At 36.8% G+C, this 72,089-nt stretch overlaps 3 protein-coding genes and 2 pseudogenes across 3 annotated transcripts; 3 read left to right on the top strand and 2 right to left on the bottom strand.

Moving 5' to 3' along the window:
- Window positions 1-18,627: 18,627 nt before the first annotated feature.
- LOC126593024 (phenylalanine ammonia-lyase 1) lies at window positions 18,628-22,313 on the top strand. The gene is made up of 2 exons (XM_050258870.1): window positions 18,628-19,174; window positions 20,425-22,313. Exons 1-2 carry the CDS (start codon window positions 18,762-18,764, stop codon window positions 22,172-22,174), a joined length of 2,163 nt encoding a protein of 720 aa, XP_050114827.1. The 5' UTR covers window positions 18,628-18,761; the 3' UTR covers window positions 22,175-22,313.
- An 11,845-nt stretch (window positions 22,314-34,158) lies between these two features.
- Window positions 34,159-34,902, top strand: LOC126592203 (uncharacterized). Its single transcript, XM_050257929.1, has one exon. It carries the CDS (start codon window positions 34,159-34,161, stop codon window positions 34,900-34,902), a length of 744 nt encoding a protein of 247 aa, XP_050113886.1.
- A 4,742-nt stretch (window positions 34,903-39,644) lies between these two features.
- On the bottom strand, window positions 39,645-48,985 carry LOC126593786 (uncharacterized; annotated as a pseudogene).
- Window positions 48,986-51,402: 2,417 nt separating this feature from the next.
- LOC126593785 (uncharacterized) lies at window positions 51,403-52,065 on the bottom strand (annotated as a pseudogene).
- Window positions 52,066-61,608: 9,543 nt separating this feature from the next.
- LOC126593784 (isocitrate dehydrogenase [NAD] catalytic subunit 5, mitochondrial-like) lies at window positions 61,609-65,173 on the top strand. Its single transcript, XM_050259898.1, has 7 exons — window positions 61,609-61,893; window positions 62,809-63,129; window positions 63,214-63,375; window positions 63,464-63,538; window positions 63,829-63,938; window positions 64,023-64,095; window positions 64,695-65,173. The coding sequence occupies exons 1-7, from the start codon at window positions 61,699-61,701 to the stop codon at window positions 64,884-64,886; spliced, it is 1,128 nt and encodes a 375-aa protein (XP_050115855.1). The 5' UTR covers window positions 61,609-61,698; the 3' UTR covers window positions 64,887-65,173.
- Window positions 65,174-72,089: the final 6,916 nt, after the last annotated feature.

The raw sequence follows: 72,089 nt of genomic DNA, 5'->3' as shown, positions 1-72,089 counted from the left end.
AATACATATTCCATATTATGTAAATCTTGTTATAATAATAAGGTTATAATAAATCCAGCATAATCACTTGAGAGTACTGAAATATTAGGAAATAATGTTCTTAGTATAGAGAAACAACAAAATAGTTCATTAATTACTTTAAATTGCGAAGTACAACTAGCAAAACATTAGAAAATACAAAAACCAACAATGATAGATACATGAAGCACAAAGAGTGGCATAAGAGAAGAATGAGTACCATCACAATATTGGCAAAAATTAGCAAAACCAGTAAAGTTACAAATTTTGATGATAGACCAACATATTTAATACATTGCATTAATAATGAGTCTATTAAAATAGAAAAATACCAATTTAATTTACTACTAACATTTATCTTACCAGTAGGCTCTTATTTATTTATTTTAGGTGTAAATGTTTTGAAAAGCTTACAATGCTTTTTGTTTATGAATCCAAATATAACATTTTTCAAGATAGGTATAAAAATAATTGACTAAAGTAATACTATAGAAGCATAAAAAACAATAAGTATAGAGGAATCTAGTAATCAAGATAATTATTATTTAGAGAATTCAAAAGAAAATGATGAGCATCATATCATAATATATAAGAATTATTATGTACTATTAGGTTCAAGAATTACTATTGGTTTGTTATATTAGCACCCCACATTAAAATGTAATATTAAATAACTTATTTACTCCACTATGTAATGACAATTTTGACCTTATTAGGTTTAAAAAAAATTAAAAAAAATTCTAAATACACCCCAAAATAAACCCCTCTCGCCTTCCATTGTTGAATGAAATCCTAACCAATGAAACTACAGACATGTTGATTGAGAAAAATTATTTTTGATTAATGGAACACGAAATCGATATACCTTCCACATGTATTGAGAGAAGGTAATTTAGAAAGATGGAGACCTAGTTCTTTCGACAAAAAAAAAAAAGAAAAAGATGGAGACCTAGTTCTTCAATATATGAATGACAACATATGTCTGGGAAAACCCACCTTATCATCCTCAAGAGAAATGTTTAGCGATTAAGAAAGGCAACATTTTCTGCGACCACCCTTGAGAAAAGGGGTAGCAACTGTAGGAATCTATTTCAATTGAATGTTAGACAGCCACACGCATGAAATTGAGTTGCATCTGTTCATATAGTATTAAATATCAATGGCTCTCAGATGATTTGAAATCATTTGGCAAACGAAACGTTCAAATGTTTAGATTCAGTCCATGAAAATTAAAAATGAGTGCTATAAGATTTGAGAAATGTGGGGTGTATGTAGAAAATATAAGATGTATATTGAGAATGTAGGGTGTGAGGGTATTATGAAGAAGTATGCGGGTGTATTAAGATAATTTTTAAGTGAAAAAACAAATGTGGGGTGTATTAAGTATGTAGAGTTTTTCAACAATTTGTGGGGTGTTAATATAATAAGCCTTACTATTTGTATGGTTGTCCATTCAACGGCCTCAATTGCATGAGCTGATAATGTGTTGGTGGGTTCAAACATTGCCTTTCAATTTCCTTGAACCTCGACCTGTAAGCCAAATGGTGAAGGAAATTGAGCTTTCTCACCTAAGGTCATCGAAACTTTCTCGGCCCAAATAGTATTTCTAGCTGAGAAAATTTTCAAAAACTACTACCCTCGATTTCATCTTATAGTCTACTAAAATATAGTCATGAATTATGGTCCCAATTTGCAAATCCCACGCCGAATTATTATGCCTCCCCCTCCCCTTGCGAGCATAATCCATTCGCTAATGTTGACTTTTTAGTCTGAGGTCATGTTTCGACATTGATTATCATTTGAAAATTCCTTTAACAAATCATCGAAAATGTTTTCTTCTAAGCCAACCACATTTTTAGTCTGGATCCAAAAAATGGGTGGCTTAGCCTTATCTTCTAGGTCGACTAACCTGTCTAATTTAGCCGAGCGAATAGTTGGTCTAACTTCTTCGGCTAAATTGAAAATTTTCTTATGCCAAATCTTGAATATGGCCGGAGCGGAAAATTGTCCTAGGATTTTTTATCCAACCATTCTTAAATGGAATAGACTTGTACCCAAGAACAAAAGGAAAGTGTTCATCATCTAACCAAGCATTAAAGCGGGCTCTATCCTCTTTTGCCCATTTTTCTTGTAGGGTACTTAGAGCTTTCATTTTCAACATGTGGCAAAGGATTTTTGTATTCTTCATGGGCATCACGAATTTTTTTGCTTCCTATATGCTCTTTTATTATCTTCACACTTTTGAATGTGTTTCACTAGTTGATTCAGACCTCCTCTAATCGGCTGAATTGTGTAGGATTGTAATCTTGATATATCATATGAACTTCGCAATTTTTAAGTACTTTGTCCCACTGGGCGTGCCAAAATGTAGATCTTAAAAATTAAAAACCTACGAGGCGTGTAAGCCAAACAACTATTGAGCTAACTACGTCCTTATTGTGAATGCGGGCGAGCCAATTCACGATCGAGATTGGTTGGGTGAGTAGAATAGATGTGGTGGTGATGTTGAATGCACTACTGACTTCTGCACTTAGCGACAGCCGAGGAAGGAAGGCTTCTCGGCCTAGGGCTCTAAAGCCTAAAGACAAGGTCACTTAATTCACTGCGAAGTTTAGGACTTTCGCACCAGGTTCGGCAACTTTTACTATATTCATGAGAATTTAAGTCTACCAGATCAATATCAAGCTATACGGGCAAAGATACTCAAAGGAGATAAGTGTCTTTGTCGTAAATGTTATTCAGCTGTCTGAATGATGAACTCTGAAATCTACTTGCGAGTAACCAATCATATAACACCTCACTTCGCTGGGGAAGCTAATGAAGTGACATCTTTCGCCGAAAGAAGCAAAGACTCTTCGCCGACTGAGACTTAGATAACCGACCGAACTATAAATGGTGAGCCACTGAACTAAATGTACTTCCAGAGCAATTAGTTATATGGCTCTAGTGATGTTTCAACAAATTGAATATGTTGTTCGTTGTCAACCTAGTGATCTTCCAACAAACTGAATATGTGTTGACATAACAGTTATGATAATTAGTATTTTTCTTTGAGTTATGAAAAGATGCAATTCTATTGCCATGATTTTAAAATCATAATAATATTTGAAGGATTTATCTTAATATTATTTATATCCAACGGCCTAGAACTTTTTCCATTCAATGATTTCGATTGCACGAACCCATAGTGCGATATTGGATCCAAATACTTCTATATGCAAGAAAATTGAACTTGTAAGATTTATACACAGTGTGATAAATTGTACCACATGTAATGTGAATGAAATCGAGTGAACCAATTCTCTCTCCCTCTCTCTCTCTCTCTCTCTCTCTCTCTCTCTCTCTCTCTCTAAGCCAGTAATCCTCTAAGGCGTTGAAGTCAAACTCGGTCATCTTTCACAGTCGGCGCGCATCCACAATAACGGTCTTTTTGACTTGCCACGAGTCGTGGCAGTCCCTCTGACTTGATTTGACGAATATAAAATTATACACAGCGAAATTGGACAGATTATCCGAACCTTGCCCACTATATAGACCATGGCAATATCATGGCACTTACCGGTTTGAAATATTTTGTCCACAATTATTTCTTCAAATAAGTATAAAAAGAAAAGAAAAAGGAGAGTCCTTTATCTTTTTAGTTAGAGGACTTTGGACTATTTGGTATTGCCGTGTTTTAAAAAAAAAAAGTTTATGTTATATTGTAAAAATAAAGTTGTCAAGTGTTTGATAATTTTTTTTATTACAGATTTTTATAGTCTGAATGATCAGTAAATATTCTTATAAAATATTGTAAATATGTTAAATGAGAAAAAGTGATATGATATTTATATTATATAATAATTATCAAAGAAAATATAGGAGTAAAAACTGTAATTTTGTAAAATATGTGAAGGTATACTTGTCATTTGAAAATTTCATTAAATGAGCACTGCTTACAATGCTTTAAAAAAAAATGACACTTTTTTTTAAAAGCATGATGGACCTGCTTCTACTTTTCGAGAGATTTTTCAGTGTAACCGGAACACGAAGTGGTACACCATGTGTCTTTATATAAATAGTGAGATATATGTGTTAAAAAGTTAAGGGTAAATTGCCAAAATGGTCCCTGAAATTTACATAACTCATCACTTTGGTCCCTGAGATTTCAAATCGATAAAAGTGGTCCCTAAGATTGTCCACCATCTATCATTTTGGTCATTCCGTTAAAAACTCTGTTAAGTGTCCCGGAGCTCTTGGCCGGAAGTTTGGGCAATTTTCAAAGCTTCGTAACTCAATCGTTTTTTAACCAAATTCGACCCATAATATATCAAAATGAAGATAGAAAAGTGTAGAATAAGATTATACTTATTTAGAAACCCAATGATTGCCAGAGATTACCGGAAAATAGCTTCAAAGTTGACTGGTCCCAGTGGAAACTTGAAAACTCTCCGGAAACTGGGTAAACTTTAAACGTTCATAACTTCTTCAATACTCAACGAAATCAAATGATTCAAAAACGAAAATCATACTTTTCGATGAGACGAAGAGAATGTACCTTTTGAGACGGCTAACTCGCCGTGGTTTGGCCGGAAAATGGCTTGAAATTGGTTGTCTTGGTCTCGAGTTAGCCACTTTCAAGCCGTTTTCCGGCCAAACCATGGCGAGTTAGCCATTGAAAAAGGTACCATTATCTTCGTCTCATCGAGAAGTATGATTTTCGTTTTGAATCACTTGATTTCGTTGAGTATTGAAGAAGTTATGAACGTTTAAAGTTTACCCAGTTTTCGGTGAGTTTTCAAGTTTTCACTCATATCAGTCAACTTTGAGGCTATTTTCCGGCAATCTCTGGCAACCATTGGGCTTCGAAATAGATATAATCTTATTCTACACTTTCCTATCTTCATTTTGATATATTATGGGTCGAATTTGGATAAGAAATGATTGAGTTATGAAGTTTTGAAAATTGCCCAAACTTCCAGTCAAAAACTCCGGGACACTTAACGGAGTTTTTAACGGAAGGACCAAAATGATGGATGATGGACAATCTCAGGGACCACTTCTATCGATTTGGAATCTCAAGGACCAAAGTGATGAGTTATGCAAATCTCAGGGACCATTTTGGCGATTTACCCAAAAGTTAATAACTTAAAAAATACAATTTCCCACCACTTGTATAAAAACATGTGGTGTACCATCCGTGTTCTGGTCATAATAAAAATTTCTCTTACTTTTCTACTATCATTGACAGCAGTTTAAAAAAATATTTTTTTTATTAAACACATTTAATGTTTTAGATTTTTAATAAGCTTTTTTTTTTAAATACCACAATTCCAAACCAAACCTTAAAAATTTTAATTACCTAGACCAAATTAATAAAAAAAGCTTTTCTTCTTAAAAATTTTGAGAAGTTATAAACAATCATTTGAATAATTAATACATGCCATAAGCCTTGTTTCTTTCTTTTTTTCAGCGACATGTTAGAAAGTGCATGCATGCAAAACGGTCAAATCTTTTGGTTGTCCTTAATTGCTTGTGAATACTAGAATAGTAGAATGGACAGTAAAGCCAAGGGGTTTGGTTTAGTGAAAAATGAGGAAAGGCTTCAAACTTTCAATTCAAGATGTAATTTTTTGGGTCCCTGGTTTTGTTTTGGCGTATTGTCTATTCTGAATCCAAAAGTACAATATTATCTCATGTGGTATTGGAACTTCAAGACAAATAAAACTAATATGTCATAAATGTGTGGTGGAAGACGTTGTATAATAAAGAAAATAGGTTATTGATCATATTTAAATTAAATTAAATTAAGGAACCCTCAAGCCTAGTTCAAATAAAAATGTAGAGCAATATAATTTGTTAATCGCAAGAAGTACACGGTCAAATGGAAATTTTAGTAGTTAACAACCATATAATAAGCAGCCATGCATACCAGAAGGAATTAAGAAGACCAAGTCATGGTCATTACCAAATATGACTCTTTTGAGCCTTTTTCTTTTTTGGTTGCTTTTGACCTCCATACTTAATATATACATGAATCTAGTACCCATTGCTGCGAAGTTGGTTTAGCACCCACTAAAGACTCAGAAGTCTTGAATGATATGTAAAGAAACTTTACTTGTATTTGTAGTCGATTGAAAAAGTTAAAACAACTTGATTGAGCAAAACAATAAAACTGTCAAAAAAAACTTGAAATTTTTGCATGGAAGTTCAAAAATTAGGTGGCAGAAGATGTGGTTCGAGTTATCTCTCCTTCGCCTTTACAAAAACTTAATTATTGGGATGTACTATCCACACACCTTATTTTACTTCTCACACATCCCTTGATAATTTCTATTCGTTGATCTTCTTCAATTCATCTGATCAGATGACTGAAAATTCAAAAAATGTATGAGAAGTAAAATGAAATGTGTAGATATCACATCCTTAATTATTTGCTGAAATTTTGACCCCAGAATATAGATTTTCAGTCAGTTGATTGCACATGATTAATATTATGTTTTTTAAATGATAAAGAAAGCAATTGATGTGGTTTCTATTGTTCTTCAAATTGCCACTCATTAGATGCAAATTGTGACTGAAAAGACAGAAGCTAATTAATAGCAGATTCTCCACAATTTAGTAGACAAAAACGTACTTATGTGAGCTTGTTATGACTCGACCAATCGTCCTAAAATGACCGAATGGTTCCTCTGGTGCGCTGGTACAACCGTGTGGGCAGAACCCATAAGAGCATTGTTTTAATGGAGATAGTATTTTGAATACTTGTGAAGTTTACGTGTTATAATAGATCAATATATAATGGGTAAATTACATAGTAGCCCCTCAGGTTTAAACTCTATTGCAATCTCATACAACATCTTTAAAACATTTCACTTTCATACCTCAAGTACTATTTTATTTCAATTTCATACAACTGTTAGATTTTCCATCCATGGATCTGTTAAATGCTGACGTGGCTGCCACATATATGACACGTGGCTGCCAAATGTCTGCCACGTGGCAAATAAAATAATTTTTTAATTTTTTTTAAAAAAAAAACATATCTTCCACTTTTTTTTTTTTTTGTCTTTCTTCTTCTTCTTCTCTCTCTTTCTTCTTCTTCTGGGTTCGGACCTTTTTTTTTTTTTTTTTTCTTCTTCTTCTTCTTCTTCTCCCTCCTCCTCCTCTTTCTTCTTCTCTTCTTTTTCTTCCTCCTTCTTCTGGGTTCGGTCCCTTTCTTTTTTTTTTTTTTTTTTCTCTTTCTTCTTCTTCTGGGTTCGGACCTTTTTTTTTTTTTTTTTTTTCTTCTTCTTCTTCTTCTTCTCCCTCCTCCTCCTCTTTCTTCTTCTCTTCTTCTTCTTCCTCCTTTTTCTGGGTTCGGTCCCTTTTTTTTTTTTTTTTCTTCTTCTTCTTCTTCTTCTTCTTCCTCCTCCTCCTCCTCCTCCTCTTTCTTCTTCTTCCTCCTTCTTCTAAGTTCGGACCCCTTTCTTTTTTCTTTTTTTTTTCTTCTTCTTCTTCTTCTCTTTCTCTTTCTTCTTCTTCTGGGTTCGGACCTTTTTTTTTTTTTTTTCCTTCCAATTTCAGGTTTTTAAAAAAATAAATTTATTTTATTTGCCACGTGGCAGACATTTGGCAGCCACGTGTCATATATGTGGCAGCCACGTCAGCATTTAACAGATCCATGGATGGAAAATCTAACGGTTGTATAAAATTGAAATAAAATAGTACTTGAGGTATGAAAGTGAAATGTTTTAAAGATGTTGTATGAGATTGCAATAAAGCTCAAACCTGAGGGGCTACTATGTAATTTACCCATATATAATTGATACGTCTCATTTTTAGTGTGCATATAAAGTAAATAAGATAACACATGCAACCTAATATAAGTAATGAATATATCTCACCCTTTACAATTCTTCACGATATAAATTACATAATCAAAACAGTGTAGTTTCTAATCTTCATTTAAAGATCAGTCCTAATTTTTTTTGACCATTTCATTGAGTTATCTGAACCAAATGTATCAAATAAATAGACGGTTCATCATGAATATGGTACTTGATGCTCACACTACATTTGGATGCATAAATGATCTCTGATTCGAATGATTTTTTGTATGGATGATATTCAAATAAAGATTAATAAATAGACGGTTTCAATCATAAAATTTGGGGTAAACTACCAATTTAGTCTCTGAATTATCACATAAGTGAAAATTATAAAAATTTGCCAATTACATCTCGAATATTAGATTCGAAGCTACTATATCAATTTTCTATCAATTTAGGTCATGTTACTTGCATATGATACACATTGGATGGTAAATTGGTAACTTTTCGTAAAGGAATAGTGTATGGACTTAACTTTGGAGGGTACATTAGATTCGCAACCTATATGAAATGTTAAGGGCTTATAAGCGAGAAAATGACGGTATTATAATATAAAGTGTGTCAAGTGACTTAAGTTGACGAAAAATTAGATAAAATAGCTTTGAAAGTAATAGTAGGGATAAAAATAGCAATTTTTAATGAATTTAGAAACTTATTATACCAAAAAAAAAAATTCATATATCTAATTTTTACTGAGGTGATAGTTCAGGGACTAAATTAGCATTTCACCCTAACATTTATATAGTAAAGATACGTTAAAAATGAGATATGTGCATTCCTCCACAGAGGATGCAAGTATTATCCAAATAAATGTATGTAGTGATTTTTATATAATAATATCACTTGGTGTTTCATATACACCAAAATATTAGTAGCGGTATTGCTTGTCACAATATATATATATATATATATATATATATATATATTGTTGTAGGCCTAATTTCCTAAATTGTATTTAGGACTAGAGAGGGAAAGGGCAAACGACTTGAGAGAGAAGAGAGAGATGTAATTCTAAGGTGTCTGTTGTATCACCTCATTGTGCCTTTATTTATAGTAGTAGGATAGGTTAATTCCTTACCCTAATAGGTTACAACTCTAATAGGATATTAACTACTAAAGGGAATATTAAAAAATATCCCTAGATACACTAGGATGTACACAATCATATTCCTAATCTAATAGGACTGCAACACTCCCCCTTGAGTGTGTAAATACTCAAACAAAACATCGCATCAGATATTCAGCATATAAGGTAGAACAATTGATGAAATCGTCGGCACAACGGGTGAATGCGAGTCTCAAATTTAAAATAAAATATGCATGGGTGGTAAAACTCACAAAACCTCGTTATGGTAAAACCCAAGGTAGGTAAAAACCCATAGACTAAGGAGAAAAGTGAGAAGTATGCATACTGTCTAAAACAAACGTCAAACAGGACAAAAGTAGTGAACTCAATGGAGTATGATCATCCTAGGATGGGTGCCTCATCAAAACCTCGTTAGGTAGCCAATACCCAGTGGGAAAAATGCTCCTAATCGTAGGAAATAGAGTACATTAAGATCAAGTGAGTATGTTTCAGGATACTCCCCCTGGGTTAGACATAATTTTCAAATAAGAGAATTACAAGCAATTCAACTCAGATAATTTATGCATACCGATTCCTTGGACGAGCTTATGAAAAGTAGACTTGGGTAATGACTTGTTAAATAGATCAGCCAGGTTGTCCTGGGATTAGATTTGCTTGACTTCAATGTTCTGATGTTGATGTTGTTGGGGAGAATAAAAAAACTTCGGCACTATGCGCTTGGTATTGTCTCCCTTGATGTATCCCTTCTTTAACTGCTCGATACATGTTGCATTGTTTTCAAAGATCGTCATAGGAAGGTCAACGACGGAGGTAAGACCACTAATGCTTTGAATATGTTCCATGACTATTTTCAACCAAAAGCACTCACACGGTGCTTCATGCAGGGCAAGAATCTCAGCATGGTTCGAAGAAGTTGCAACTAGCATTTGCTTAGTAGACCTCCAATATATAGCGGTGTCACCAACAGTAAAGTCATAGCCTATTTGAGAACGTGCCCTATGTAGGTTAAACAGATATCCATCATCTGTATAACAAATAAGGCGAGAATCAACCAAAGAACAAAGGGGGCAGCTGCTCCTTTCGAGGATTCGTGGGTGTAGAAGCCCAAATCCGTCATACCTTTGAGGTAGCAGAAAATGTCTTTAACGTCGTTCCAGTGCCTGCGTGTAAACATATTGTTGTACCTAGCCAAAAGATTAAAAACGAAAGAGATGTCGGGTCTAGCGCATTGAGCCAAATACAATAAAGCCCCAATTGCACTTAGGTATGGAACTTCAGGCTCTAAAATTTCTTCCTTATCCTCCTTGGGACAGAAGGGATCTCGTTTAGCATCTAGAGTCCGAACGACCATATGAGTACTCAAAGGCTTCGTTTTATCCTCATTAAAACGTCACAACACCTTTTGGGTGTAGTTCGATTGATGTACTAGGATTCCATCTGAACAATGCTCGATCTCCAAACTGAGACAATATCGAGTTTTCCTAAGATCTTTCATCTCAAATTCTGATTTCAAGTGAACGGAAATTTCGTCAAGCTCTACGGGAGTTCCGATGAGGTTCATGTCGTCGACATAAACTACAATGATAGAAAATTTGGAATGTGACTTCATAATGTACACGCATGGGCATAATTCGTTGTTATCCGTAGACTGATCTTCTTAATCTAATAGACAGAGTGTTTCGTGGTCTAGAACTATTTGAAGCAATCAATGTAAATCTTTCTGGAACTTTCATGTAGATTTCCTGTATCTAAATCTTCATAGAGACACGCAGTTACCACGTCCATAAGCTGGATTTCAGTTTTTCAGAAACTACCAAACTGATAAAGTAGCGGAACATTATGACATCCATTACGGGAAATATGTCTCCTCGTAATCAATCTCAATGCGCTGAGAGACACCTTGTGCTACAAGGCATGCTTTGTATCGCATTATTTCATTTTTCTCATTACGTTTCCTCAGCAAAACCAACTTGTAGCCCACGGGACTCACATGTGGTGGAGTAGGAGCTATAGGTCCATACACCTTATGTTGGAACAGATGAGTGAGCGATGGTCGGATTGTCTTGTCTAAGACATCACCGTAATCTATAATAACCTCATGCGTTGGAACAGATGAGTGAACGATGGTTGGATTCAGACTAGGGTCACTAGTTTGTGTTGTTTTCCTCTTCTGGGATTGTGAATCCTTTGAACCAAAGGGTTTGCCACACTTCAGGGTCGGAGCAAATGATTGGCTAGCAGCCAATGTACCCGGCCACGTGGAAGGTGCGTCTTCCCCACCTTCGGGGACGGTTTAGCCTTCCTAAACGGTAATACGGCGTACTCAGTGTACGTCTATCCTTGCAGGTGCGTTTACAGTAGGTATATGTGATCTTGTCACATAGCTAGATCAGTAAAAGCATCCGGCATGGTTTGAGCAATGCTCTGAAGATCTATAATTCATCACACCTCAGTTTCAAACTGGGTAGTGCAAGGATCTAAATGAGACATAGTGGGAGCATACCACGACAATTTGCAGTGTTCTCCAGGAACGTTAGCATGCTTATATCCCCATAACGACCGAAAGACTATCTCATCAAAGTGACAATCCGCAAAACGTGCAGTAAAAAGATCTCCTGTCAAAGGTTCTAAGTAACGAATAATTTATAACGAATCATAACCAACATAGATTCCTATTTTTCTATGATGACCCATTTTGGTACGCAGTGGGGACACTATTGGCACATAAACTGCGCATCCAAACACACATAAATGCGAGACATTATACTCGTATCTAGTAACCAACTGTAACGGTGAATGAGGTTGGGTAGCAGTGGGCTTGAGGCAGACCAACATAGCTGCGTGCAATATTGCATAGCCCTAGGCAGATACCGACAACTTGGTGCACATAACTAAAGTTCGAGCTATCAATTGAAGGCGCTTTATGAAAGCTTCTGCCAGACCATTTTGGGTGTGAACATGGGGTACAGAATGTTCAACTTCAATCCCAACTGACATACAATAATCATCCAAAGTCTGTGACGTAAACTCTTCAGCGTTATCCAATCGAATCGACTTGATTGGATAATCAGGGTGTTGAGCCCTAAGCTTAATAATTTGTGCTAGGAGTTTCATAAATGCAGCATTACGTGTGGACAGTAAGCAAACATGTGACCAACATGTCGATGCATCAACCAACACCATAAATTATCTAAATGGTCCACATGTTGGTTGGATAGGTCCACAAATATCCCCTTGAATCCTCTGAAGAAACCTAGAAGGGTCGTGAATAATCTTTGTAATTGAGGGTTGAGTATTCAACTTCCCCAAAAAACAAGCTTTGCATGGCGGGAATTCAACTTACAGAGGTAAATGATGCCCATGTGATGATTTGAGGATATGGCGGATCATGTCAGGTCCGGGACGTCCCATACGGTCATGCCAAAGCAGTAAAATGCTCTGGAACTTAAGCACAGGGCCAGCCACATGGTGGCCTTCTATGCCACGAATGGTTATGATGTACAACCCACTCGAGAGACGTTTCCAACTTCTCGTGAATATGATTCTAGCCATACTCATGAGAAGTGATACAAAGAACTTCAGAACCATTCTTTTCAGTGGTTTCAATATGATATGGATTATCTCAAATATCTCTAAAACTCAACAACGTTCTTTCAGAATGTGGATAATAGAGAGCCTTTTTAATGGTTAAGATAGTACCATTAGACAACATTATACGAGCCTTTCTATGTTCTTCAATCAGGTTGGATGAGCCTAAGAGGGTTGTGAGAGGTGTTTTCTTAGGTACGAAGTTAGTAAAATAATGTCGATCATGCAATATGGTGTGCGTGGTAGCACTATCAGCCAGACAACTAACTTCCTCACTAGACATACCTAAAAATAAATTGATTGAATTGGTCACATGCATAAATATAATTTCATTCATTCAATTAATCAATTCTAGAAATAATATCCATAAAATAATTATCAATAATTCAAAACAAATTATTCCAAATACTTTGAAAAATTGTCCAAAAATTAAACCAGAAACCTAAAAATTAGGAGGGGTTTGGCCACTCCTAGTGGGTTAGGCCACTAGAGGTAAAAACACCCTAGAAACATGTCTAGAAGAATAAAACTTATTCGTCCTTAGGAGCTGATGCCTTATGAAAATCTGATATCTCCATAGATGTAGTAGCATCTTTGGGATATTCCATATAGGCAAAGTTAGACTCACGACGGGAATGATACTTGGAAATGTCCTTAGGGGTAGTTCTCCATATGTGTGACCAATGATCATCTGATCCATAACGGTGGCATATGTCCATTTCAGTGGAAGCTGATTGAACAATAGCTTTTCCCTTATTCTTGAAGTTTGAGGCCTTAAGGGCAAGAGGTTGGCGCTTATGGGTCAAATTTCCTCCCTTGGGTGGGCTTTTCCCTTATAGAACTTAAGCAGTGATCGAATTCTACAAACTTCAGAGTTGTATTCATTGACGGACTTAAAGTCTTGGAAGCATAAATGCTGCCAGTCATGTCTTACTTCAAGCAAGTAAATGTCTTTCTGGTGATCGAAATGGTCGGCCAGAGCAAGCCAGAGGGTGCGTGGGTCCTCCTCAGCAAGGTACTTGGTCTGCGGTGCATTGTGGATGTGTATTTGAATAAAGATCATTGCAATAGCTTTCTGAGCTTCATCGACGAGTTTGTCGTCGGTAAGTGCCTCGAAAGTGGCTCTAATACCTTTTGCAGTAAGATAAAGCTTCACATGTTGAACCCACTTCAAGTAGTTTCTTCTAGAGATTTCTAGAACGGTGAAATCGAGCTTGTTCAAGTTCGACATGTCCCTAAAATGGAGGGTACAACAAAACGTGGTTAGTCATATGGTAATCCATAGACATACATCGTAGAACATTCGGGTTCTATAGACTTGTATTGGTTTAATTTAAGCATGAAAGCTACAGGTTTCATGTGGTAAGTTTTGAATGAAAACTTTGGGTTTTGAAGGCACTAAATATGAAACAACAGGTTCAATTTAGTTTTATGAACGATTAGTTCATAAAGGAGAGGTTCTTGCAAAAACACATAATGCATTATGCTGATTGAAGTGTAGTGGATTTGAGTTACTTTGGGAACTTAAGTGTGAAAGCTTCGAGACTACGAAAGGATGTCAATGGTTCAAAGTATAAAAATAAATTATTGAATCGTTAATGTCCAAAAAAGTGATCTTCAGGTCAATAATTTTGGATTAATTATCAGATTAATGGATTGCAAGTCACTTTTAATTAATTCAATAGACCGGGACCAAACAGGGTCGATCGTGGAAGTAAATAATGAAAAAACGGGTCATATTAGCTTTGGTTGGTGATAAACCAAGTGATAATTAAATTAGAATTATTTAGTGTAAACCAAAGTACCCAAAAATATATATTTGGCCATGATTTATAATGCATGGATGCCAAAAATTGGCATTGGGTCGAAAAATAACGTGGTCCAGCCAAAAGTGGGCTGGCTGCAATGTGGGGATGGGCCCTGTAGCATGGCTATAGGCCATTGGGCCACGGAGAGGATTGTAGGCCTCGGGCCATGTGATTTGGGAAGCCCAGTAACAGGTGCTATTGGTTTGGGCCTAAAATCCAGGCATAGGGTAAGCCCAGCCCAAGGCTAGCTTGGGGGCTGGTGCAGGAAAGCCCAATCGAGGCTGGGTTTCAAGTTTTTGGGTTGGGGTAGGTCAAGCCCAGCAACAAAAGCTACGGGCAAGTGGGCCAAGAGGTGGCGAAGCCCAACAAGCAACACAGGCTTACTGCAGACGGGCCCGTGGCACATGATAAAGCCCAGTAGCATAAGGCTGCTAGCAGGTTGGGTCGAGGACACGTAGACAAGTCTTAGAAGAGCTGCATACCTTTTTGGTTTAGGCTGGGGGCTTCAAGCCTGTGTAACCTTACCAATCGAATGCCTGATGTGTCCATGTAGACACAGCAAAGCCCAAATGGTTGCTGTCATGGTTCAGATGTCGTAACGACGTCATCCTAGTCACGTGGTCGACGCGGTTGGGCTGCAAGCCAGCAGCGGTGCAGCAGCGAGCCACGACCACATTAAATTCCCTGAAATTTGTTTGTTTTTTTTTCTCGACATCTCTAGGGTTTGGAAAACCCTAAATTACTTCTAATTTATTTATATGCTTTGACTCACAAATTCCACATAACAAAATAATTGTGTAATGAATGAAACGTATATATGAATTGACAAATATGTGAATCATATACAATATATATATATATATATATATATATATATATATATATATATATATCCGAAGGAAAATATAAATATAAGAGGTTCATGCATCATGGGGAATGTTTTCATGCTTTGTGGATGTTTCAAATATCTTACTTTATTTTAAGCGTACATGATTGGTAGAAAACAAATAAAAGCCTTTGAATTTTGTAGAAGAAAGCCTCCTCCTACAATCCTTCAATTCCTTAGCTTCTGGCAAGAACGTGCTGATAACGTGTTGTAGACCTATTAGGCTGAACTATTATAAGGGAATAGAGAGGGGGAGACCAGTGGCAATAAGAGAGAGAAGAGAGAGATTTAATTGCTGGGTGTGTGTTGTATCACCCCATTGTGCCTTTATTTATAGTGGTAGGATATGTTAAATCATAATCCTTTTAGGATTACAACTCTAATAGGATATTAACTACTAAGGGAATATTCCAAGATATCCCTAGATACATTAGGATTTACACAATCACATTCCTATTCTAAATATGACTACAACAGTGTTTACATACATACATACATATATACGGTAAAATCTCTCTATAATAATACTCTATGTAGTCATAACAAATTTTAGTCCCAATTTTGGGCATTTATACTTATGAATAAACACCAAACTATAATAACTTTTACTAAAAATAACTAAGTCAAAAAGTAATTTTTGCAACTACACCTATATTAAGCAATAAACTCTTTAAAATAATAAAAATTGGTTTAGTCTCAATATTATTACTATAATTTTTTTTTAACAAACAATATTATCTACACTAAGGGGAGAAGGTAGGCTAAGCCTTATAATGGTCTAGTAATAATGTGATTCAAGTTCACTTTTGGCGAGAATCGAACCTAAGACCTCTCATTTATAAGTGAAGAGAAATACTACTATACCATAGTACTAAGTAGCTACTATAATATTTTTAAAGCACTTAAAGTTCTCATCTAGATGTAATGTCTATTATGGTTATAGTTACAAACTTTTAAGAGCCTAAACTAAGGGTGTTTTTTTTTTCTTTTTTCGTTTGTTAATAAACTAAGGGTGGTTGCTATTTAGTACTACAATATAATAATATTCATCTTCACTTGTAAGTGAGAAGTCTTAGGTTCGATTCTCGCCAAAGGTTAGTTTGAATCACATTATTACTAGTCTATTGTGAGGCTAAGACCATCTTCCATCTCCATTAATATAGATAATATTATTTTTTTTATAAAAATAAAAATAAAAGAAGAAACTAAGGGTGGTTGAGAGAACAAGATAATGGTAAAAATAGAAAGCAAGTTTGCATGCTGTTCAGTTTGGTAAAAGAATTTTTCCTTGAGTGTTTCTAATGATAATGAATTTAGTGTGTCTATATATTTAAGTTTGGGCCAAATATTACCCAACTGTTAGGCTACTAAACATAAAAGAACTATGCTTTGCTTTAATAAATGACTCTTTTTATAGCTTCTTACCACACTTCTACACATGTGACGATTAATTTTTTTTTTATTATTTTATGTTTTTGAGATATTATTGTTTTTCATTAAAATATATTTTGAAGATAATGAGCGTTTACATTTTTTTTTCATATTTTTCACACTTGTAAATTCATTATTATGAAATTTTTAATGTGCTTTGGTATTTTGTAGAAAAAAAATCAAATTATATTAAAAATTTATAATTAGCAATCAAAGTTGACCACCTTTGATTGTTGACTGGCCTTGATCGTTGACCATCGTTGACCAACGAAAAGGATTTAATCTCGCATAAGTGAGATTAAATCTTATGGCTATTAATGTAAGGTTTGCTAGTAATTAAAAATTATCAAACTAAAATTTTTCTTAACATGTTGAAACCTGTTATCTAGGGGTAAACCTTAACGAGTGACCTGATAACGATCGATTAGTAAAAGTGTTGACCCAAAAACCATTATTTTCGTGTTGTTTTGTGCCATTTAATAGGTTGTGGAAGAAATTTTCATGTTAAGTGCCGGGAGTCGCACGCGGTGCCATTTTTTAAGAATTTTTTTTATATGTTTCTAGAACCCAAGGTGATATGCCACATGTTATAATATAAGTAGTCGATAAAGTTGATATGTCCACTTTTGGGTATATTATTTAATATGTCTCTATTTATATTATGATCTTAAGCAATATACTACTTTGTGATTTGAGTACACCGAAAAATGTTGAAATGATGGAGTTCTGGAGAATTTCCAATTGGAGTAGGACAAGTATAGGGTTTCTCTACGCGGCATTGAGAGAACTCGGCATAAGGCTTCGTTGATGTGCAAACTTCAATTTACGAGGGTGTTTTTGTTATACTTTTTTTCCAATGATATTTCCTTTGATTCTTAATATGACTATGTCTAACTAATTCTTTTAACCAGGGTGATGCCATGAATACGTAGTTCTTATCAATTTGCTTATGAAATTATGCAAGCACGCCTTGAATTATTAATCACTGCATTTAAACTATCTGATTGTCATAATGCTTAGCTACCATTAGGATATTTGGACAAGTAATTTGATGCAATTTTGTTGAAACATCACCCTAAAATTGAGGAGGATTTCTTGTGATTGATAATTGTAATTTCACTTAAGGCAAACATTACGCTCTTAAGAGTTGCATGGTTTTTCACAGTATTTTCATAAAATGTAATGAGTCTTCCATGTTTATATTTGATCTGAACATCACAGACGGATTATCTATTAAAAATACATTCTTGCTTGAACTTCAGGAGAATTTGTATTAGAAAAACCTAACCTTTAAAGCATTTGTGTAGTAATTCATAAATAATTGATAAAATTGCATAAGATTGTTAATGACAACGGCTAAACACTAGTTCCATTTATAGTTGATTTTTCTTAAAACTATTTTATTTTCTTTGTTGCCGTGCCATGGTTTCTCACTTTTACATTGTTTTCTCCTATTCTTTATCTTTTAATTTGACAGTCTCAAATATGTTTACATAGTTAATTAAGAGTTAACTTTAAATACAAATTATTCATTCCTGTGAAAAACAATATTGCTTTAACTTTTATAGTTCAACTATCTTATATTTTGCAAGTATTTTTTTTCTATTTAAACCTTTTTTGTGCAGTTGGAAAAATCCTAGCATATTTCCCTTTTCACACACTCACAACAATCCCCACCAACCACTTTCCTATGGTGTGTCGTTTCCTCCTACCCAAAAACCCAAAGCAACCAACAAGCTTACGGTCGTCTAATCGTCCACCTCAATAGCAACGTTGCAAGAACCTCTCCACCGTTGGATCATCCCACCATCGCACGGCCACATTGAATTTTCAACCAACCCGCGTGTGGCTTTCTCCACCCTTATGCTCACCAACCAAGCCACTTCCCAATATTGACTCGTTTCAAACCCCACCTCCTCTCCTTCCACTTACCCCCTCCTCTATTTAAACTCCTCCCTCCCTCCCTCCACTCCTCAAAAACCAACACTCCACCACCACATTTGGATCTCCTCATCGCATTCTTCAAACACTTTCCTCACTTCTAGTTCCCTCGGATTTTAGGGTTTTCGAGTTTTCAGTTTTTCGTAATTAACATGGAGGCGGAAACCATCACGCAAAATGGGAAAAAAGGCCACCACCAGAACGGTGCTGTGGAGTCCCCGCTTTGCATTAAAAAGGACCCGTTGAACTGGGGTCTAGCGGCGGATTCACTAAAAGGGAGCCACTTGGATGAAGTGAAGCGTATGGTGGCGGAGTACAGAAAGCCGGTGGTGAAACTTGGCGGAGAGAGCCTCACCATTTCCCAAGTTGCAGCCATAGCCACTCATGACACCGGGGTCAAGGTTGAGCTCTCTGAGTCGGCCAGGGCTGGGGTCAAGGCCAGCAGTGATTGGGTCATGGACAGCATGGGCAAAGGGACTGACAGCTATGGTGTCACCACCGGGTTTGGTGCAACCTCCCACCGGAGAACAAAGCAAGGCGCTGCCCTTCAGAAGGAGCTAATTAGGTAAGCTAAACTTTACCGTACATCCATTTACAGTTCCTAATACATGTCGATATTTTATTAATATATATATATATATATATATATATTTTTTTTTTTTTTTTGTCCGATTTTAGATTAGATGTTACATTAGTTACAACAAGAACTCGAATTTTCACCGTCACATAAGTGCTCAATTCTCAAAATCAAGATATATATTAACTAATATGAAAAAGACATTAAAGATATAATACCAAAGAATACGGAACCTCGTCGGATTCTCTTTATGAAAATTTCGGGGATTCGTCAATTTTGTCCATTCATCGTATGTCAAAAATTATTTTAAATTTTTTTATTTAAAATTAAACATAAACAGTCATTGATAAAACTTGACAAGATATATCATAAACGGACATAATTCATGAATTCCTAAAATTGGTACTAAAAGTATCCGGAAAGGATCCTGTGGAATACGAAAAACGGCAGATTACTATTTTCGTTGCCTTGCAACCTATAGTTTTGACTCGGCCGAGTTGACTCGATATATGGTGAACGAGTTAGGAGAATCGTGGTTGGTGGGGGTATGGGAATGGGGGTTTAGCAAGTGGTGCAGCGGGGACGGAGTTGAATCGGTCGAGTTGACCCCGAGGCAGAACGGGTTGACATCTCGAATTATTTTGTTCTTTTTATTTATATCTGTTTTAGTTGGAAAAGGCACAGATTTCGTGAGTTGTTGCAGTTCGAAGTTGAAAGAATTTGCTAAGCAGAATCAATTGGGACTTTACAATCTCTATCTATACATGTACATAGTTCGCATTCAACTCTAGTAAAAATGGTATTTGATAACTTTACAGTTAAAGCATGCTGTAAAAAAAGTAAAGAAATCTACTTTCAATAGATCTTACACCGGCACGTGCCGTTACAATTGACTGAAAAATATTTTTTTTAAAGTTAATTGAGCTAATCGTTTTGGACTAATCATTTTGGACCAATTACTGTAGTTAATTAGTGTGCATATATCAAACTCTTAACTTTACACAGGTACGTGCTGTTATAATTCACTTAAAAATGTCTTTTTAAAAATTAATTAAGCTAATCATTTTGGACAAATTAACCAATTACTGCAGTTAATTTGAAGCTACCAACTTGCTACTTTTAGCTGCTTGTATCTATAAATTCTTGTTGGAGTTGGACATTTGTTTTTTAAACCCTTAATAATTTTGGATTTTTGTCAAATTATGGCTTCTAATTATGCTTTCATTTTCTTGGTTCAGATTCTTGAACGCTGGTGTGTTTGGAAGTGCTACAGAATCAGGCCACACACTACCACATCAAGCAACTAGAGCAGCCATGTTGGTCAGAATCAACACACTCCTCCAAGGCTACTCTGGCATAAGATTCGAAATCTTGGAAGCCATCACCAAGTTCTTGAACAGCAACGTCACTCCATGCTTGCCCCTACGGGGCACGATCACCGCCTCTGGTGATCTTGTCCCGCTGTCCTACATTGCCGGTTTACTCACCGGCAGGCCAAACTCCAAAGCTGTCGGACCAAACGGTCAGACCCTCAATGCCTCTGAAGCTTTTGAGCTCGTAGGGATCGATTCTGGGTTTTTCGAGTTGCAGCCTAAAGAAGGGTTAGCTCTTGTGAACGGTACTGCTGTTGGTTCTGGCTTGGCTTCCACGGTTCTTTTCGAGACCAACATTTTGGCGTTGCTTGCGGAGATTTTGTCAGCGATTTTTGCTGAAGTGATGCAGGGGAAGCCGGAGTTTACTGATCACTTGACGCACAAGTTGAAGCACCACCCTGGACAGATTGAGGCCGCTGCAATTATGGAACATATTTTGGATGGCAGCTCTTATGTGAAAGCTGCTAAGAAGTTGCATGAGCAGGATCCCTTGCAGAAGCCAAAGCAGGATCGCTATGCTCTCCGAACATCACCTCAGTGGCTAGGACCTCAAATTGAAGTGATTCGTTACTCCACCAAATCCATTGAGAGGGAGATAAACTCAGTTAACGACAACCCTTTGATCGATGTTTCGAGGAACAAGGCCTTGCACGGAGGCAACTTCCAGGGGACCCCAATTGGAGTTTCCATGGACAACACTCGCTTGGCGATTGCCTCCATTGGGAAGCTCATGTTTGCGCAATTTTCCGAGCTTGTCAATGACTTCTACAACAATGGTTTGCCTTCAAATCTGTCCGGAGGCAGGAATCCTAGCTTGGATTACGGCTTCAAGGGGGCTGAAATCGCCATGGCATCTTATTGTTCCGAGCTGCAGTTTCTCGCAAATCCGGTTACTAACCATGTCCAGAGTGCTGAGCAGCACAACCAAGATGTTAACTCTTTGGGGTTGATCTCTTCAAGAAAGACAGCTGAAGCGGTTGATATCTTGAAGCTCATGTCTTCCACATTTTTGGTTGCGCTTTGTCAGTCCGTCGATTTGAGGCATTTGGAGGAGAACTTGAGGAACACCGTAAAGAACACGGTGAGCCAAGTCGCAAAGAGGACTTTAACAACTGGGGTAAATGGGGAGCTTCACCCCTCAAGATTCTGCGAGAAGGATCTCCTCAAAGTTGTCGATAGGGAGTATGTTTTTGCCTATATTGATGACCCCTGCAGCGCCACTTATCCATTGATGCAAAAACTGAGGCAAGTGCTTGTTGAGCATGCTTTGACAAATGGCGAGAGTGAGAAGAATGCAAGCACTTCAATCTTCCAAAAAATCGGAGCTTTTGAGGAAGAGCTGAAAGCGCTTTTGCCTAAAGAGGTGGAGAGTGCAAGGAGTGCAATTGAGAGCGGAAACGCTGCAGTTCCAAACAGGATTGCGGAATGCAGGTCTTATCCCTTGTACAAATTTGTGAGGGAGGAGTTGGGAGGAGAGTACCTGACCGGGGAGAAGGTCAGGTCACCGGGCGAGGAGTGTGACAAGGTGTTCCAAGCTATCTGCCAGGGAAAGATTATCGACCCGATTCTAGGTTGCCTCGAGGGTTGGAACGGCGCACCTCTTCCTATCTGTTAGAATTTTTGTTTCGGCTTGAGTGCTGCATTCCAGTCCATTCAACTTCATCTGTGTCCATAAGTTTGATTGCATTGCTGGTTAATTAGTTTGCGTGACTATACCTATTTTACCTAATAAAATTTACAATTTGAAATCTCTATTTTCTTTGTCATTACTTGTTGCAATCTTGTTGATATCAAATTTGCTTTTGGGAATTTGAGTTCACTGAGAAATTTGGCAGAAAAGTTGTTAAAAATCATACCAGACCTTATATGTCAATAGTCATTTGATGAGAGAGATAGAGAAAAAAGGATATGCGACACATATCAATCATGAGAGTTTGACACATATCAATCATGAGAGTTTTTATTGTATGATCGTACCCGACGACTGTGTTTTGGCCCAACAGCCTTCACCATGTGACGTCTAAACCAAGGGCTTTTATTTGATTATAGGGAAGTTTCTCTCGAGCCAAAAGACTTGTCCTATCCAAGAAAAGTTTCCACATTTTCGATCAATATTTTTTGGTGAGCTGAAGTTATGAAATCTTTATTTGTTCCTTTCAGTAATGTTGAAATAACTCGACCTTTCAGAATTAATTATTTGACAAAACAGAATAATCACATCCTCCCAACCAAATTTTGATCTGTTACTCAACTTGCTTTCGCATTAACACTAAAATATGGCCTCTCCAACTTCACCACTTATACTGAGGTCTAAAATCTGCCCAATACCTTGTTTTGTTTATGTCCATACGTTGTGCTTCGTGTGTTATGTTTCAATCATACCTTCCCTCTTTTCTTACTCTCTTTTTGCTTTTTGAGCTTGTCCAATCGGTTCAATTTGCAATATCCTACATGACGTCATATAATACGAGTTTAGAAGACATCGTTAGAATTGGAGAGTATTCAGCCCAAAATCAATTAATAACGGCGAAAAGTTTCAAGGTTAACTAAACTTTTATGCGTAGCTTCCGTTTTCCTATTGGGATAATACTTTGAACAGATATATTTTGAATGTGTTGAAATTCATAGACATTCAGAGCATGTGGCACAAGGGTACATAAATTTAAACTGATGTACTTGAGATGTGACACCCCCTGACCTCGATGTAAGATAGTTGTGATATGCGGTAGTTGTACTCAAAAGAAAGGCGTGGACATGGCCGTCTCTACCATTTTGGCCTGTGCGAATTTAATAAAAGATCATCCTCATTTAAAAAATAATAACTTTTGAACAATATATTCATACAAACTTCAACAATCAATATTCAAACTTAACTAAAATCAGCATCTCACTCTTACTAATTGAATAATCTCCAATTGCCATGAAATTATGATTTAGGGTTCATCCATGAACAAAGGAAGCACGAATGAAAGTGAGATACAAAAAAATATATACAAGTTAGTTTTTTATTGCTAGAGAAAATAAGATAATACATAAATTTTTAGCATTGCTAGAGAAAAATGAAATAAATATATTAGGTGTAGACTCCACTTACTCAATTGTAATATGGATAAAATCATATGATAATGATTTTTGTTTTAGTCAAAAACATTTTTATTAGAAAATTTACACTCATATGTAATATATAGAAAGATAAAAATTTTGAGGGCCTCAGAAATTCGGAATCCTGTGCCATTGCATTTTTTGCACACCACCAACGCAGCCTTTGAACGTGAATATCCCATGGTCATATCCCCACGTGAATATAGCACTGTAACATATGTCGTAATCTTCTTCTACCGAAATCGTGCAATGACTTGCATCTCATGATATGGAGCAACCATTCCGAGTTTTGCATTCGGCAGTTGTTAAGCAGCCAACTTTCCAAGTTTGAATTTTGCTTCGACAACTTATCAAGCAGGCGACGAACGTTTGATAGTTCTTTAGCTCAAGTGGTGAGAGTGGACGAGAAAACGAATTAGAATTAGGTTACGTTAAATGTTCGCTTTCCCTGCATTGCAACATCGAGAACAAAAGCACACATTGACTTCCAACTAACAATCTTCCAACTGTGCAAGTGTAGGAGACCAGATCGTTCACGACTTTCGGATAAACCTCTCTATACCCCAGATGCCCCAAGGTGTTCAATTCAATGCATGGTTGGAAGATGGGTTCCACTGCTGATAGTGATTCCATATGGTTTGTTCTGTGCCGATTAAAGGAAGGAACACTCTGTTGGGCGGCTAAACTATAACTCTCCATTTGGACGAGAGAAATAAATTTGATATTTGAATAAAGTTGGAATTTTTAATTTGAGATGTACCAAATTTTTTGTCTGGATTTGTAAACAAAAAAATACATAATTCCTGCATGAAAAAGAACACGTGCGGATTGTGCACATGGAACATAAAGGTTCATCAAAATCTCGATGATTGCTAAAATCAAGGAATAACACCCCTCCATTAGTATCTTTTCATCTCTTGCTTTCCCATATGCGAGGCAGGGTCTTAGCATTCCCACACCAAGACCACTCCGGCAACCTTAGTGTTCATTATCAGTCGAAAGGCAGGGCGGGACAGCCCCCAACCAAGGGAGTGGTTCTGTCAAGAATCCTTAAAGTCCTCACCTTCCCGAGCTGGGATTCTGAGCCTCACCAGTCTCTCCCTTCTCTCTATATTCCTTCTAAATTGCATGTTCATAATACATTAACAGAGATTTTAAACTACAAAGATAGACAACCATGTACCAAAATTTCTTTCATATGGAGTGCTCATGTGGCTTGTACAATTAGTAATAAGTTCACGGAAATATCAGCCACCTCTGAATACAACCAGAATAAATCTCAAACTCTGGATCACTCACTCATGTCCTCAATTCCTTCAAAATCACTAACACAGTCAAGTGCGCTATCGGATTCCTCTTCCTCTTCATTCTCTTGATCGGTTTCCATGGCTTCCTCAGATTCCTTATCATCACTTGTATCATACTCATAAATAAGTGGAGTTATTGTCACATTCTCATCAACATCGTCAATTACCTGTTAAGAAAGTTTGCATAAACTAGGTATTCGAGAAAATTTCAATTGCCACAAATCTCATTAACAAAACGCTCTTACCCTGTATAATGCAAGTCTAACACACTAGATAGCTGAAAAGCTGAATGAAATATGGAAACTCTGGAATCAATGAACTGCACACCCAAGATCAATGAAAAGAAGTACCAGGATTTATTCCGACTGATATAAAACACTCAATAATATGTGTTTTTGTATATATTTTTTGCATTTTTTTTTTGTATACATTGCGTTTGCTTGCAAGAACCCATGAACCTGAAGTTCATAAAGTTTCAAACCTGAAGTTTTCAAATAAAATGCCTTAAAACCCCAGAGTTTTCTTAAAACTTTACACCCATGAAAATCCGAAGTTTTTTCATGAAAATTTAAACCAATACATGTCTAATAAAACCCGAATGTTTTACTATGTGAATGGATGGGATAAATTTTGTCTCCATTGCACTAACCACAATCTTGTCCATTTACTTTGTGACAGGGATATATCGAATTTGAACAAACTCGACTTTACCGCTTTAGAGATCTCTGGAAGAAATTACCTCAAGTGGGTCCACGATGTGAAGCTCCAGCTCATCACTAAAAGCCTTAGAGCAACCATTGAAGCTGAGACAGATGATCCGGTTGGTGAAGCTGATAAAGCCACTGCCATGATCTTCATTCGAAGACCTATTCATGACGTATTGTAAACCAAGATCCACCAAGCTTTATGGGTCGCTTTGGTGGATCGTTTCGATTACCACAGAGACATCTTCTTGCTTGAAGCAAAACATGATTGGCAGTATTTGCCATTTCAGGACTCTAAGTCCGTGAATGAATACAATTCTAAAGTTAGTCAAATCTGATTACTTCTCAAGTCTGTGACAAAGACTTGACCGAAGAAGATCTCCTGGAGAAGACCTATTTGACTTTCACTACAACTAATATTGTCCTACAACAACAAAATAGGGCTCACAAGTTCACTAAGTGTTCGGATTTCATCTCTGTGTTTACTTTTGCTAAAAAACAAAATCAGCTGTTAATGAAGAATCATCAAGCTTGACCTACTAGCTTGATCACTATGCCTGAAGCACACAATACCGAGAGTTGATGCCCAAACCACCATTCTAGGCATGGTAGGAGCGGCCAGAAGTCATCCTACCAAGGTCAACAGAGCCAAGGTGTACCTAAGAAAGGAAACTAAACCCCGAAGCTTTCTAACCTAGCTCCCAAGGCCTCGAACTTCAAGAATAAGGGTAAAACATCTAACACCATGGATGCAGACATGTGTTACCGTTGTCGTTTAAAGGACCATTGGTCCCATGTTTGCCGAGCTCCTCCCAAGGTCTTAGTTGAGTATCATTCATGTCATAAGAAGTTTGAATTAAACTTTGCTCAAGTGGATGAACCGTACGATAAGAAGATGAAGGTTTTTTACTTTCAGGAGGCATGTGTTCCGATAAAAGATTAGATGCTTAGACATGGGCCCAATTACTAGTCGCATTTTCTCCCCTATGGTGAATTCCTTATGTTGGCCGAACCCTATTTTTGTTTGTTTGTTTAAGTTTTGAACAATTTCCTTTATGTTTAGATAATTTGTTAGTGTTTGTTTTAATTTTGGATATTAAGTTTTATTATGTTTTTGAACCTTTTGTGCATGTGACCAATTCAATTAATTTCTTTCTAGGCATGACTAGTAGGGAAGTTAGTTGTATGGTAGATAGTGCAACCACGCACACGTTTTGCGTGAACCTAAGATTGCACCTCTGACAACCTTATCAGGTCCATCCAACCTAATCGAAGGATACGGACAGGCCCGTATACTGTTGTCCAATATGATTGAATTAACCATTAAAGAAGCATTTTATTCTCCACAATTCAAAAGAACGTTGTTGAGCTTTAAACACATTAGTGACAATAAATATCATGCTAGAACCTCTATAGAAATGGAGTTGAATTTCTGAGCATCACTTCTTATGAATATGGCCATATGCGTATTCTAGAGTAGATGGAGCATTTCCCGAATGGCTTGTATACTACAACCATTCGCTCCATAGAAAGCCACAATGTGGCCGACCCTACCTCAGGGATTGCACATGAAGTTTTGCTTTGGCATGGCCATTTAGGACACCCTGGACGAGTTATAATGCATCGTATCCTCAAATCTTCACACGGACATCCCTAACCAGAAGATTAGGTGAGTTCCAGAAAGACATCGCATGCCAAACCTACTTTATGGGTAAGCTCGTTATTCAACCTTCCTACAATAAGATCCATTCGGGTCCTTCCACTTATCTACGAAGGATTTAGAGGGATATTTGTGGACCAATTCAACCAACATGCTTACAATTTAGATACTTTATGGTATTGGTTGACTCTTATACATGTTAGTCACACGTGTGTTTTTTGTCCACATGAACTGTTACCTTCTCCAAATTGTTGGCTCAGGTTATTAAGCTCAAGATTCACAACTTTGATTATCCGATTAAATTTATTGGATTGAATAATGTTGGAGAATTCCCATTGAAAACTTTCGATGACTATTGTATGTCGGTTGGGATTGAAGTTAAACATTCAATACCCCATGTTCATACCCAGAATGACCTGGCAAAAGCTTTCATTAAGCTCCTTCAAATACTTGCTCGATCATTGCTTATACGTACCAAGCTCCCAATCGCTTCTTGGGACCATGCAATATTGCACGCAGCCATGTTGGTCCGCATGTGGCCCATTGCAACCCAACCATATAACGTCCTTCAGTTGGTTACTGACAGGAGCATATTTATGCAACTTAGTTAGCTTGTTTCTTGGCATTTACTTAGTTTAATTCTAGTTATTTTAGTACTTTAAGATATTTTCGTGTGTTTGTAGGTTCAAATAACAAAGTTAGCAACAAAGTGCTATTTGGAGCATTTTGGAGCATTTTTGGGCCAAGATTGGATACTGCAATCATGGAGACATGAGGATGGACGTTTTTGAAGATTTGAAGGCTAAAAATCAGCATGTGTGTGTGCAAGTGTGTTGACCTACAACTCCAAACATCCATCCACTACACCCATTACATCCACTCATTACCAAACACTCATCCACTACACCCATTACATCCACTCATTACCAAACATCCATTCACTACACCCATTATATCCACTCATTACCACAACACTCACCCACTACACCCATTACATCCATTCATTACCAAACACTCATCCACTACACCCATTACATCAACTCATTACCAAACACTCATCCACTACACCCATTACATCCACTCATTACCAAACATCCACCCACTACACCCATTACATCCACTCATTACCACAACATTCACCCACTACACCCATTACATCCACTCATTACAACTCCATACACTCCTCTCCCTAGCCTATAAATACATCCACCCTTCACCATAATTTGGGGGAGAAAACCAAGGAGAACACAATCCACCCATCCACCCTTCACCATAACTCACCTATATCCATCCACCACCATAATTTACCACTCATCCATCAAACCACACCTTGTGCCGCAACAAAGAGAAGAATGAGGACCCTTGGACGTGCTTACCATTCAAGTTGGATTGTTGGAGCGTTTTTAGGTGTTTTCTTTCTTTTGTTTTCAATGTCTAAATTTGTTTATCTTTGCTTTGTAAGTATGAGAAACTAAACCCCCCTTAGCTAGGGGGGAATTCGAAACCATGTTCATGCTTGCAATATGATTTGATTACTTTCAATTGTGATTTATAAGTTGTGAATTCAATTTACTTATCCATTTGAATTAAAACTGCTTTGTGTATGTTGGTTGAGAGTGCACGCTTAATTTCCATGCATAAATATGATGCTAGGATATAAAGGAGTTTCACCTAATCGTTATGAACTTATATTCACAAGTAGTAAAGGTTGTTCGTCACAACCGTGTTAAGTAAATTCTTGGCATAAGTTTCATGCAATTCATAGTTACAAGTGTTTCATCAATGCTTATGATTTTCATAGAACTTAATGATTCTTGCTTGTATCTCTATTATGCAATTCATGTAGGGAACTTGTGGGGAATGCTTTGGGTTGTTGTATGCAATCATCCAATTCAATGAAATTAGGAAAATCTGAGGATTAATTTAAGCGTACCTGATTAATCTGGGGTGTTGAGGTTCATGGTTTAGACCATCTCCAACCCTTGGGCTAAAAGCCAAATTTTTTAGCCCGGCAAGTTTAGCTTTTAGCCCAGAAACATCTTTTCTGCTCCAACCCTTCTACCCTAAAATTTTAGCCCGGAATTATTAAAGAATGAAATTAGCCTAAATTTTTTTCTTAAATCATTTTTTTTAAATAAATATGTAGATTATTGTAAATTAATTTTATGAACATTTTAATCTAAAAAAATTTAAATTCCGATAAACATTTCGCATTTAGCCCGGGGGGAAAGCTGGGGGGTATTTGGCCCAGAAATAGCCTTTGGCATTTAGCCTAAAATTTTAGCATGGGTTGGAGAGTGTTTGGGGGGGGTAATTTGGCTTTTAGCCCAGGGTTGGAGATGGTCTTATTGAAAAGCAACTGGAAATCGTTTTATATGCAAGTGTGTCATGTGTGGAGAAAGACCCTCTAGCTAGCCCATCATCCATAGTTTAACCCATCACCCATCAATTCACCTAAATTTGTCTAAGAATCTATTTAAATTATTCTTGCTTTGTTTTCTTTATTTTCGTCCAAAACCAAAATCCCCTTATTTTATTAAAGTCATATTAGTTAGTACTTGTTTTAGATTGTGTTTTTAAGTGTTTTAAGTCAAGATAAAATCAATTTTCGTCCAAACTTAGTGTTAGTGGCAGAAACTGCCTTAGAGTTGTTTTTAGGCAGTTTTGAGTCTTTATAATCTGTTTTGAGTCTTGTGGCTTTGTTTTGAGTCTTGTAAGTTTAATTTCATGCTTTTAAGTTTGTTTTCACATATTTAAGTCAGTTTCAAGTGTTTTAGCAATCCCTCCTAATCCCCGGCCTAGAACGATCCCTACTTGCATTTATACTACAATTTAACAACAAGAGGATTTAATTTGTGTGTTAAGTTAATTTTCGCATTAGTTACCGGATACGAACCCGACATATCTCATCTTCACGTTTTTTTTCTTATGTTGTCTACGTGCCGATTACGCCGCCCTTACGTACTAAAATAGGTACTCAGAGAAAGATGTGAATCTATGTCGATTGTGATTCTCCTTCTATTATTCGTTACTTAGAACCTTTGACAAGCGATATCTTACCGCTCGTTTGGCGGATTGTCACTTCTAAGAGGCAGTCTTCCAGTCATTAAGAGGTGATAAGAACATCAACATTCTAAAAGAACGACGTGAATTATCATGGACGACTCCCACTTTGTCTCATTTAGATCCCCGCATCGCCTGTTTGAGACTGAAGTGCAACGTATCCTTGATCTTCATATTGTAACTCGGAGCTACTAAATGGTTTCATCGATCTAGCGAGACTGACAAGATCACGTATACCAGTTGCAAACATGCCTACAAAGATGGATGTACCAAATGTACGATGGAGCTTCCTCCCAGAAAGCCAGGACACCCATGTGGCCAACCCCTATACATTGGCAGCTAGCCAATCATCTGCTTCTACCCAGAAATATGACAGACTCGTTGGCTCAACGGATTCACAACCCTAAAAGAGGAAAATGACGGTACAGGCTAGTGAGTCTACCGTGAATCCGACCATCGCCTACTCATTTTATCCAAAGCATGAGGAAATTCTAGACTATGAAAAATTCTTGGAATAGATGAACCCACCTGTCGAGAATCAAGAGATTTTGGTCCATTATGCTAGCTTTGATAATATTTGGAATAGAAATGAGATAATAATCGACGATGCATTAGCATATGTAGTAACTACTAAGATCATTCTGAGTAATGACATTGAACCTCGTTCCGTTAATGAATGTCAAGGTAGAACCGATTGGTCCAACTTGAAATAAGCAATCCAAGTCAAAATCGATTCTCTTCCGAAACGCAAGGTGTTTGGGCCCATAGTTGCTACACTGCCACATGTGAACCATGTTGGCTACAAGTGGGTTTTCATAAGGAAGCGTAATGAGAGGAATGAAATAGTGCGCTATAAAGCACATCTTGTAGCGTAATGCTTCTCTCAACCTTGGGATTGATAATTATGAAACATCTTCCGTAATGGATGTGATCACGTTCCGCTACCTTATCAGTTTTGTGGTTTTTGAAAAACTGGATATGCAATTTATGGACGTGGTAACTCCATATCTCTATGGGGATCTTGATACGAAAATCTATATGAAAGTTCTTGAAGGACTTACAACTGTATCAAATAGTTCTAAACCACGAAACACCCTCTCCATCCAATTAAGGCATTCACTCTACGAATTAAAGCACTCCGGGTAGAATTGGTGTAACCGTCTGAATGAGTATTTGATAAGTCGGGGGTAAGTGAACAATGAACTATGACCTTGCGTGTTTATTAAGAAGTCACATTCTGGATTTGTGATCATTGAAATTTATGTCAATTATATGAATCTTATTGTGACTCCTGAAAAGCTTGAGAAAACTGTTGCACACCTGAAAGTCTGAATTTGAAATGAATGATCTTAGGAAAACTCCATATTGTGACATGTCTCGACCTGGAGATCGAGCATAGTTTGGATGTAATCCTAGTACATTAGTTGAACTATACCTAGAAGATGTTGCGTCGCTCTAATGAGGATAAAGAGAAGCCTTCGAGTACTCTTATGGTCATTTGATCGCTAGTTGCTAAACGAAATCTCTTCCATCCTAAGGAGGATGAAGAAGAGATCTTGGAACCTGAGTTTGATATCTAAGTGCGATTAAAGCTTTATTATTCTTAGCTCAGTGCATTAGACCCAAGATCTCTTTCGCTATCAATCTTTTGGTAAGATACAACAATGCGCTTACATGTAGACACTAGACATGTGTTAAAGACATCTTTCGCTACCTCAAATGTACGACGAGTTTGAGTTTGTTCTATCCCTATGAATCCTCGAAAGGTGTCGTAGCCCCCTTAGTTCTTGAGTCGATTCTCGCTTTGTTAGTTATGTTGATGCAGGGTACTTATCCGATCAGCATAAGGTGCACTCTTAAACGGGTTACGTCTTTACTGTTAGAGACATCACAACATCTTGGAGGTCAACCAAGCAGACCTTAGACCATGCTGAGATTCTTGCCATACATGAAGCTGCTCGAGAATGCTTATCGCTGAGAGCAGTTGTGGAACACATTCAAAGCACCTACAGACTTTCTTACATCGTTGACATCCCTACAAAGATCTTTGAAGATAACGCAGCATGTACCGAACAACTCAAGAAGGGATACATCAAATGAGACAACACCAAGCACATTGCACCAAAGTTCTTCTCTTCACATCAACAACAAGAGTATCAGAAGATTAAAGTCAAGCAAATCCGTTCCCAAGATAACTTGGTCGACCTCTTCACCAAGTCTTTGCAGAAGACGATGTTTCAGAAGCTTGTTCAAGGTATTGATATGCGTAAACTTTTTGAGTTGTAAATTGTTAGTTCTCTTTATAATTATGTCAAACTCAAGGGAACAATCCCGAAGTATACTCACTTGATCACACAAAGAAATTTCTACATTTTCTCCACTTTCTCTCTCTCCTTGTCGCACCCCCTTATTCCCTTGTCACTAAAATAGGCCACAACAAAATTTCTAAAAACAATCATCGTTAAATTTACTTTCATGTATTTGTGTTGGACATTTTACATGCTTGGAAATGAAATCCGTTCTGGCTGCCAATTTAGACATGAAATCAACGCCCTATAGCTTCTCTCACACTCCAACATGAGGAAGATATTCAAGCACTTGGTAAAACTGAAACTGAAAGCGTGGGATGATGACATACGGAGGAGATGGAAGGACAAGGTTGGTATGACCGGGTTGTTGGATTTATTCAATATAAATCAACCATAAATGGTCTACTATATGTACTAGGAATGTATAAGTTGGAGATCAATTAAGATTGCGATTTAATTTCCTTATATCAACCCTACATTAAGTGTCTTACAATATAAGTAGGTTTTGATTGAGTCCTTAATAATAATATATGATTATGATAATTTACTTGAGAGTCAAGAAATGAGAGTTCTTAGCTTTCCTTTATGGATGGAATCTAAGACTTTGGCTAGTATATAACCACCAGTCCCTACCAACCCTAGATACGACAAAAAGGCTTCCCATAGAGCATAGTCATAAAGCTAAGAGTTTGCAGAAGATCAGTGTTACATTCGATCACATAAACTACATCAGACTTGGTGTCTTCTAGTCACGTGTAGTCTACATGGCTGCTGCATCTTCATCAAGTAAGTGCTTCATACAAATTTTATATAATTGTATATCTTGTGTTTTGATCATATAAACAATATAGATAACAATTGGTATCAGAACTATTGTTTGTATGGTTAAAACCAATAAAGAATCAATACCTCATATGTTTTCGATTGATCAACCTGCAAGTATAAATTTGTAACTATATTTGATGACTATCGAAAACATTCAGTGTTTAGATCTTGCATAGTTTTAATTCATGTCAGTTTTAACTGATCTGCATGATCATTAGTCTTTCGGTACTTATAAGGTTGATATGGACAACATCTACATAATTTGGTTAATCATATATTCAAGCTACAGCCGTTTATCATGAGAGATTGAATTATGTAGTAAAGTTGTTCATAAAATTGCATTCAATATATGATATAGAGACTGTTCTTCTTGCTCACAAGTGTTGATCATTGTTTTCTGAATCATATATGAATGGTATGACATGATTTATGTGCTATATCAGTAGTGAAGGTTCTCATCTTGCTCACAAGTGTTGGAAATCAGCATGAAGGTAACTGGTATAACACATAAATCAGTGTCAAAAGACATATTGATTCATCTTGGTCACAAGTGTTGGATCAATTTTGTTTTTTATAAAGTTTTTTGGAATAGTTTAATCAATGCATGCATGTTATATATATATTCAGTGATGAATGCTGTGAACACTGTTCAAACCCTAAGTGGAACAAACTACAAAAAGTGGAAACAAGACCTTGAGATCTGCCTAGGATTAATGGATTTGGACATAGCAACGAGAGAGAATCCTTCTCCAGAACCTGCTAAAGATGATACAGCAAATGTCAAAGCAAGATATGAGAAGTGGCAGAAGGCTAATCGAATTTCTCTCTTGGTGATCAAGAGGTCCATGTCCGACACAATAAGAGGTGGCATTCCTGAGTCTGAGAGTGCCAAAGAATTCTTGGCATCCATTGATGAGAAGTTCAAAGAATCAGATAAGGCAGAAACTGGTAATCTCATGAACGAACTTATAACCAAAAAGTATAATGGTATGGGATGTGTTAGAGAACGTATATTAGAACTACTAGATATTGGTGCTAAATTGAATGCTCTCAAAGTCCCTATGAGTGACCCTTTCTTAGTTCATGTGGCACTTAATTCACTGCCGAAAGAATACTCACAGTTAAAAAGCACATACAATGCACATAAGGAGAAGTGGAGTCTAAATGAATTGATTGCAATTTGTGTACATGAGGAGCGGCATATAAGGCAGGAAAATTTTGAAAAAATGGTGAATATGGTGACTGATTATCATAACAGTAGCACTGCAAGACAGGAGCACAACAAAGGAACACCACATCACTTCAAAGTTGGTGCGAATAAAGGATTTAAAGCTAAGGGAAAGTGTTTTTTCTGCAAGAAACCTGGCACATGAAAAGACACTGCTAGAAGTATAAAAAGTGGATCGAAAGTGGCAAGGGAAAAGGTAATGTTATGATTTTTAAAGGTGAAGTTTTGGTTTGTTTTGAAACAATTAATGTTGAATTTGCTAGGGATTCTTGGTGGATTGACAGTGGTGCCTCAATACATGTGACAAATTCATTATAGGGATTCATAAACAAGAGAGTGCCAAGAAGGGATGAAGTCTCAGTGATTGTTGGGAATGGAGGAAGAGCTGCTGTTGAGTTCATTGGAACAGTTAGAATAAAGTTAGAGTCTGGTTTTATCTTAGACCTTGAGGATGTGTGTTATGTACCTTCAATTCGAAGGAACTTAGTATCAATTAGTCAACTAGTTTTGAAAGATTTTGTATTTTCAATAAATAGCAATGGCTTTTCAATTTACAAAAACTCTCAAATTATTAGAAATGGTTTGCATATTGGTGGGATGTTTAGACTAAATTGCAAAGAATCATGTCGTGTAGCACATTTGATTGGACAGAAGAGATTGAATCAAAGTGAGACTTCATCCACTCTTTGGCACAAAAGATTAAGGCATATTTCGATTGAGAGAATAAAGAACCTAAGTAAAAGTGGTATACTTCCACCACTTGAGTTTGATAATCCGATTACATGTATTGAATGCATTACGGGAAAGATGACAAGTACACACAAGAAAGATGCAACAATGAGCAGTGGATTACTAGAACTTATACACACTGACATATGTGGTCCTTTCCCTACACCTACTTATGATGGTTATAAGTACTTCATCACGTTCATATATGACTATTCAAGGTATTGCTACTTGTATCTGCTTACTGAGAAATCCAGTGCCCTAAGTGCTTTTCAAATTTACAAAACTGAAGTTGAAAAACAGTTGGACAAGAAAATCAAAATAGTAAGATCTGATCAGGGTGGTGAATACTATGGAAGATACACTGAACAAGGAAGAAATCCAAGACCCTTTGCACTTTATCTGCAAAGTGAAGGAATCGTAGCTCAATATACAAATCCTGGAACACCACAACAAAATGGTGTCTCTGAAAGAAAGAATCGTACTCTGAAGGATATGGTCAGGAGTATGATGAGCATTACCAATTTGCTAATGTTTCTATGGGGTGATGCAATTAAAACTGCAAATTATATTTGCAATAAGGCACCAAGCAAGTCTGTTACTTCAACACCATTTGAATTTTGGAACAACAGAAAACCTAGCTTATTGCATTTAAGAATATGGGGGTGTAAAGCCGAAGCTAGGGCATACAATCCTCATGAGAAGAAGTTAGATCCCAAAAGTGTTAGTTGTTACTTCATTGGTTATCCACCAAGAACAAAAGGGTGCAAATTTTATTGCCCTGGAAATTCTATGTGTTTTATTGAGACAAATAAAGTCAAGTTCATAGAAGAAGTGTCAGAAGAGGTTTCGAATCAAAGTTTGGTCTTCGAAGAAGTAGATGAGCTCGACTCACAAAAAGATGCAGAAGACAATATTTCCTTGCCACCAGTTATTGAAGTTGTTGAAAATGTTATACAGAATAATACAAGGGATGCAGATGATAATGTTATAGGAAATATGGACGAGCATGATGCTGAAAATATTGTTCCACAAGAACCAGTGCAAGTCATAGAACCTATTCTTGAGGTTTTAGCTCCTGAACTTCGAAAATCTACAAGAGTGAGAAGACCAGCAATTTCAAACGATTTCATGGTATATTTAAGTGAAGCAGATATCAACATTGATGAGCCTTCTACATATAAGGAGGCTGTAAATGGATTGCAACGAGAAGAATGGATGAAAGCCATAGAGAGTGAGCTTGAATCCATGGAAAAGAATAAGGTTTGGGAACTTGCAGTATTACCACATGGAGCAAAATCAATTGGTTGTAAATGGGTTTTTAAGACCAAGAAGGACTCTAAAGGGGAAATTGAGAGATATAAGGCTAGACTTGTAGCCAAGGGATACACTCAACAAGAGGGAATCGATTACACTGAGACATTCTCACCAGTCTCAACAAAAGACTCATTCAGGTTCGTTATGGCCTTAATAGCCCACTATGACCTCCATCTACATCAAATGGATGTAAAAACTGCATTTCTAAATGGTTTTCTGGAGGAAGAAATTTACATGAAGCAGCCTGAGGGATTCGTTGACTCTGGTGGAAAGGAATTAGTATGTAAACTCAGAAAATCGATTTATGGCTTAAAGCAAGCATCGAGGCAATGGTATTTGAGGTTCGATGAAGTCATGCAGTCACATGGTTTTGTTGAGAATTCTTAAGATAAGTGCATATATTTCAAATCCAGTGGGAGACACTTCACCATATTAGTGCTATATGTGGATGATATCCTTATAGCTAGCACTAATTTGACTTTGCTGCATGAAACAAAATTAATACTTAGTGAAAACTTTGAGATGAAGGATATGGGTGAAGCATCTTATGTCTTAGGGATAGAAATCACTCGTGACAAAAAGAGAGGTTTGCTTGGGATATCACAGAAGGGATATATTGACAAGATACTTAAAAGATTCAATATGACATGTAGTGGTTGTGATGTGCCAGTGACTAAAGGAGATAAACTGAGCAAGCTGCAAAGCCCTAAAACTGAAGCTGAAAAGCTTGAGATGAATGACAAGCCGTATGCCTCAGTTGTTGGGAGCCTAATGTATGCACAAGTGTGCACTAGACTTGACATTCCTTTTGCATTAAGCTTGTTAGGGAGGTATCAATCGAATCCGGGACATCCTCATTGGGTTGCAGCAAAGAAGGTGCTCAGATATTTGTAGAAAACCAAAGATTATAAATTGGTATACAAGAGAAGTGATAAGCTCGATTTGGTTGGCTACTGTGATTCAGATTTCGCAGGATGTCAAGATTCATTGAAATGAACCTCTAGCTATATCTTCATGATGGCAAGAGGTGCAATCTCGTGGAAAAGTATGAAACAGAAGAACGTAGCTACATCTACCATGATGGCAGAATACATGGCCTGTTTTGAAGCTACTTCCCAGGCAGTATGGATTGGAAAATTAATGGAGGGAATGAAAGTTCTCAATATTGTCACAAATTCGTTGCAGATATTCTGTCACAACACTGCTGCAGTTTTCTATTCGAAGAACAACAAGAGGTCTTCTGGAACCAAACACATGCACATCAAGTACAAGTTGATCAGAGAAAAGATTAAGCAAGGATTCATAAAGATCAGCTATATTGATACTGCATCAATGCTTGCAGATCCCTTGAACAAGCCACTTTCAGTCATGTCTTTCAAGAAGCACGTAGAGAATATGGGATTGATCTCGAACTTTGATATGCTGAGTTAGTGGGAGTAAAAAGCTAATTTCTTTTAGCTGCAGTAAGATAAGTGTTTCAGACTCACTGAGTTTTGGGTTTGTGATGTGGTTTGTTCCAAGGTTGGGTTTGAATAAAGATTGTTGTTTGTTTGCATGTCTTTGAATAAAGATTGTGTTCACGTGTTGCATGCATGTTTCATACATCTAGCATAAATTCATCTTGGAATGATATAAGTTTGCGTTGGCAAACATGCAGAATGCTTGAAAAGTATAAGGTAGCATTTTGGAATGATAAAAAGTTTACATTGGTAAACATGTAGGCTACTTAAAAGCATAAGTGTGACTTTGGAATGGTAAAAAGTTTGCATTGGCAAACACGTATATCTTTCAAAAGGCATAAGGTGTGACTTAAGAAAGTTACAATAAAGTGGACCTGAGATGATATAGTGTAAGACAGTTTTTGAGTTAAGGTTTATCTCTAGATCATAATTTGATGGTTTTCATGTGAATGGTTGACACAATGTATGTGATTATGAAGGTTCTAAGATGAAATATCTTTACAACCTAGTTAGTCCTGCATTGAGAAGTCCATTTGACAGAAATTTGAATTAAGGATGGGATTGGATCGCAGTGATATGGCCATTAAAGATACAATGTTCTCCGACATATGTTTTGAAGCATGATCATTACAATTAGTAGACCAAGTGGGAGAATGTTGGATTTATTCAATATAAATCAACCATAAATGGTCTACTATATGTAATAGGAATGTATAAGTTGGAGATCAATTAAGATTGTGATTTAATTTCCTTATATCAACCCTACATTAAGTGTCTTACAGTATAAGTAGGTTTTGATTGAGTCCTTAATAGTAATATATGATTATGATAATTTACTTGAGAGTCAAGAAAGGAGAGTTCTTAGCTTTCCTTTATGGATGGAATCTAACACTTTTGGCTAGTATATAAGCACCGGTCCCGGTCAACCCTAGATACGACAAAAAGACTTCCCATAGAGCATTGTCATAAAGCTAGGAGTTTGCAGAAGATCGGTGTTACGTCCGATCACATAAACTAAATCAGACTTGGTGTCTTCTAGTCACGTGTAGTCTACATGGCTGCTGCACCTTCATCAAGTAAGTGCTTCATACAAATTTTATATAATTGTATATCTTGTGTTTTGATCATATAAACAATATAGATAATCAAAGCCCGAGCATAGACGGGGAGAGGAGGCCAGGGGATGGAGAAAACCATGAACAGAGTCCTACTAAGCACCAACCGGCATTCTGTTGGGAACATAAGTCGATAGATACACACACGAAACACCCCATCATCGTATTCTCAACAAAAAATTAAAAAAAATAAAAAAAGCCTGCTTGCTATAAGCCTACCAACGCTTAACCTATTTATGCTACTAAACCTCTACTAAAAAATAGTCTGCTTGCCAAAAGCCCAACACAAGTAAATAATTAGAGGTATAGAGGCTATCGAATATACAGTTAACGTCAACATTACAAAATGTTCCGAAAATACAATACGAACAAGTAAAAACACTTACGACATATCTTAGCTAGAAGTGACTACCTCCTTGACAAGTCCTTGTGTCGATCCATAGAAGTTACACAATCTCCTCCTACCTACTTCAAGGGTAGGGTCACTTTGCCGAACCCCGAATTATAGCCCGCCTTTTAACTTGCGGCTTTCTGCGTTTAGCTGCTGCTTAACCTTCAGCTACTACTGAGAAAGAGAGAGAGAGAGAGAGATGGCACATTGAAGGCAGAGAAGAGGAGGCTGGGCAACACTTGTTCGGGGTATTTCTCACTCGATCAAACCCTAGTTGAGTAGTTAGCTAGGGCTTTCCCCTGATATATGATTTTCTGTCTGTCTGTTGTTAGTTCTCACTTTTTATCCTGCTTGCAGGGCAGTCTAGTGCGGAGAAACAAACAAAAAACACAATGGGGCTGCTAGTCTAACAGTTTCCTTGCCGACATGAGCCAAAGCAAATCATGGGTATCGCAACACCCCCTCCCCTCCTATTTATTTACTAACTACTTGAGGGAAAATTAATTTGATTTGTTTCATTTATTTTTCAATACTAAGGTAATTAATATTGGATGTCCTCCTTTGTTATATATTGGACTAGATTATTGAAATGAATTTGAGTGGATTGGATTGATCTCTAAAGTTATCAACCCATACCTAGGGATCCCTAATGAAATTAAAGTTATGTTACAAGCAAAAAGATATAAAACTCTTGTGTCCACCCCAACCAACTTACTTGGGTCTGGCTAGCATAAAGAAAACCTATCAACACAAGCTAGCTTTGTTGATAACTTGGGGGATAATAGGTTGTAATCTCATGTCATTTACTATTGTTTGCTTAATTTTAATGAAGATGGGGCATTGATACATTATCTTATTTATCATATTTGAAGGAGAACATATAGGTTCAAAGTGAATTGGTTAGATATGATCCAAAAGCATGTTCGCAGTCAAGTAGTAGAACATACATGTATTGCTCATGCAGTCCCACAGACAGTGGAGGTCGCCCTAGCTTACAACTACGGGGTTAGACCAAGGGTCTCCGTGAGAGACTTGGCACTCAATGTAGGTGCACCCTACATATTTGAAGTAGAACCACACACTGGCAAGGACAATGGTTCATCCTCTTCATGTGAAGAAATTGAGATGATAGCTATCGTATTAGCTTATGGGTCTAGGCCAGTAGATTGCTTTCAGTTCATAAGTGAACATGGGATAATGTTGGAAGAATTTTGGCAAGTCAAAGGGACACTTATCAAATAAGATTGGCGGCTCGAATCATGCATACCTACACAAACACTTGACCAGAAAGAAGAGTCAAAGTTGTGATCCATGGTTTTAAATGGTTCACCGAGCAAATTCCAATTGCACCCGGTATTCCTATGTCTAATCAAATGTGGGTGCCCGGTATCAATGTTAATAGAGGGCTATTGAGATGCAAATGATGAAGGCGCTTCTGACGCATCCCACCATTGTTCTCATTATCTCAATAGATCAGCACTTCCACAATTACAAGCACGGAGTCTACGTGCCGTCGCTGGATGAGCCTTGTGAGGCCCATACCCATGCTGTGACACTTCTTGGGTAGGGAACATATGAAGAAAAGATCACCAGCTTAGGGTTGAAGAAAAGGAAGAGGGATGAAGCTCCGAATGTGGGTGAATTTTGGCGCATCAGCAATCCATGGGGTATGAACGGATTGGGGTATATTATAAAAGGAATGACGCTCCCTTATATCCACCACATTGCATTCCCAACATTTGACAAGGAGAGAAAAGTCTACGTAACCGTGGATCAATGTTACCAACCACCAAGTTATCTCTAAAGGCAGTCAAAGGTAAAATAATTGACTTAATTGTTTTAAATTATAATAAAGTACCCTGAAACCTCGAAGTTAATCTTTTATTGTTCAATCTATTTCATTTTATGCAATGAATCTTCATTATGCCTTAAATTCTATACATAACATAGTTGTGCAATACATGGCATTTAGGCTTGTTTGAGTGGCACTGGAGTTTGGAAATGAAAAGAAGCAACACACTTGTTTGAGTGACATTGGGTTTGAGCTTTTTAAATTTCTCTTGATAGATTAATGCTTTTAATAATGTTAGATATGTTATATATACACAGAACGGAAGCTCGTGCTGTTAATGCATATGAGGGAGCTAGATATGAGGCTGAGAGTAAGAGCTGAAAGCTGGCAAGTGGTGATAGTGCCTACAGGTGAATGGAAACTACTACTACTACTAGCGTTGTTGGTTCTCTTATTTATCATTATAATGGGTTGTCACTTGGTAGCAATAAAAGCGGGGGAGCATCTGATACTCATAGTTAATGCGAAAGTTGTTGGAAGTTAAGTTTTCTTGTGTATTTTTAATTTGATAACTAAGTGAAAACAACATTTTCTTTTCTTTTCTAATCCAGATGAGTCATGTTTTGTTTTTGATATTTATGCAGTGTATAAAGGAAGGTCATCATCTTGTGGATCATAGGATGGCGGAGATATGAAATTTTAAAGAGCAACACATGCTAAAAGAAAACAAAACATGTGTTGCTCTTTAAAATTACATATCTCCGCCATCCTACGATCCACAAGATGATGACCTTCCTTTATACACTGCATAAATATCAAAAACAAAACATGACTCATTTGGATTAGAAAAGAAAAGAAAATGTTGTTTTCTCTAAGTTATCAAATACTAAAAATACACAAGAAAACTTACCTTGCAACAACTTCAGCATTAACTATGAGTATCAGATGCTACTCCGCTTTTATTGCTACCAAGTGACAACCCATTATAATGATAAATAAGAGAAGAAACAACGCTGGTAGTAGTAGTAGTTTCCATTCTCCTGGAGGCACTATCACCACTTGCCAGCTTTCCTCTCTTACTCTAAACCTCATATCTAGCTCCCTCATATGCATTACCAGCACGAGCTTCCATCCTGTGTATATATAACATATCTAACATTATTAAACGCATTAATCTATCAAGAGAAAATTAAAAGCTCAAACCCAATTAAGAAAAAACCCCACATCACCAAAACAAATGTGCTGCTTCTTTTCATTTCCAAACTCCAGTGCCACTCAAACAAGCCTAAATGTCATGTATTGCCCAACTATCTTACGTATAGAATTTAAGGCATAATGAAGATGCATTGCATAGAATGAAATAAATTGAATGATAAAAGATTAACTTCGAGGTTTCAGGGCCTTTAATTATAATTTAAAACAATTAAGTCAATTATTTTACCTTTGACTGCTTTTAGAGATACCTTGGTGGCTGGTAATATTGCAATCCGCGGTTACGTAGACTTCTCTCCTTGTCAAATGTGGGGAATGCAATGTGGTGGATATAAGGGAGCATCATTCCTTTTATAATATACCACAATCTGTTCATACCCCAATCATTGCCCCATGGATTGCTGATGCGCCAAAATTCACCCACATTCGGAGCTTCATCCCTCTTCCTTTTCTTCAACCCAAAGTCGGTGATCTTTTCTTCATATGTTCCCCACCCAAGAAGTGTCACAGCATGGGTATGGGCCTCGCAAGGCTCATCCAGCGACGACACGTAGACTCCGTGCTTGTAATTGCGAAAGTGCAGATCTATTGAGGTGATGAGAACAATGGCAGGATGCGTCTGAAGCGCCTTCATCATTTGCATCTCAATAGCCCTCTATCAACATTGATACCGGGCACCCGCATTCGAATAGATATAGGAAAACCAGGTGCAATTGGAATTTGCTTGGTGAACCATTTAAAACCATGGATCACAACTTTGACTCCTCCTCTTTGGTCAAGTGTTTGTGTGGGTATGCATGAATAGTTTTTTATTTTCGGGCCCCTAATCTTATTCGATAAGTCTCCCTTCTTCGACTCACCAAAATTTTTCCAACATTGTCCAATGTTCACTTATGAACTAAAAGCAATCTACTGGCCTAGACTCACCAGCAGACCGATAAGCTAATACAATAGTTGTCATCTCAATTTCTTCACATGAAGAGGATGAACCATTGTGCTTGCCAGTGTAGGGTTCTACTTCAAACATGTAGGGCGCACCTACATTGAGTGCCAAGTCTCTAACGGAGACCCTTGGTCTAACCCTATAGTTGTAAGCCAGGGCGGCCTCCACTGTACGTGCGACTGCATGAGCAACACATGTATGTTCTACTCCTTGACTGCGAACATCATTTTGGATCATAACTAACCAATTCACTTTTAACCTATATATTCTCCTTCAAATATGATAAATAAGATAATGCATCAATACCCATCTTCATTAAAATTAAGCAAACAATAGTTAATGACATGAGAGTACAGCCTACTATCCCCAAGTTATCAACAAAGCTGGCTTGTGTTGATAATTCATCACTAAGAACGAATGGACATGGACAACAATCTGAGGAATAAAAAAAAAGGAAGAATTGACAAGAAAGATGGCAATGGAGGGAGGAAGAGGCAACGTAAGGGACTCTAAAACAATAAAGTTAGGGTTTAATTTATTTCATTTCATTTGATTTGATATGAACATAAATCAAAACCGGTAGCAAAAGGTTACTTCAAGGCCTTGTTTGGTCGTCTCTAGGGATATGGATTAGAACAGGGAAGCCTACAAGTTGAAGGTAGATATTGAAGATGGTTGAAGAATGATCCCTAGTATTTATCATGTTATCTCCCCTTCTCCTACCCTACCACCAATTTGAGTGGGACTGGGATTGGAATTGGAACTGATAGGTTTTCTTTATGCTAGTCAGACCCAAGTAAGTTGGTTGGGGTGGACACAAGGGTTTTATATCTTCTTTTTGTTTGTAACATAACTTGAATTTCAATAGGGATCCTTATGTGTGGGTTGATAACTTTAGAGATCAATCCAATCCACTCGAATTCGTTTCAATAATCTAGTCAATATATAACAATGGAGGACATCTGATATGCACCCAATATTAATTACCTTAGTATTGAAAAATAAATGAAACAAATCAAATTAATTATCCCTTAAGTAGTTAGTTAGTTAGTAAATAAATGAAATAAATGGGAGGGGAGGGGAGGGAGTGTCGCAATACCCCATGATTTGCTCTGGCTCTTGTCGGCAAGCAAACTGTTAGACTAGCAGCCCCATTTTGTTTTCTGTTGGTTTCTCCGCACTACACTGCCCTGCAAGAAGGATAAAAGTGAGAACTAACAACAAACAACAAACAACAAACAAAGACAAAGACAGAGAATCGTATATCGGGGGAAAGGGAAAGCCCTAGCTAACTACTCAACTAGGGTTTGGTCGAAAGAGAAATACCCCAAACAAGTGCTGCCCAGCCTCCTCTTCTCTGCCGCCTTCAATGGTGTCCTCTCTCTATCTCTCTCTCTGTCTCTCTGTCTCTCTTCTTTTCTCTCTGTCTCTCTGTCTCTCTGTCTCTCTCTCTCTCTCTCTCTCTCTCTCTCTCTCTCTCTCCCCCTCCCTCTCCCCCTCTCCCTCTCCCTCTTCTCAGTAGCAGCTAAACGTCAAAAGAGAGAAACACCATTGCCAAGGGCAGCGCCCTTCCTCTCCTCTGATAGAAACCTTGTTGTTAGGGTTAGGGGGCTTTGGTGGACTTGTTTTGTTTGTCTGGGTTTTACCGTTGGTCGTCTTTTTCTTTCTCTCCTTTCCTTCTTCCCACCCACGCACAGAGAGATAGCTTCAACCACCACCAGCCGCAGCCTCCGTCCGTCGAGTACAGCCACTGTAACAAAATTCTATTCTCGACGTCCGCCCGCCCGCCAACCTGCATATTCGGCATCGCCATTGCCAGCCATGTAAGGAAACATCACGTATTAATACAATCAAAGCGATGCTCGGCATCATTACTAATACATGCGTATTATGAGATTGAGATTCCATACCTTCACCAACCCTTTTTCATAATTCTTTAGTAAATTTAAAGCATTCAATACCCTACCGCTAACACCTACGCTAGTTACTCTACTTAAAAAGTATGCTACTCAAAAGACACCCTTTCTACACAGCAGCAGAACTATGGAATATGACTGACAGGATCAAGTAAAGCTACTTGAATCAAATCTAATTTTACTAGCACGACGGGACATGAGGAGATGCACAGGAGAACTACCTGGAAGCACCATTGCAAAAGCCTGATCCAGAGGTTAACTCTTCAAACAAAGCATCAGAAACATAAGAGAACAACCGACTGATCATCCATGTATACCACCTTGCACCCCTGCCATTCGTACTGTTCTTACTCTTTCCATGAAACCTTGCCGTGCTCCCAGCAATTCCAATGGTTGACATTCTACAGACTTCATATTGCACCACTTCCTAAGCAAAATAAAATATGCATAGCATGAAATGATGATTCACACCCATCGCCATGCTCGTTGGCAAGTTCCGTCTCAGCATCCCAGATTTATAGAAGCAAAACATCCGACCGTAATTCCTGCTCAAATCAATAGTGGAAGATTAAACTAAACACAATGTCTAAATGCCAATAAAGTCCATGACAAACCTTCACACAGAAGGTTGAAGATTATTGAAAGGAATTATCAATTTGACGAAAGAAAGAGCTAACCCCTCAACGATTCTGATGCCAAATTGGCAAAAATCTAAGTTCTAGTCATTCCCAATAAACACAATACATCCAAAATCTAACCACCTCACGAAAAAAAAAACTCATATTGGACAGAGAAAAAAAAATTATGAAACAAATATCAGTAGCTAAATTGATATACAATAAAACATATTTTCAATAAACATCTAGAGACCTTATCAAAGTAAGCCATCAACACTCGACAGATGAAAATGCCGTGCTAAATAAATACTCTTCTTGCATGATCAGTATTCCCATGAAAAACCTCCCTTCTTGCATAAACTCCCAATAGCAATGCATCCTATTTGTGTATAGTGCCAAAATAGACAAGATCAGGAATACTAACATACAAATCCGGTAGTCAGTAAGAAAAGGTTCTCTATAGAGCATGTCAGAAGGTGCAATAGTTTATTTTCGAGAATTGACACACTTCTCACACGTGCTACACCAGGTATCGATGCATTATTGGTACATAAATGTACGCAGATCTTTATGCAAACTTTCCAGTTTCGTTCACGTCTCTCATTGAAATCACTTTAAAATCTTTTTATTTATCTATTTACTTACTTTTATGTTAAAAGAAAATGATACAGTATCTCAAAATTTGGAAAAATTGACTGAATGAGGCCAAACAATTCATAGCATTAGAATTTCAGATCTTAAACCAAATGGAAGATATTATGTGTACGGCATTGGAAGATCCAATATAACTATTACCTGCTGGTCACTCTTTAAGACGAACTTTCCTAGAGCTCGGAATGGGGTAAGTGAACGGCTGTAAGGATTCAAATTCATAGCAGATAGCTCTTCAGCAACTAAAGCAGCATCTTCTTGGACACAATTACATGGAAAAGCAGATAAACAGAGCAAGGTAGCACTAGGAAGAAATTCACCAGGGTGGCCTGTTCTTCACTCGATGTCATTGGTGGTACCCAAGAGAGATTCAAAGCTGAAATTACTTTTACTGCTTCATGGTTTGCTTAAAAAATGACCAACCGTTCTCAAACATGTAATAGAGGATCTGGCAATGCCTCCAAGCTAAGGACTTTCTCCGCTCAAGTTGAACTGTTTGCAGATATCCTGTGCGGGGAGGTAAGACAATTATAGTATTCATTGATGAAATTTAATTCACAAAATACAAAGAAATGAAGAAGACTTTTTCTTCTGCAAGTTTAAAAACATTTCATAAAAATAATTTCCACTTTCACTGTGGAAGTCAGATTTCTTTATGACAAAACATAAATGGACAAAGAAAGTATGAAAATATATGCAATGCAACAAAGGGTAATATTATGAAGGTGCACTGCTAATAGGACCCTCACCACAGAGAGCTTTTCCCGCCAAGGAAATCAATGAATTGTAACCCTAGAGATAAACGGGCCTCAGACGAGCTCAAGGAAAATAGGTAGTGGTTGACGTTTTTGTACATTAAGACTGGCAAAAGGTGCCCCATCTGGTTTTTCCCATAAGTTTACCAACACTGTGAGAGGCAGCAGCAGCTGTTACATGTTCGAACCCAAAATAAAGCAGTATCTGTTCAACTCTGTTGGGTGAGGAGTAAAGGACAAAGAAACTGAATTCAATTTCAGCCAGCCACCTTTGCCATCCAAGCCTACAAAAACTGAGAAATGCATCAACCAGACCAAGTTCTAGTTGAACGGTGGCAGGGGATCTGGAGGAAGAGCAACCGGCACCACATTCGAAGTTGAAACAAAAATAAGTTAATCTTAGAAGCAAAAGTTATCTCATGCTGCAAGCAACACAAGACAAAAAGTAGGTATAGACAAAAGATTTAGAAGATACAAATGCAAGTAAATCCTCAAGAAATCTAATTCACAAGTAACCACCAATTCTAGAGCAGCCACTGAAGTTGTTGATAGTGGATCATCAGATACAACACCAGAACCACCTTTGCCATCAATCATCGGATGTTTGAGTATAAAAAAATCACCTGAAACCGCAACCGCAAGGTCTCTGGGGACAAGTGTACGAGAGCGCTAGCTTTTGGTTGTCCATATGTAGTTCCAAAGCCATGTAATTTGCAGGCGAGAACAATGTCGACCAGCAGATTTTAGTTTACCATCCACCGATGTATTGCAAACCTCGAAAGTCAGGCCCACATAGCTCAGCAATGTCCGTCCTCCATTCTGCATTACAAATAGGTGAGAAAAAAATTTAAAAAGCTTCACGCTTTCAACCCCTCTCTCTCTCTCTCTCTCCCTCCCTCCCTCCCTCCCTCCCTCCCTCCCTCTCCCTCTCTCTCATCAATTCCCTAGCACCAAAACAAGTTTTATTGATAATATTAAACTAATTGTTGCTGAGAGAGAGAGATTACAGGAAGGAAAACATGAAAAGGTTTCATACTTCAAACTAAAATTTAGCAAATAGCAATTTATCATGAGAATCGAGGAGAAGCAATAAATAAATACCTCTACAAACACTTGCGAGTTAGCAATATCAATTGTCGCTGTCGCCATGAGAATCGACCGGAGTCGACCCAAACCCCAATACATACGCCTCCGCTTGGGACCGGACATCCTCTTGCTCATTTTCTTGCGGTGGCGCTGGCGGTGGTGATAAGAGGCGGCGGGTCAGGTTAAAAGTGTGACCCTCAACCCACGGCGTCGTTTATGAGAGCAACTCCACAAATCCACTATTGAATCCACCCTTTTAAACACCCTTTTAAACAGTAACCGCTTTTAATGAATAGTAACTGTCATTAATGAACAGTAATTGTTATTTGCATCTCCACCCTTGGAACCCTCCCCTGGCAATAGGCAATAAAATATTAGTTTTTTTTGTTTGTTTAAATAATACAAAATAAAATTATTTGTAATTTCGGATAAGATTTTTTAAATCGTTCTCGTTGCGCCACGTGTCATTTTATAAAAAAACAATTATTTAGCGATGGATTTCGATAAGATTTTTATCCAATGTCATCATGCCACGTGTCGTAAGGTAGATGGAGAAGAAGTGGTATTTATAGAAAAGTAAAAACAATTTTTTACAATTTTTTTTCAGATTTTTTACAATTTTTTCGGATTTTTTCCATTTTTTTTTATTTTTTTTTCCAATAATTAATTTCTGCCGTTGGATTTAAAAAAAAAATGAATTCTAACACTCCAGATTGTGCCACGTGTCACAACGGTAATTTTTCTTAATTTTAAAACTATTTTTTCTTTATTTATAAAGCATATTAATATCGACCGTTGATCTCAGATCGAACGGTTGATATTAAATCAGATTTTTTTTTTTTTACCGTTGAGATCCAACCGTCCAAATGAAGGAGCTGTTGAGATCGAACGGACCGTGGGAAGCCACGTGGCTTCCCAACGGTAACTGTGCAAAGCTGAAAAGTTGACTGTTTTTTCTGAAAAGCTGTCGGGCGACGCGCCCCCACGCGCGAGTGGGGTGCACGCGCCTGACAGAAAAAAATAAAAAATGGGCTTGGAGCTCGGGCTCCGGGGCTGTCACAAATTGACAGGCCCCCTGCTCGGGCCTTCTCCACTAGCTCGGGCTCCTCATGGCTGGAGCAAGTTGATAGGCCCTCAGGCCTTTTCTTCTCCACTATCCCCCGGCCTATTGATAAGGCTGGAGCTGCTCTGACGGAGAGACGGTACAATGGATGGGACGGGACTGGACTGGGAATTTTTACATTTTTCGTATTCCACACGCAAAACTCAACATTATTAGTTTCTTGTTTTTACTTTTTAAGGAAACTTTTCCTAAGGCCTCTTCGGATTTCCAATTGTATTTGAGTAATGTGCCCATCGGTTAACCATTTGGTTCCTAAATTAGTTTTTCTCTATTCTTTTTTACGTTAAAATGGTATGTGTCTTTATAGTAGTGAATGTTGGTCGGTTGTCTGAACATTGAATTATGAAATGCATCTGAGAGTAACCAATTATAGAACATCTCATTTCACTTGGAAGTTATTAAAGTGACATCTTTGGGCAAAAAAGTTGAGAGATCTTCGCCTCCAGAGACTTGGGTATATAACCAACCAACCAGAAGCATTGTTATTTACTTATCAAAATTGAAGGTGCTTTTATGTTGCTAGATTCTACGACTTCAGTATTGTTTACTTATCCAAACTAAAGATATTGCCGATTGTCAATACAATGTTATTTACTTATCCAAACTGAAAATGTGTTGACGGGAGGGTTAGGATAGTTAGTATTCTTCTCGGGTGTGTGAGAAGTGTTTTGCATAGAGCAAGGGTTTTCGCATATAACAAAATATGACTCTACGTGTTTATCAACAAGTCACATTTCGAATTTAAGATAGTTGAAGTTTACGTCGATAACATAAATCTCAACGGGACTCCTAAAGAGCCAGAAAAAAAACTGTTGAGAACCTCAAGTCAGAATTTGAGATTAAAAAACTTTGGAAAAACTCGATATTGTCTCAGCCTCGAGATTGAACATTGTTCTGACAGTATTCCAATCCACCAGTTAAACTATACCAAGAAAGTGTTGTGTAGCTGTTAATGAGGATACAGGAAGCCTACAAGTACTCATATGGTCATCCGAATGGTATCTCCTTGTGAACGTTATCTTTCTGTTTGGTTAGATGTGTGGTTATATATGTAGATAGCAACTTTATTGTGTTTTTTGTTGGGTTTGTAATCATGAAAACATATTCCTTATAGATGATGTTTCTCGTTTTATTTTATTAATGAAACTCTTATTACCTTTAATGTAGCTTTCCAAGAGGTTTTGAAGAGAAAGTGATTAAAAAACTTTCAGACTACAATTGTGTTATTAGATTGGAAGCTATTATGTTTAATTTTTCGACAATTTAATTCACGTAACTTGCATATTAAGAACTTATGGACGAGTAACTGTATTACTCTTTAAAGAGTGTCGTGCGCATGTCAAACAATTTTAATTGACAGATAACTGGCTACTGCATTAGTAGTGCAATCGATTAAATCCAAGAAATCACGATTCATTTCTACTGAAATTGGCCATGCACGCAAAACTCAAAACTCAAAACGCAAAACAAAAAGTCTACTTCCCAAAAGCCAAACACGAGTACACTTAAGTCAACATTACAAATCGTTCCGAAAATACAATACGCACAAGTAAAAACACCTGATGATTACATATCTTAGCTAGAAGTGACTAACTCCTTGACGAGTCCTTGTGTCGATCTATAAAAGTTACACAATCTCCTCCTACGTCTTCAAGGGTAGGGTCACTTCGCGAGACCCCGAATGATAGGCCGCCTTTTTCCTAGCCTCGTTCCTCACGTCTTTCTGCACTTGCCTCCTCCTTCTCCTTCTCCCTCTCCTCCTCCCTCCAGATCAGGTACTTCTTCGTCCTGGCATCGGCCTTCTCTAGATCAGCATAAAAATCTTCCAAGTCAGACGGCTCATCAAATAATGCAACCTTGCGACCATCACCATTAGTCAAAAGGCAGAGACATTCGGGAAAGTGGGTTTCATCAACAGGCATGTCGTCAGCAAGCCATGGTGGCATAACGGGAAATTGATAGGCCGCCTTTTTCTTGTTTGGTGAACGATAGGCCGGCTTTTTGGCAGCCAGATATCTGTTCTTCTTAGCCTTTTAGCTCGGTTGATGTGCTTCCTCGTCCACCTCCTTGCCCGTAGAGTGTCTAGTACTTAAGAGATGCTCCGAGGTGTTACACACTGATAGTTTCTTATATTGGGAAACTAGGGCGGACACAGCACCTACCGTAACTCCCTTGCGAGCACTGATATCACCAGCAGCCTCCATTCTAACTAACTAAATTTAATTAATTAATTACAACAAATATATTTAAGCAAATCGAGTACCTAGTTGTTCGGTTCGTCGTCGGATCGGATGTGAGACTGAGACGGAGAGAAAGAGCTTCGTTTCTGTTCTTTTCTTATATATAGTACTAGCACAGTATACGGTATGATCCCTTTCTTTTCTCAGATCAAAATACACAGGCCGCACAAGGATTTCTATGTTTTTTGAAGAAAAAAAAATGGGAATTAGTCGTGGCTCTCCTGGACATTGAACTTTAACAATTTAAATTGTTTATTTTGTACATCTCGATTCATAGATTATTTTTACAAAAATTCAATTAAATGTGAAATCATTTGTCTATTTAATTATCACGATAAAATTATAGAACAAAGTGTTCGTTAATTCTTTGAACCCAATTAAATGTCTCAAATATTTTAAAGGGTCATTTTGGTTCCGATCCCTAATCAACTTAATTGTTAGATTGTGTTAGATTACATGATGTATTGTTAGTTGATAGAGTTGTTAGGCACTGCCATGTGTCTCTATTGTATTGGTGAATCTAGAAGTTAGTTGTGTGTGGTTGTATTTATAAAAAGGGCAAAAGATGTAATAGTGAATATATGAAAAGTTTCAGTTTCTCTCACTACTCTCTCTTCGAATTCTTTCTCTGCATTTCTCCATAGCTAAATCTTAGAATTATCATGGTATCTTCGCCTGCTAAGGTTAACACTATTGGTTGACGATTCCTATGCTTCCGCTCGTCTTTGTTGTTCCGGTGACGGTTTGTTGGTGCGTGTCGGTGAAATTTCTAAAAACCCTAGAAATTTTCTTTTGGGGTTTCTTGAGCTCTTCGGTGGCATTTCTTCTGTCAGTCGATCTTTTATTCGTCGTCGCTTGTTGAATTAGTCATTGCTACTTGGATCTGTGGTTGGATCCATCTTCAATTTGTCTCGTCGCTGCAGTTGAGGTGTTTTGTTTCGATTTCTCTGCTTGATTCGATTCATTACTGGTTCTTGATTGTTGATTCTTAGCAATTGTTGCTTCGTGATTCTCTGTCTCTTGGATTTATTGAATCTCTGAAACTATTGTTTTTTGGTTAATTAGTCATGGTTACTACTACACAACTAGCACTCACACAATCTCCTATCTCTTCGCTTATACCCAATGTTGGAAACACTGTTACTATGAAGTTGGATGATTCGAACTATGTTACTCGGAACTTTCAGATCGAATTGTTGCTAGAAGGGAATGGCATTATGGGGTTTGTTGATGGATGTATTACTTGTCCTTCGAAATATGATGATTCAGGTTCTGATGGTGAATTGGTAGTTAATAACTCTTCAATCACTGATGTTTATAAAGTTTGGAAAATACATGATAAAGCTCTTATGACTTTGATTACTGCAACATTATCCATTGTTGCTTTATCTTGTGTAATTGGTTGTCAAAGCTCACAAGAAATGTGGAATAATCTTAAGGAGCGATTTGCAAATATGACTTGTACTAGCATTGTCCAAATGAAGATTGATTTGCAAAACATCAAGAAAGGGCCAGAATCTATTGATCTTCATTCGCAGAGAATTAAAGATTGTAGGGATCAATTAGCTACTGCTAGTGTTGTGATTTCTGATGAGGATATTGTCATTGTAGCTCTAAGAGGCTTACCTACAGAATATAATATCATTAAGTCTGTAATTCGAGGGAGAGAGAATCTAGTTTCAATAAAAGAGCTTAGATCTCAGTTGAAGGCAGAAGAGTCTACATTGGAAGAGGTCATCAAGTCACCATCTTTAATGGCAGCTATGCTTGCAAATACTTCACGTTCAGTTTATGACACTGGTGGCTCTTCCAATACTAACAATCCCACTGGCAACTCTGATTTTGGGTCATATGTTCCTTCTGGTTCACAGATGTCTCAGTTTCAGCCACTATCATTTTCTTCTACCAATGGTCCTGTTGCATTTGTCTCTAAGAATGGCTCTGGGACTTATAACAACTTTAAGGGGAATAACTACAAGTTCAGGGGTAAGGGCAAGAAGTTTAATATTAGTTTTCATCAACCCTCTGGTTATCAAGGCTCTGCACAACCTATTTTTCAATCTCAGTCTCAGTTTCAGAATCTTGGCTCTCAGATAGTTTGAGATCAATCATTTCAACCTTTGCTCATATGTTAAATATGTGATAAAAAGGGACATGTAGCTCTCAATTGTTTTTAGAATGGTTGTCAAATCTGTCACAGAAAATGACATACTGCTGCCACATGTTTTGACAGACTCAATTCTGCACCTGTTTCTGTGCCTCAATCTCAAAACTTCTCTCAATCTCCCAATGTGATTCAGCATCATCCATTTCACTCTTCTATTCCACAGTTGCCACATCAGTTTCAGTCTTCACATCCATTTCAATCTCAAGTGCAGAACCCTGATATGATGTCTGACTCTTAGTATTCAAATGAGATGTTCTCTCCTCAACATGGTTCAACTGGTGCCTTTACTGCAAGAACCAACTTCTCTCCAACAGCACCACAGCAAGAGTATTGGTTACTCGATTCTGGAGCAACTAATCATATGACTTCTGATCTGTCCAATTTGCAAGCTGTCACTCCTTATTCTTCATCAGAGACAGTTACCAGTGCTAGTGGTGAAGGTTTACAAATTAAACACATTGGTCAAGCTCGTTTATCTAATTCATCACATACACTTGAGTTAAAATCTGTGTTACATGTTCCACACTTATCAAAACACTTATTGTCTATGCATCAATTGTGCAAAGACAATAATTGTAGGTGTATTGTTGATAAATTTTATGTGTGTTTACAAGACAAGGTCACCAACAAGGTACTATATCAAGGACTGAGTAACCAAGTTGTCTATCCACTTCCCATTCTCAAACAACCAAAGCCAACTCCTGCAGCATTTCTTGGACAGAAAATCAATACATATCTTTGGCATTGCAGATTGGGTCATCTAGCCAACTCTGTAACTCAAGTAGCCCTTAGTAAGTTAGATATTAATTTTCCCTGTAATTCCACATATCAAACTTGTATTGATTGCTTACAAGGCAAGTTTATCAAGTTACCTTTTCCCTTAGTGGCTTCAAAGTCTCTTGTTCCTTTTGAAGTCATTCATACTAATGTATGGGGTCCCTCTCTTACTAAGTCTTTAGAAGGGTATAGCTATTATGTGTCGTTTATAGATGAATGTACACGATATACATGGATATTTCCCATGATTAATAAAGTTGTTGTCTTTGAGATATTTGTGCACTTCCAAGCTTATATTCGTACTTATTTTTTTGCACATATTAAAGTATTACAAAGTGATGGTGGGGGAGAGTATACTAGTATTCTATTTCAAAATTTTCTCAAATCTAAAGGGATTGTACACCAAAAATCTTGCCCCTACACTTCTGAGCATAATGGTTTAGCTGAGAGAAAGAATAGGCATCTTGTTGAAACTACTATTACATTACTTCAAAAAGCTTCCCTTTTACCTAAGTTTTGGTTTCATGCCTGTGCTACATCTACTTATCTTATTAATAGAATGCTTACCTCTATGTTAAAGATGCAGTCTCCATTTGAGATGTTGTTTAAGTCTCCACCTCGCCTTGAGAGTTTAAGGATTTTTGGCTGTGCTTGTTACCCTTCCCTGAAACCATATCGACAACATAAATTGGAACCTAAAACCATACAATGCATCTTCTTAGGGTACGCTGCTCAATATAAGGGGTATATTTGTTATGTTACAAAGGATAATAAGCTTATTGTGTCCAGACATGTATTGTTTGATGAAACTGTTTTTCCTAGTGCTCATGGGTTGTCCAACTCTTGTCTCAAGTCTGATTTATTCACTCAACCACATCCAGCCTTGATTAGTCACTCTAATACCTTTCATCATCCTCCAATCATACCAATACCATTTCCACATCTATCATCCTCTTCTCAAGTCCTTGTTACTCAGTCTTACTCTCAAACACTTAATGATTTTTTCTCTACTGGGGTTCAATTGTCTCAAATTCTACATCTTCGTTGGTGTCCTCTGAAAACAATCCTGATGTGATTACCTCTCAAGTTCCAAATCTGCAACAAGTTCTTGTGCTTAACATTAACACACATCCAATGCAAATAAGGTCTAAGTATGGGATCTCTAAAAAGAAGGCCTTTCTGCTACCATGTCAATTGATTCATCTCTGGATCGGGAACTTCAGTCTTTCAGTGCTGCTTCAAAGTGTTCTCAGTGGAAATGTGCAATGATTGAGAAGATGGAGGCTCTTCTTAAACAGAAAACATGGACCTTAGTTCCACTTCCACCTCACAAGAACTTGGTGGGTTGTAAGTGGATTTATAAGGTTAAAAGATATCATGATGGTTTTGTTGCAAGGTATAAGGCTCGTTTAGTGGCCAAGGGGTTCTCTCAGGAAGATGGCCTTGATTATTATGAGACTTTTAGTCCTGTAGTTAAACCTACTACAGTCATATTGATGTTATCATTGGCTGCTACAAAGGGGTGGAAACTTAAACAATTAGATGTCAAAAATGCATTTCTGCACAGATTTCTAGATGAAGAAGTGTATATGTCTCAACCACAGGGGTTTATTGACAAGGATCATCCAGAGTTTGTGTGCAAACTTGAAAGGTCTTTGTATGGCCTTAAACAGGCTCCCCGAGCATGGAATGAAAGGTTTTCTAGATTCCTTCTTTGTTTGGGTTTTAAAGCATCATATGCTGATCCATCTCTATATGTCAAAAATAATGGTCATTCAATTGTTGTGTTACTCCTATATGTTGATGACATTATACTCAGTGGAGATGATGATTCCCATGTTCAATCTGTGATACACCAATTAACCAGGGAGTTTGATATGAAGGATTTAGGAATTCTACACTATTTCCTTGGTCTGCAAATTGAGTATCAATCTCAGGGAATACTTATTCATCAGTCTAAATACATCAAGGACTTGCTGCACAAGACAAATATGCTAGACAGTAAGCCTTGTACAACTCCTTGTCATCCTCATCAAAAGCTCTTAACTCATGGTAGTCCTCCAGTTCCTGATCCAAGTATTTACAGAAGTATAGTTGGTGCCCTCCAGTATTTGACTTTTACTCGACCTGATATAGCCTATTCGGTTAATCAAGTCTGTCAATTCATGCATTCTCCACTTAAAAGTCATTTTGTTGCGGTCAAGCGAATCTTAAGGTATCTCAAAGGGATTATGCAGCTTGGATTGTGTTTTAAACCTGGCAATTTGGATATTAGAGCTTACACAGATGCTAATTGGGCTGGGGATCCCAATGACAGAAGGTTAACAACTGGTTTCATTGTGTTTTTAGGTCACGATCCTATTTCTTGGAGTTCGAAGAAACAACATACTGTTAGTCGTTCTTCTACTGAGGCCGAGTATAGAGCAATGGCAACTATAACTGCTGAGGTGGTATGGCTTCAACAATTACTCAATGATCTGTGTCTTTCTTCTTCAGTTACACCATTGCTTCATTGCGACAACATATCTGCCATGGCTCTAGCAACTAATCCTATTTTGCATTCTAAAACTAAACACATCGAAATAGACTGCCATTTTGTGCGTGAAAAGGTTCAGCAAGGAACAATTTTGTTGCAGTTTGTTGCATCATCAGAACAGTTTGTTGATATCCTTACCAAGGGTTTGTGTTTTCCATTGTTTAGTTCTCATTGTTCCAATCTTATGCTTGGGCCTAGCATAAGAATGTTAGATTACATGATATATTGTTAGTTGATAGAGTTGTTAGGCACTGCCACGTGTCTCTATTGTATTGGTGAATCTAGAGTTAGTTGTGTGTGGTTGTATTTATAAAAAGGGCAAAGGATGTAATAGTGAATATATGAAAAGTTTCAGTTTCTCTCACTACTCTCTCTCTTCGAATTCTTTCTCTGCATTTCTCCATAGCTAAATCTCAGAATTATCAGATTGAAACCTTATTTGTTTAAATATTTTGATCTAGGTCCTTACCATCATTTAAGAGATTTAACTCATGCATTTATGCATTTAATGTCCACAAATTATGAAATTTAAACAAATTCAAATAATATTTTTAAAATGTATTAGGTACTTAAAAATAAAAATTAGAGTACTATTGTTCTTCACAAAATTAAAGCAAGAAATAATGTATCCACATAATTATTAACATATTTAAAAAAAAAATACCTACTGATATATTTTAAAACATAAAATAAATACATATAATTAGCATGGGTACAAATACAAATAAAACTTTAAAAAATATGGGTACAAATACAAATAAAACTTTAAAAAATATGGGCATAAAAAGAAATTAATATATGAGTACAAATTAAAAATGAAAATAAAATTGCTACAAATTGAAAAAGGGTTGCAAACTAAAAATGAAAATATATGATAAATATTTAGCCATAAATATAAATATATCAAATATAACATTTCTAACACTAAATTATATATTTAGAAATAAAAAATATTTTATTATTGAAATTAATGACGTTTATTAATACCTATGGACCTTGATAAAAAATTGAAAAAGAATAAAGTTGTAATAAATGGAGTAGCAAAAAGAATGATAAGAACCTAATTTCTCCTATTTTAAATTTGGCTAATATTTTGCAAGGACGATAAGATGCAATTTGAAAAATAGACGGTTCAGATCATCAACGTTCCCTTCTTCCCCAGTTTTTCTCTTATTTTATCACCCACCTTATATTACCACCCCATACAATGTAAAAAAAAAAAAAAAAAAGTCTAGTTTCTCTTTCCACCCATTACTATCCCAAAAATATTCCTATTTTTAACATTTAATACAAAACCACATAGTGCCGAAACTCATTAGCCAACAACAACCAAACTCATCATTTCACCTGTCGGCGTTCTCCTCGTCGCCAGCCAAACCTTTTCTTCCCTTCTCTTCTTCTCTCTTTCTCTCTTCTTGTCCTTGAATACATAAAGAACGTCTACCAAGAACCATGGGATTTCAAACTTTTGGATGTTATTGTCAAAAATTGAAAGCCTTCACCATAACCGTTCTTTCCCAAAAGCTAGTAGTCATGAATTTCAAAGATTTCCTATACAGAGCATCAAAAGGTACCATATCAAGGGTTGCACGGAAACTGTTATAAGCAAATTCCATCAAATGCTGATAATTGTCCCATTTACCATTGAAATTGCATTACATTGGCTCTCAACATATCCTCAAATGTTCGGATAGTTATCTCTAGTTGTCCGTTTATTTGAAGATGAAAAACACTTAAAGTAGTAGAATACCCTTAACTTGTTGGAAAAAAAAAAACTCTTAAATTTAGAAGTAAATAAGGCATCACGATCATAAACAATTATTACAATAAATTCATGCAACCAAATGTGTTTTGCCTCGCTTTGAGTTTTACCACTGTCAATTTGTGAGACGTACTTTTCAAATTAGTTTCCTATATTGTGACAACAATTTCATCAACTACTTCTAATCATCATTAAGACCTGATGCGCCATCTACTTGAGTATTTATATTTATTTAGGAGTGAGATTGTATAAATCTTAATAGATTATGTATAGGATTCAAATGAGATCTTGTATATCTCTCCTTGTACAACTTGTATTACTTAGAGAGCTAGTTTCTCTCTCCCCTATCACCATAAATAAAGGCACAAAGTGGTGAAAATCACATAACAGAATTCACCAACTCTCTTTTGTGTTGTAGATTCTTCCTTGTCAGTAAAATAGGTTTAGAACACGTGTGATGGGAGCATATTTATGCGACTTTGTTATCTTATTTCTTTGCATTTACTTAGTTAATTTCTATTTATTGTAGTAATTTAAGTTATTTTTGTATTATTGTAGGTCTAGTTGATAAAGATGACAATAAATGGCAAAATGGAGCAATTTGGAGTAGTTTTGGACTTGGATTGGATAGCAAGCGTGGATATCATATGAGCTGGACATTTTTTGTGTTTAAATGGTGTTAAACATGTGTTAAAATCTGTAGAAATTAAAGTTGAGGCTTAGAAGGCAAGGAATTACACAAGAAAGAGGAATCAATCCTAGTTGGAGAGAAACATTATCTTATTCTATCTTATCTTATCTTATTTCCAGCTGCAAGGAAGAATCCTAATCACATTCCAACACTTTCTACCTGATTCTTAGAGTTCTAAAATAATTCAAATTGCCTAATCCCTTTCCTCCTTGGATTCAGCCGTTTCCCCCATATATATGAAATTCCTGCAGCGATTTAGGGTGTGCCGCGCCTGCCATTCATCCATTGAAGTTGCTGGAGTTTTCAAAGTTCTTTCTATCTTTGTTTTAAGTTTCAATGTTTATTTTAGATTGTTCTCAGTTATGATGAACATGTGTAACTAAGTTTCTTTTTAGCTAGAGGTGAATTCGAAGCCATGATCATATGTTTTATATAAATTGATTACGTCTAGTTATTGTTTCATAAAACATGAACGCGATTTACTTATCTGCTTTATAGAAAACGTATTCTTGTATGTTTATTAAGGATGCATACTTAGTTTGCATGCAGGGATTTGATGTTAAAATATAAGGGAATTTCACCTAATTGTTATGAACTTATATTTGTAAGTAGTAAAAGCCACTAGTCATGATTGAGTTAAGTAAATCTATGGCAGAAGTATCATACTTTTCATAGTTACAAATGTTTTGTCAATGCTTATGATTTTCACAAAACTTAATGATCTTTGAGATGTATCTCTATTATGCTTTTCATAGTTAGGGAACTTGAGAAGAATAATTTGGTTGCGTCGTTGAGTCCAATTCAATAAACTTAGGAAAATTTGAGAGTTAATTAGTGTTGTTCACAATTAATTTGGGGTATTGTCATTCATGGTTTATAGGAAGACTAACTGGAAATCGATTTGTATGCATATGTTTCATGTGTGGAGAAGAATTCCTTAGCTATTCTTTCATCCATATTTCATTCACAACTTAATTTACTTGCTGCCATTTACTTTTGTTTTAATTAAATTCGTCCCAAATCCCCCAGTCATTGTTTTGATGTTAATTTAACTTAGTTTTCAATTTTATAAGTTTAATTTGTGTTGATTAGCATCACTTCTAATCCCTGGAATAAAACGATTCCTACTTACTCATACTACAATTGCATAATTTATAGGGTTTAATTTGTGTGTTAGTTTCTACCACATCAACGTGTAATTTTTTTATATTCTGATTGAATAAAAGGATAAAACAAAAAATAATAACAGAAGCATCATTTAGTGTTATAATCTAGTGATATTCTTATTCACTTAAAATGTTAAGTCTTATGTTCGAATCTAAATATTTAACGAGATTGCAATCAATTTATTTTTCCATTTTTACTCTAAGTATTTTGTTATATATGAGATTTTTTTCAGCGTGTGGAGAGCACGACGGGTACATCATACGCCATATTACAATTGATTGTAATTTTTATTTATTTTTTAACTAATTGTATAATGGCACTTAAAATGCCAAGAAGCGTTCCGACACATTAAAAAATATCTACTTGTATATCTATATCAATAATAATAATAATAAAGACATATTCCTCCACTCTGACTGGTCATTTGGTTATAAGAAGACGACCAAAAGTCGGGACTTACTCTTTCCGGATCACCAAATTACACACAATCAGCGACAATGGCTTCCCACCTATTGAGGCGCGCCTCCAGCCACTTCCTCTCCGGCGCCGCGAACCCTGGCCATAGCTTGATGTCGTCATCATCCCCGTTATCTCAGGCAGCTAGGGCTTTCTCCTCCGCTTCCACTCCGATCCGAGCCACCCTCTTCCCCGGCGACGGTATCGGTCCCGAGATCGCCGAGTCCGTCAAACAGGTCCTTATCAGATGTCCATCGCCTCCTTCTTATCAAAATTCCGTTTAAACTCCGTTTCTTTTCCGTCAAGATTGTATGTATAATTTTGTGTTACACAATACACACGCTCACAAGTCAAATCAACTTTAAATTTAGGGTTTTGAAATCTATTGGAAAGTATATCTTTCATGGAATATTAGAATGGAATTAACATAACATTATTATTTTGGCTGATCGATTATGTATATTTGTCGTTCATTCAAAACGGTTTTGTATTTGGATGATATGATCTGTTGTGAAAGTTTCCAGCCGAATTGTTTTTGTTTGTTGATTTGTTTATTCTTTTTTGCAAATGCGAATTCGGGAGCTAGCTACACATCGTAAAAATGTGATTACATTTCCCAAAAATAGATAGTTCAAGTGCGAAAAGGCAATGTGTGTGCTTAGGGGTGGTTTAGGAGTGAGGTGCTTAAAAAATAAAACACCCATGAAAAAAAGCTATGAGGGTTTTACGTGTTTGATAAACTGAAAAAAAAAATGGCTTATTTTGGAAGCTGCTGTGAGAATAAGCTGAAATCAAAGGAAGAAGTTGAAGCTGCTATTTGCAGCTTTGGAAAAATGGCTTTTTTCAAAGCACATGGAGCTACAGTGCTCCTTTAATGAAAAGACTCACTATCAGACTGTTTTTTTTCTTTCCAAAAACACTTTTACAAAAAAGTTTACCAAACACTCTGCTGATTTATTTCACAGCTACTTATTTTCACAGCACAGCCGCTTATTCTCACAGTAGCTTTTTTTCAAAGCAGAGCAATACCAAACCAGCCCTTAGTACAGTGTCCTAGGAGAATAACTATTCAGTGTGCAAGGGCCGTTGATTGTATTTTACTCTGTTTTGGTTTGAAGTGTTGATGCAGTTCGCAATTTGCACTGGTGCAGGTGTTCAGAGAAGCTGACGTGCCAATTGAATGGGAAGAACATTACGTTGGGACTGAAATCGATCCTAGAACACAGAGTTTCCTAACATGGGAAAGTTTAGAGTCAGTGCGGAAAAATGGGGTAGGCTTGAAAGGTCCAATGGCCACACCAATTGGGAAGGGTCATCGTTCATTGAACCTTACTCTAAGGAAGGAACTTAATTTGTATGCAAATGTCAGGCCTTGTTACAGCCTCCCTGGCTACAAAACTCGATATGACAATGTCGATCTTATCACTATTCGTGAAAATACAGAGGGAGAGTATAGTGGACTTGAACATCAAGTAAGTGTTTAAAGAATAAGCGGATGAATATAGTCAAATTTTCAATTTACATAAGTTTGATTTGGTTCTTTGTTTTGGTGGTAGGTGGTGAGAGGTGTTGTCGAGAGCCTCAAGATCATCACCCGTCAGGCAAGCTTGAGGGTGGCTGAGTATGCTTTTCATTATGCTAAGTCCCATGGAAGAGATAGAGTCTCTGCAATTCACAAAGCAAACATTATGCAGAAAACTGATGGTCTTTTTCTTAAGGTTCGCCAATTGTTAATGCACAAGTTTTATTGCTTTTTATCACTTTTAAAGTATGCTCATATCAAAACTGGTTTGGTCATTGTTTCAGTGTTGTCGTGAGGTTGCAGAGAAGTACCCTGAAATCAAATATGAGGAAGTCGTCATCGATAATTGCTGTATGATGGTATGAATAAATTTCTTGATTCAAGTTTTATGGAAATACTATTTGTGTGCATGCGTAACTTGGTACTTGGTGTCAACTGATGCAACATAGTCCTTGATCTAAGGGAACATTTATGATGTGCCTCGCAGCTTTTTAGCAACAATACATTGAGAATTTGAAAAAATCACATTAAACATGTAGTTTTGGATTTTTCTTTGGAAAAAAAAAAAAAAAGAATAGAACTAAGTCAACACAACACTATCTAATGATAAAAGTAAGGCAATGCTAACTAATGATTTTGTTTTATGCAGCTTGTGAAGAATCCAGCACTTTTTGATGTGTTAGTGATGCCTAACCTCTATGGTGATATTATTAGTGATCTTTGTGCTGGGTTGATAGGTGGTTTGGGGTTAACGCCAAGGTATGTTGTATATATGCATTTTTTTCTTTCCCTTTTGTAATAAGAATAACAAATCATCTGACATCGTTTGCCTTACTTTTACAGCTGCAATATTGGTGAGGGAGGCATAGCCCTTGCTGAAGCTGTACATGGTTCAGCACCTGATATTGCTGGAAAGGTTGGCATACCTGAACCTTTAGACGTTCAATTTACTTTATATATAAATCCATTCTCCGCAGTTAAGGAAAACGCTTTGTGTTAGGCCCGAGTGTCTTTTTCTTCAGGGAGAGGATCTTCTCATCTGTCCCAACTTCCATCCCATAGTTTGGTATTTACTAACTGTAGATGTAGCCCTCCTTAAGAGGATTAACATAGAAACAAACTTGGTGTGGCCCTTGGATGGGAGGAATTGTCTTTCCTTGTAACAAAAGTTGCATGAAATTGAATGCTTTGGACGCTTTTCTTCTGTTGCCTTCTGCCTGAGATTCTGCATAGATTTGTTTTTTACACTACCAAGATTCCGAAAGGCCTCTTATCCTTTTGGGTACTCTGGCGGTGTTTGGCACATCTGGTCCCATGAGTGGATTGGAGGCAAGCTCTGAAATTTGTTGCTCCGAGTTATGTCTTGGTGTACCATGATAATGAAAGCCATTCTAGGATTCAAATCATTGATTACATTTTATTGCGATTTGTTTCATTACTTATGAAGCTCTCCCGTAGAAATATCTTTTATCAATACGTTTCCTCCTAATTCATTATTTGATTGAAATTTCGTAGAATTTGGCCAACCCAACTGCCCTGCTTCTGAGTGCTGTTACAATGCTACGCCATTTGGAGCTCCATGATAAAGCTGATCGGATCCAAAATGCGATCCTCGGCACAATTTCTGAGGGGAAGTTCCGAACTGCTGACCTTGGTGGCTCTTCATCAACTTCTGACTTTACGCAGGCAATCATCGATCATCTTTGAAAGGACGCGGCTCAGTAGGATTTGCATTTTTGGATTTGTAGTCAACAGATTGTTGCGACCCCTATTTGGTTTTTTCAGTTGTTTTTTAAGGGGAATAATATCCCTTTGCTTCGATGATCCAAAAGAGATTTGCCCAGTCGTGGAGAGATATAAAGGGCAAAAGTGGTGAAATCAACATATTTTGATATTTCACATATTCATCTTATACAATATTTTTCAAAATAAACTTGTTATGTTCTAGGGGCTTTCTCCTATACATTAAATAATTACCACGATGGTATGTTTTATTTTTGCTCTCTCCCCTCAACTTAATCTCATAATTCATTTATTGTTATTATTTTTAATACTACTAATTTAAACTAACAGGAAGGGAACACTTAGTATTATTGTCTAGTAATATTTTTTTTTTTTTACTTGTATGTGAGAAATTATAAGTTTAAATTTCGAGAATAGTGAGTCCGCAATCAATTTATTTCTCACTCTCTTAATGTAAATATATCGTTTTCAAAACTAACGGAGGAGGAGGTTTGAACCTGGAACTTAGGATTGAAGAGGAAAAGCCTAATCACTTGTCTATCATTTCTTAGAGGAAAAAATTGTAGCAATGGTCTCTCAATTTTAACTTAATTGGTATAATGGTCTTCCAACTTAAAATTCATGACCATTAGTCTATTAACTCCTCAAAATGTGCACACATGGTCATTTTATTCAATTCTGTTAGAACTTCCGTCAAAATGAGTCATGTACCACGCACAGGAGTTTGAATCAAGAGGCAAATATGGAATACCAAATGAGAAAAATTATAGCAATGGTCCCTTAACTTTAACCCATATAGAGAAATGGTCCATCAACTTTAACCCAATTGAAGCAATGATCCCTCAACTTTAACTCAATTATAGCAATGGTCCTTCCAACATAACTCATTTTGACATAATTATGACGGAGTTAACGAAAATGACCATAGCTGCATGTTTTGATGAGGTAAGGGACCAATGATATGGATATTTAGTTAAGAAACCATTACTTCAATTGAATTAAAGTTGAAGGACTATTGCTACAATTTTGTCTTCCTTAGATGGATTAGTATTCAAACTTGCTGTTTGAAATTGTGCATACAATACACCCTCTAAAAATGGTAGTGGATGATTTTATGCTTACTTTTACCCAATAGGATCCTTTCTAAATCCTTTTGGTGAGGATTCTGAGAATTCGTAAATCGTATCCGTTCATCGTACATCGTGCGGTCAGTTTTTGTCAGGTATTGCTTGTATTTAATTTTAAATAAAAATATAATAATTTATGACCCCGCAATGTACGATGAACGGATATGATTCACAAATCCCCGGGATCCTCACAAAGAGGATCCGGCAAGAATCCAGATTCTACGTTTAGCTACTCCCTTTAGAATTCGATTTTAATCTCACTTTACTCTCCTGTAGTTCAAAAGTCGCCATATTGCTCTTTGAAAATTCTCTCCATCTTGCACTTCAGAATCTCTATTTTGAAACTTAAAAATCGTCATTCTACCATATAAAGCTCAAAATTCGCATCACATTGTCTTAAGTCTATTAATTCTCTGCAACTCAAGCATAACAACAACAAAAAAGTCCAATTCTTAATTTTTTTTTTCTTTAAACTTAATATTTTTAGATTGTTGAAAGTTAACGAATAGTAGAAATTTACAATCAAATTCATTGGAACATGTGGCATAGTCTTATTGGGTGGTGGATTTTACATATGTTCTAGGGGGGCGACTTTTGAGTTACATGGAGAAAAGAGAGAGTTCACAAGTGAAAGTGGAACAATTTTTTAGTACTAGAAAATAAAGTGATGATTATTAAGTTATAGAGAACAAAATGAGATTAAAATCAAGTTCTAAGCGGCGGTAGCTAAAGTAAGCCATGATTTTATAAAGATTGTAGTTTGCAATTTTGCATGCTAGTTGCATTTAAAGTGGAGAGTCCGGATGGAGACCATTTTTTGGGGGCACACGTTGTACCTATTTAAAACTTACAGGGTGCGTTTGTTGCACCAGACTATTTCAGACTGGAGTAGCTTCTGGGGTTAATCTAGACTGGCTTAGACTAAATTAAATTGGACTAATTTAGTAAAGCGTTTGGTGTAGTGTCAGATTAAAAAACAGAATAATAATAAATTCTAATATTATATTATCAATTCATATTTTATTAATATTTTATTCTAATTCTAGAAACCTCTCTGTCCATCAACCTCTTTTTCTTTCTCATTTTTCTCAGTCCCCCCTATTCCTCTTTCTCTACCCTCTCCCTCTTTGCCTCCTATCTCAAGTCACAGAAAATGAAGAAATTTGCTCTAATTCTCTTGCACTTGAGCTTCAAGAAGGACCTAAAGTCTTGAGCGATTTTGTTTTTCTTTTTTTGCTTTTTTTGTCAATTCATTGTCATCTTCTCAGGCCCCAGATCCGGTCGATCTAGACTCTTCTTGGAGTTGGAGCCCAACGATTTGAGACTTGCTGGGGGAGTTGGTGAGTTGAGTCGACGATTCAACGGCAGAGGGTGTGAAAGTCCAGGCTTTTTCAATGTATGTGTGGCAGGCGTGCGGTGATTCAACGACGGAGTCATCGAGCTTCTTTTTGGGAAAATCAAACTCATTTTCCGGTGGAGTTGGCGAAGGGAAGCAGACAAGCGACAGAGGAACGAAGCAAGTCTTAGCTAGTTCCATGGTTTTTGGGGACTCTAGCTAAGAACCTCTAGTTACGTTGCTAGTCCAGACGAGTTTGGGCTAATCTCATTAATCTTAGCCCTGCATGCTAACAAACACTGGACTAGACTAAAAGCTAGTCTAGTCTAGTCTAGTGAAACCTAGTGAAGCAAAACAAACGGGCCCAAATGGTATTCTGTTTTTTAATGCTTAAGGGGTTCGGTTCAATAATAATAATGACCTTCGTTAAGTATTTAACACTTCCACATTCAAACATGATATGCTTAATCAACAATTCCACTGGATGTTAGATAATACCAAATTGTGTATTAGTAGCAGTTGTCCCCACTTGATAATTGTGGCATATCTTCATTGTGCGCCTATTGATTTGTTTTAAAAAGTAAAAAATTGTCCAAACACTTAAAGATGAGCGTATGAACGTTTTTCTTATGTATCTGGAGAGTTCTCTATTTTTTTTTTTTTTTTGCCTACAAATTTTTTATAAAATGTAAAAGTTACCGAAGTTAGTTTTTTTCTTCAGATTACCCTTTTGACCTCTTTGATTTGTCTTTTTTTGTCGAATTAAAACTGAGTGGACTAAGCTTTATAATGGGCTAGCCATAATAATGGTTCAAATTCGCATTTGGCGAAAATCGAACTTAAGATCTCTCACTTACAAGAGAAAAGGAATATCACTAGACTGTAGTATTAAGTGACGACCTTTTTGATTTGTCATGTTCCAACTCAAAAGTTAAATTATGTTGACTTTTGTATATTTCTATAATCTTGGATTCCTAGTTTAGCATGATTTTATGTAAATTAGTTCTTTCCTTATTGATATGATTGTATCATCTTAAAAGCTTCTCCTTGAGAGATGAATAAACACTCAATATACAATTGCAAAAAGCATTCTCTTCTTGGTATTAGAGCCATGTTAAGAAAAATTTCGAAAATCTTGTGGGTGCATGATCATTAGCCCACCACTGTCTGTGCAATGTGTTGTCCTCCAGTGAGCGAGGCCGTCGTTATTGACCTGAACCCACTATGTTGTTTCATTGTATTGGGTGACAACCAGACCCGTTCACCTTTGCTTCTAATTTGAAGCTGTGAAAGATTTGCTACGTCCTGACGATCGACGGGAACCCAAAAATCTTGCACTATCACCAGATGACAAACTTGTGCCCACACCATGCTGCCACTTGCTATCGCACCACCTTCCACCTAACTCAAGACCAGGGCCAGTCCAGAGATTTTTTAGGCCCAGGGCAATGCCAAAAAATGTGTCATAACTTCATATAAGAAAATTATTTATTTTCACATGTAAGACATCAATAAAATTATATTTAGAAAAGCAGTTCAAACTCAATAATTTAGAAACACATAAAGACTAATTTATTTTGTATCCAAAGAAGCAAACCAAAAAACTCCGAGCTTATATGTAGATAGACGATGAGTTTTGTTTTCCATATGAACTGTTAAAATGTTTTTGTATAAATCGTGAGGTGTTTTTTCTTATTTACTAATCTTGTCAATATGAGACTAAAAAAATAATGATGTTTTCGAGTCTTTAATTAATATGTATAAATAATGAATGGGCACTAAATTAAACCTTTTGATGACACGTCATATGATTTACAAATTTGCTCTAATTTGGTCTACGTATTACTCTTTATAGAAGATTAGACTTGAATTTCAAATGAATATTTAAAAATAGCAACCTACATAGCTACTAGCTAGTTACTAGAAATAAATTAACAACCAAACAAATGTTCATAAAAATTGTAAAGAATAAACAAGCATATAGCATTTCGAACTTAGAAAATCTTGTTAATTTTCAACAACAAAAACCATGGCTTCTAATTAAACTTCTTGATCATTTAACCAAATTTTATAAATTTATACTCTTATGAAAAGAAATTTGTAAAAATTAGAAAGTAAATAAGCACAGGTAGTGTTTTGAACCCAAGACCTATTTATTATTTCCAAATGACAAAACAACCACTTCTAATTAAATTTCTTTGTCATCAAACCAAATTTTATAAATTTATACTCTTATGAAAACATATATAAATATACCACCCTAATAATTTTGGTGCCCCAAATTTTTTTAGGCCCTAGACGGTCGCCCTACCCGCACTGGGCCTGGGTCGGCCTTGCTCAAGACCCAACGACCCATACAGCCTCAATCCATGTTGCTAGAAATCCCGATCCACAACCTGAAGAACTCGATCTAATGAACCCAAGTTGTCACCTGAACCCACATCGCCGTCACGCCCAGCCAGTGAAGAAAATATCGATAATATCGGCGAAATATCGCCGATATTATCGTTTTTTTGGGACCCCGATATTTTATTAACTATCCAACTTGTTTTCGGCAGAATATCGCGATATTATCGATAATATCGCGATATTTTCGAAACTATCGCGATATTTGGTATGGACTCATCGGAGAACACAGCCGGAGCAAATAATCCGAACCCCTAAATCCCCAAATTCTAATTCAAAGCAAATGAACTGAATCTACAATACAAGATTCCCTAAAATCGATTTCAGTACAAAAATCAACATGCAGAAAATCTGTACAAAAATTGTAATTTACAAGCCGAGAAGAACGATTTCAGTACAAAAATCAAAGCAAATGAACCGAATCCATAAATCCCCAAATTCGAATTCATAGCAAATGAACTGAATCCCTAATTCCTAAATCCCTAAAATCGATTTCAGTACAAAAATCAAGCAACATGCAGAAAAATCGCAATCTGTACAAAAATAGAAACCCTAATTCCTAAATCCCTAAAATCAATTTCAGTACAACAAAGGTGCAACATGCAGAAAAATTGAAATCTGTACAAAAATTTAAAGTAAAAGCCGAGAAGAAGAGAAGTAGGAGCCTGGGAACATCGTCTTCCTCACGAATCCAAGACGGCTGGGACAACGTCGTGCTCCTCAGTGGTGTCGACGGCTGGGTTTAGGGCGGGTGAGATGGGAGGAGCAGAGGGAGACAGGGAGACACGAAGACATGGACGAGGAGGATCGAGATTCGAGAGATGATGTCTCTGTGTGTGTGTGGAAGAACTGGAGAAGGGGGAAGGGAGGGAGAAGACTGAGAAGTTCTCAGTGAGAACGAAGGCTCAGACCTCAGAGAGAGAGAAGAGAGAAGAGAGAGATTGAGAGGATTCGAGAATATGGTAGTGGGAAATGAATGATCGACAGAGAGACTGAGCTCCGTGTGTGGTGTGCGTGTGTGGTGTGCGTGTGTGGTGTGGTGTGGGGGGTCTCGAAGTGTGTGTGTGGTGGAGTGTGAGTTCTTCAGTCTTTTTGACTGTCTGAGTGGTGGCGTGTAAGAAAAAAAAAGCATCCAATGCTCCAAATTATTCAAAACCAAATCATTCCAAACCTATGTCTAGCTCTCTGATCCAATGATCCAAAGAACTTTTTGCAATTTCAGAACATGGACAACAAATAATACTGCTTTCATAATGAAATCGTGTGACAGTCAGTAAGAGTCTTTCACATGCAAAACAGTGTCAATGTCTGTTATATACTTACATTCTTTCATCCAGTGGAGTATCAGAGGCATTCACAGAATTTTCGTTTCTTCTTCTTCCCATACCATTTTCAAAACCATTCCAGATCCTTTCCAAAGCCAAGCAACACAAAGGCTTCCATATTTAAGGTAAGTTTACAAACTTAAATTTATATTATTGTAATTTATACAACAACAAATAAATTTGTGTGGACTCGTATGTTAATTTTTTTAAGTAATTAATACTTGCATATTAATTTTTGTAAGTAATTAAGTAATGTTAACAATTACATGTTAATTTTTTAAGTAATTAAGTAATGTTGTATAATTATTCCCTAGGATAATTTTAATATGTTTAATGTTATTTATTATTTTATTTTCCTTACCATTTTCAAAGTCATTCCAGATCCATTCCAAAGCTTGAACACAAAGGCTTCCATATTTAAGGTAAGTTTACAAACTTAAATTTATATTATTGTAATTTATACAACAACAAATAAATTTGTGTGGACTCGTATGTTAATCTTTTTAAGTAATTAATACTTGCATGTTAATTTTTGTAAGTAATTAAGTAATGTTAATGTTAATTGTTTTAAGTAATTAAGTAATGTTGTATAATTATTCCCTAGGATAATTTTAATATGTTTAATATTATTTATTATTTTATTTCCCTTACCATCTTCATTATCAAATTGGATTAGTATTCATTAATATTAGGTTTTTTTATTATCAAATTGGATTATTATTCTTTAATATTAGATTTTTTTTATTATCAAATTGGATTATTATTCATTAATATTAGGTTTTTTTATTATCAAATTGGATTATTATTCTTTTATATTGGGAATTTTTTTTATCAAATTGGTGGATTATTCATTAAATTGGATTATTATTATCAAATTGGATTATTATTCATCACCATGTTTTATATTAGGATTATTTTTTTATCAAATTAGTGGATTATTCATTAAATTGGATTATTCATTAAATTGGATTAT

The sequence above is a fragment of the Malus sylvestris genome, chromosome 12, assembly GCF_916048215.2.
Source record: "Malus sylvestris chromosome 12, drMalSylv7.2, whole genome shotgun sequence".
NCBI classification, from domain to species: Eukaryota; Viridiplantae; Streptophyta; class Magnoliopsida; order Rosales; family Rosaceae; genus Malus; species Malus sylvestris.
Note: the sequence above shows the minus strand (reverse complement) of the source record. Positions and strands in the feature narration are given on the sequence as shown.

Bases quoted from the DNA above. Each gene is read 5' to 3' on its own strand.
- LOC126593024 (XM_050258870.1), top strand. From the start codon at position 18,762: ATGGAGGCGGAAACCATCACGCAAAATGGGAAAAAAGGCCACCACCAG. The intron at 19,175-20,424 runs GTAAGCTAAACT...TTCTTGGTTCAG, and splicing joins CTTCAGAAGGAGCTAATTAG to ATTCTTGAACGCTGGTGTGT.
- LOC126592203 (XM_050257929.1), top strand. From the start codon at position 34,159: ATGAATGCTGTGAACACTGTTCAAACCCTAAGTGGAACAAACTACAAA.
- LOC126593784 (XM_050259898.1), top strand. From the start codon at position 61,699: ATGGCTTCCCACCTATTGAGGCGCGCCTCCAGCCACTTCCTCTCCGGC. The intron at 63,376-63,463 runs GTTCGCCAATTG...TCATTGTTTCAG, and splicing joins CTGATGGTCTTTTTCTTAAG to TGTTGTCGTGAGGTTGCAGA. The intron at 63,539-63,828 runs GTATGAATAAAT...TGTTTTATGCAG, and splicing joins TCGATAATTGCTGTATGATG to CTTGTGAAGAATCCAGCACT.